This window comes from Botryllus schlosseri, chromosome 8 (genome assembly GCF_051294905.1).
Source record: "Botryllus schlosseri isolate E-star chromosome 8, Bs_hap1, whole genome shotgun sequence".
Taxonomy (NCBI): Eukaryota; Metazoa; Chordata; class Ascidiacea; order Stolidobranchia; family Styelidae; genus Botryllus; species Botryllus schlosseri.
The window spans coordinates 17,820,892-17,892,980 of NC_137243.1; the positions used below are offsets into that span (position 1 = coordinate 17,820,892).

Sequence of the window (72,089 nt, forward strand, 5' to 3'; positions counted from 1 at the left end):
TTAGCAATATGACGTCACGAGGTTCACGTTCGCGTTCACAAAGAACGTTTCAAGAAGGTTCGCGTTCACACGAACCTGAATTTTTCAGAGGTTCACACCATCCTTAATATACATGTCAAACTTTGACATCGCCCCACTACGGAATCCAAAGAGAAGGTATCAAGAAGTAGTAGACCTGCCGTGACCCGCTGGCAAATAGCCTAATGATTAAGATAAATATTGACACTTTTTTCTTATCTTATAAAAACTACTGTTTCAAGGTTTATATATCAGATACATCTTGTATATTGCAGTTTGTTAGTATATGATCTTACTAGGGATCTATAACCTCCTATTGGGGTGGCGAGATAACGTGGATAACGTTCCATTTTGATGTCTGCGTTACTTGATTGTTTTTATCATTCTTTTTAATGTATGTTTTGATCAGCCGAAACGGCAAGTTCAATAAATGGGAATTTTCTTTTCGTTTTTAGTGTGTGTTTTTCATATCCTGACAGTTTCTCCTCATTTTGCGGTCAGTTATAACTAGTAGATTCCACAAGGTTTTTACTTTACTTTCACTTTTCGGTCTCTGTTGCTGGTCTGTAAACATACCAATTCAATTTATACCGTGACCGACGCATAGCCTAAATATTATACCAAATATATTCAGCGGCCTAGCCAGTGTGCGAACGACAGCAATGTCCATCGCTTCATTTCAACCTGGCAATGGTTGCCTCATCCGTTCCGATTGCGTCAGGGTGTATACTGTAGCCTACACTGCACATTCGTGGATTCACAACATTATTTAAATATACTTGCAATGATATCGTGCTGTGATCAACTCGAGCATTGAGCAAACTCCGGCTAATACTGACGAATGTACAGAATGCGCATTTCGCACAGGCACAACCTTCTTCAGGATCCGTATAGATTTATTCAGATATAGCAATGAAGCGAATTTCATCTTAAGCATGAGTTACACCCCATAACGAGAACGTGATGTAAAGAACAGATATAGGAGATGCTGAAATATCCAAGGACAGTCTCGTTGATCCAGCATCCAGCTCGACATTAATTATGCCTGATATAACATTATTGGATCACGGGAGTTCAGCATAAGAATAAGTTAGTACGGAAGTTTACACTAAAATCTAGTCGAATCCGTTTCAAATATCGTATACCCTGGCATGTTAAACTTACAATATTCTCGATAACAGCTTAAATTAATATTACCGGGTAATAATCAAGATGGCAACTCGCGCAGTCACTGCTACGTGCGTTTTCGCATTCATGATATCGGGAATCGAATCGATTCCAATAGGGAATAAAGGTTAGTAGTTGCGGTATAGTATATCTATCTTTGTGTTACCGCTGGCGCTTATCAACTGTTTCTTGCTTTTTGCTGCACAGTAGGGCTGTTCAAAAATAACTTTTTTTTCAAATTTCACCCGCTTAGTGATACAATCGTCAGGTTGCCTGAAAAACGCTACGTACCAAATTTCAGTCAATTCCGACCAGTTAAGGCCGTGCAATCATAAATTGAAATTTCGACCATTTTCGAATTTATAGTATTTACGGTGGCAAATTTCGACACTTCTGTATGACCAAATATCTTGTTCCAGGCATGTCTGAAATGAGAATTATGCTTTTTGCCCCCGTTTACATCTTTATAAGGCTTGTGATCGAGATTGGATGACAAAATTGCTAATACATGAAAATGAATATGACACTGATAAACTGGACCTACATTTAAAGAGCCCCGTGAAAACGATGGTGATATACATCGCATATGAATACTTTCAGCACTGAAATCCGGGACCATCAAGAGAAAAGAAATTGTAAAGCAGGTAAAATACAGTAAAATATATTTCCCAGACATCAGGCGATATCTTTTGTCGCGAATGAGGTTGTGGATGTTGTCTTCACAACGTATTACGACATTTGTTTTTTCCGATATCCTGCGGTAGAATGTCTATATTCCTCTGGCAAGCGAACTACCACTAGCGAGACATCATGTCGACTTTCAGAGATCCCACATCATTCTCCAGTCATTTATATTAGGGGAACTCGAGTAACTCGCGATTCGATGTTCAAGGAATCTCAGGTCATAATTAGGTTGATAGCGATGCTGGTTTAGTGGTTTCGTGTTTCGATATTTGAGATAACGTGGAGTATTGAACTGTCTATCGACCCCGCAAACTCTCTGACTGCAAAAGAAAAGGCACGTAACCATTCCTCCTTACTGCACTACCAACTGGTAACATGGCATACCTCAAACATCCCATTGTTGGTTGGCGCAAGTTCACTACGGTACATATTAATGACCTATGATGATGTGGATCCACTAAAATTCGAAAATAATGCCTCAGCATTCGTAATTCGATTTGTAGACGTATATAGCAGTCGCGAAAAGCAAATATCTAACGCACTGCGAAGAAAACAGCCACAAGTCTATATCGGCACGACAAAAGATACTTTCGGGTATCGATATTAACCTGGGAAATATATTTTGCTGTATTTTAGCCTACCTGTGCATCAGTCCATTTTCTCTTCATGGTGCCTGATTTCAGCCTTAAAAGTATTTTATTTGCTAATATATATCACCATCGTTTCGACGACACTGTTTCAATTTCGTTGACTCATTTCCTGCAAATCAGTGTCAAATTAATTTTTCATTAATTAGCAATTTCCTTATCTCAACTCAATCACAGCCCAGTATCAAGATGTAAACCTGTGAAAAAAGATTCACTTTTCCTTCGGGCATGCCTGGAAGACGATATTTCGTCATATCGAACTGTCGATATTAGCCACCAAAAATGGCAGAAATTTCTATTTGAGATTGCACGGTCTTTACTGGCCGGAATTGACCCATATTTGGTGTGGTTTTAGGCAACCTGACGATTTTATCACTAAGCTAGTAAAATTTGAAAAAAAGAAGTTATTTTTGAACAACCCTACTGCACAGTATATGTCCCGATATTTCTCATAGGTTCATTTTCATTTTGTACGCTTTCGGACAACTTTCACTGGGTATTCCTACATGATTTATCTTCTGGGTTGAAGCTCAACTCAGTTTCTGACTTTATTTATCGACGCAATGCAATCACTGTGAGCCCGGGGAGCCGACATAAACCTCCGACACGTCCAGGAATATCTGAGCCGGCATATAATTAGAAGGGGGCGATTAGCCAACTCCGTCCCTCGCTCCCCTATTTCCCGAGCACTTACTTGTTTTTGTCGTGTCGACATAGCAAACATTTTAGATTAACAACATCAAAAGAGGGGGCTGAGTTTTATTATCCTATTTCTTTTCACGCGCAGTCTTTACGGAGGGTTCGTTCGGCATCTGCATGTCTACTGCGTAGCCATAGTAAAAATGGTGCGAAGTTCGGTTCACGCAAGGGTTGCGTACCTTGGTAATTCAGAGGTTGAATGTTCACCATTGTGAATGCTTTGGGGAAACAGTGGGTCAAGTACGGTCGGCTGAAAGGGTCCGCTAGACGACAACGGTTGGGAACCACTGATCTACTAATAAACAACAACAACAAGAATAACAACAACAACAACAACAACTGATCTAGTTCATCCGAAGTCACTAATTGCCCGAACTGACCCCATATTTGCACATAGTACGCCCATATCAGATCTCCCTAAGATATCCGAAATGTGGCAACTATTTAGCACTATACGACCTGAATAAATAATAACCGAACGTTCGAATCATCCCCATATATTAGTACAGAACTCCGTAAGTACCAATATCATAGTCTGTCTATTACTAGATTTATTTCGTAATCCTGACAATTTATCAGAAAAACTAAAAGTTACATAAACAATAATTGTAGCAACTAGGAATGGTGTGAACCCCTGAATGGTGCTGGTTAGTGTGAACGCAAACCTTCGTGAAAGGTTCTGTGTGAACACGAGCTTGAACCTATGACGTCACGTGAGTAGTATATAAGATCTCACATGACCTGGCAGGGGTTATTGTGGGCGCGGCGGCATGCTACCGTGAAACTCGTGGTGGCATGGTGACCCTTTCAGGTATAGGCTCCGGTGGCATGATAGCGTTGCGGATATAGGGATCGGTCGCATGCTAACGTTTTCGGGTATAGGCTGCGGCGGCATGCTAGCATGAAAACTCGTGGTGGCATGCTAATGTTTTCGTTATAGGCGCGGCGACATGCTAACGTTTCAGTTATAGGGTGTGGTGATGAGGTTGTGTTTCGGCGGCATGCTAACATTTCAGCTATGGCAGTGGTTCCAAACCTGTGGTACGCGTACCACTAGTGGTACGCAGGGCCGTAACAGCACTTCGCCCAAAACTTTGGTCGTGCCCCCCCTCCCATAGGGTTATAGACCGAACTTCTGGGAGGCGAAGCCCCCAGAAGCCCCCAGACCCCCCTTCGGCGATATCCTCTTTACCGCTATTTATGATATGCGTTCGGAGTTTGTTTAGTCAATCAGCTTATGATGCCTAAGCGCGCGAAGCGCGGGAAATTTCTGGAATTCTCGACTGAATCGTTCAGTATGATCAGGAATTGCATATATATTTTTATCAATTTTTATCTTCTCTCTGCTCACGTAATCATATTTGCCGGTAGAGCTGACTGTGGTGTGTTTGAAAAGGTAGGACCACTCAATAATAATTAAACATCTTCGGGCGCATACCCGTTGGTAGGAACGAAACAGCACCTCGTCAGGCACCCAAACACGTGGGTCTTGGGCTCCCATAGGGTGATGAAACGACCCCTTCATCACGTTGTTCACGTTTGTCACGAAATCATCTGTACTGTATTGTGAGGCAGCGCGAAGCGCGAAAATTTTCGATAATTTATGATAAAATCGGTCAATCAGATCGGCGATTGATATATATTATGCTATCAATTTATTGTCCCCTCTACTCACGTAATTAGATTTACCGGTAGAGCTGAGTGAAGTGTCTTGAAAACGGGCGGGCCCGTAAATAATAATTAAACATCTTCGGGCGGGCGGACCCGTTGATATGACTTTGTTACATGATGTTATTTCGTGACTTCCAGTCTGCTATATCAAAAAATATAGAATCGCCCAAACGTAGGCTTCTAAACTAAGAGACGCACACGATTTGAAATTGGTATTTCTTCACTGGCATAAAATTTTTCCCAGCGGGATGGTATTTGTCTTGTGATGTTCAGATTGCAAAGACAGGAACATTCAGCGCCAGTCATTTAGGCGCCTATGGACAATTAAACCTATATGTATTTTGTATATACATATAACGAAGTCTTTGGTCAGCATAAGGGCATAGACCCTTTCGGCCAAGGTTTCCAAGGCTACTTGAACTCGCGTGCAGCGCGAAAAATCTTTGAAAAAATTACATAAATTTTCAAAAAATACTCTATGATTTATGCTAATTCACGAAATAATTTTGGGCCCCGTTCGAGCTCGGACCCCCCCCCAATTGGGGGGTTTGGGGTGCGGCAGTTACGGTGCTGGTGGTACGCGAAGGTCTTCCAGGTGGTACGCGAGTAGATTCTGTTTTTTTTTTTGGCCGACGGGAATTATTAGATCAGGTGGGGTTGAGCACAAATATTGTTCTCTAATAAACTTCAGGCTTAGCATGGCCTCCTCGTACTCGACTCTAGCTTCTCATGCTATTCCGCAGCTGCTAATTTTCCCTTCCACGTGTGTGCAAGGATTTTCATCTCTGATGACTCAAGTCAAAGAAACGAAACCGACTTGTTGTGCCCATGCATCATGACTTTCGATGCGCTGTGAGCATACAGATGCCACGCTAGTGCAGTGGTTCTCAAACTGGGGTGTGTGAACTGTGAAAGCATCTGAAGAGGGCGCAAAGCTGCGGCCAACTGAAAAATTATTTCGCGCAACGCGTGATTTACCGCCATTTCATTGTTTTTGCTCTGTGTACAGTCCTAATGGCATATTTGAGAATTCTCTCATCTACTAGCTGTCCTGACCTTCCATGCCATCAAATTATTCGCTAGGATTGCCAGCATTCTGGTTGCATTTTGTGATATGACGATAAGGGAGCGTGTCTATCATAAACGGGGGCGTGTCTAAGAAAGTCTGAGAACCGCTGAGCTAGTTGAAAATAATACAAATGCAGCCATCGTATTAAATAAATTGACGTTTGTTGTTTGCTGTTATTTCATTATGTTTTTCTTCTTGGTGACTGGTGGCGAAAAACAATTCTATGCATCCCATCAACCCTTGGCCTCGTTTACTAGTTTTTGCTATTACGCGTCGCATAGGTCAAATACGTCATAGGTGACGGAATCAGTTTTGACCGCCTTCAGCGCTCGTAACTTGTGTAGGTGGTACGCGAGCACTGCATAAAACTTCGAAATGGTACGTGGGTGAAAAATGGTTGGGAACGACTGAGCTATGGTCATCGTCGACATGGTGTTTTAGAATACGTATCAAGGAAAGTAAATAGTCACGTGATTGATCCTTAGTTAATGTGTATATTCCAAATTAGTAAATATGACGGATTCGAGTTAATCCTAACGTTTACGGTGAGTGTAACACCAATATATCCTTATTCTTATGAACGCGGCGGTAATTCGTACTTTCGGGTATAGGCTGCTGCGGCATGTCGTAGGCCTACTTTCAGTAAAAAGGTGTGAAATAGTTTGCTAAATCTAGGAATTAGCCGCAGTGTAATGTTTTCGTAATTAGTTAACCACAGACCCGGCGTAGACGCGGTGATTCGAATATCAACAATAACCACGCTCACAAACTAACACTTCAAATAAGTGTGAAATATATTACAAACCCCGCGATCGCTCACAAGATAACACCTAAGACATAGCCATCTCTCGCGTCTTGCCATTACATACATTCCAATCGCCACAGTGTAGTATGTTGATAGTTTTTTACTATTAATTAATAAGTAACGAATAACAAAACCGTCGCAGACGGTGATTCGAAAACCAACAATTTGACACTTGCCCGCGATCGCTATATGTTTTCACGCCTCTGGAATAGTGGTTGACTTTAGTTGCGTGATACGAAGCATGAGAATATTCAATCAATGTGGTAATTCATCAACTTGAAATGAAACTCACTACACAACTCAAGTTGACTGATATCTGGATGTGTTAGTTCGGCACAACCCTAATCCTTTGAGAAATCCTTTTAACGCGATCTGTTGAATCGAACGTAACCTGAATATTACTGACGCCAACATTCAGCCGCATCGGATTATTCACACATTCCGCGCCGCTGTTTTCACACCTATAGAATAATACCAACTATCTCTTTACCGAAAATATTCAATCATTTTGTTAATTTGTCAACTTGAAATCAAACTCTTAACAAATACACACATCATCATTTAGGCCATATAACATGCGACTTCAAGATGTGTGCCAGAATGATCGACAGCGAGAAAACCTTGGCCGAAAAGGATTGCCCCTTACGCGGACCGGAAACTTCGTTATGTATATACAAAATACATATAGGTATAATTGACCATAGGCGCATAAATGACTGGCGCCCAATATTCCTGTCTTGGCAATCTGAACCTCACGAGACAAATAGGCTATCATCCCGCAGGGAAGAAATATATGCTAGTGAAGAACTAACAATTTGAAATCGTGTGCATCTTTTAGTTTAGTATGTTTGGGCGATTCTATATTTTTGTTATAGCAGACTGGTGGTCACGAAATAACATCGTATAAGGAAGTCGTGCCAACGGATCCGCCCGTCCGAATATGTTTAATTATTATATACGGGCCCTACAGTTACCAAGACATCTCACTCAGCTCTACCGGTAAATCTAATTACGTGAGCAGAGAGGACAAGTAATTGATAGCAATATATATGCCATTCCCGATCTTATTGACCTATTTTATTTTGAATTATCGAAAATTTTCGCGCTTCTAGCTGGCTCACTAAACGGTGATCCTGATTTCGTGGCAGAAGCGAACAACGGGACGGGGGGTCGGTTTATCACCCTATGGGAGCTCAAGATCTAAGTGTTTTGAGGGGCCTGACGAAGTGCTGTTTCGTTCCTGCCAACGGGTATATACGCCCGAAAATGTTTAATTATTATTGAGTGGTCCTACCTTTTCAAACACAAATCACTCGGCTCAACCGGGCAATCTAATTACGTGAGGAGAGAGAGGATAAAAATTGATACCAATATATTTTCAATTCCCGATTATATTGACCGATTCAATAATGAATTATTGAAATTTTTCGCGCTTCGCGCGATTAGTCGAGAGAAGCCGCCTAAAACGGACACCGGATTTAGATGATAAATATCGGTAAACAGCCATCTAGCCTGAGGGGGCTGAGAGCAAGGTTTGGGGGGGGGGCTGACGAAGTGCTGTTACGGCCCTGGGTATTGATAAGTAATTTACGGATATATGTACAAGTAACTAACGATTGAATACGCCGAGATTCATACTGCTGCTTAGCCGGCAAAAAAACAGCGTAATTTGTAGTCCTATAGATCGCGACCCAAGCGTCCGAATAATTTAATATGGCGGTGTTTATCGAAAGGAGGTGTCGCACTGATTCCCAAAATACGGATTGAAATCTCGCCAGGTCAATAAAACTACTCCGAAATAGCGAGCAAAGGTTGATTGTTCTGACCGACGGGAGCGCGGCAACACAATGGCCAATGGCGTCAAGCGAATGATCGGGACAATGCGAATTTTCATATTTTGGTGACTATTCTGGGTTCCTTTCATTGCCCTGGTATTCGTGCGGCCCCGACCATACTCTGAAATTCTAAATTTGACTTCGAAAAAGGTTGGGACCACTGCTCTAAGGCTTTGATCAGTGCTGGAGCAATTGGAATATCTTTACTGGATGAAGCCTATTCAGCCGGTCTTGGGTAATACAAAACTCAAAACAATAATAAAATCGAAGTATGTGCTACACTGAAATCTACAAAAATCTGTTTGTATTGTCGTTCATAGTAGTGATACCGATTTGAACCTTCTAAAATAATTGTCATCATCTAACCAGACTACTGAAAGTCGTTGCCATCACAAAAACAATTTGCATGACGTTTGCTAAATGGTTCCTACAGTTAGGTGTACTAGAATTATGTGTAAAACACACACACCGACAAAGAAATCGGAAATTTTTCCGTTGTCATTTGCTAAAGTAAATGTCATCACAATACTCAGTCACTAAATTACCTTACTTGTACTACTTGTACTACTTGTACTAAATCAAGCCCAAAGAAATTTATTTAAGCAGTCGACGCATATTAAACAGCGTCTCTTAATTGATGTATATTGTTTTTCTAAATGCAAATCATATCTGGCCAGCAGAAAACAATTTTCACTCGCCTGGTAATGAAACCAAGGTGTGGTTCTTCATTCAATATTTTGTTTGTGTCAAATACTTTGCAATAAACACACTGGAGTGGTTGAGCTTTACATCATCAAGCTGTCATCTGTAAATCGAGATTTCATCCGACTTGCAACTGTATCGTTTAACTAACCAATTTGTATGCACAGTTTGATATTTTTGTCATTTAGTGATTGCTGAACATACCAAACGAAACACATTCACTTCCGAAATACTGCGTTGATCTTAATCTCCTTTGTCGTGATAATCGAAGTACATTTGTTTCGAATTCGTAACAACCGACTTCTCTATGACGACGGGCGAGATAATGTAGTGGTTACGATAAGCGCCCAGCACGCAGACGAACCGCGTTCGATTCCCGTCGATGGTTTATCTGGGCTCCTCTTCCCCTGCCGTTGCTGCTCTTACGGCGACAAAAAGCCCAGAAAAAGACCCGACGAAAGAAAGCACTCACAATGAATGGAAAAGAACTAGTAGAAAGGGCCGCGGATTTAAAGAGATCAACATCGAAAAAGAACTGTGACATCGGGCACTCTAGGCCGAGGTGGATGTTACAGTAAACGATCGCTACTGATGCGTGTCGTTCTACATCCTCCTATCTGTTCATGACATCGCATTGTGTCTTATCGCATTGTACATTGTGTGTGACTTGTTCAGACCAGAAATACAACCCAACCATGTTATGTTATGTTATGTTTTGACATGATGAATTTTTAAAAAGTTATGCTTAGAAGATTGGTTGCATATCACGAAAAATAATATACCACTCGCATTGATACTGCTACTCCATTGATCGGTATTTTCAAACGAGTCGATTCTCAAACGAGTAAAATTTATTACTTGAGTTGTTCCGCGTACTATATTTAAACGTAAACTCATCCGTCTTTCAACATCACAAAGACATCGATAAAAAAGTATGCAATCAAACGCAACAAGTTTTACTTTTGTAGGTTGTGTATGATTATCTCGCACTACTAATTTCTTACCAAAGGTACATGGAAGATATTTACGACACAAAAATATTCGACGTCACTCGATATTCCTATATTACGATACTACAGAATGGTCGACTACGCTTTCAAACTGTTTCGATATCACAAGAACTTTATTGTCGGAATGGATGTTCAGTTCATGTATCTTAATAATCAAATAGTTCAACACAGAACTAGTACTTACAGAACCATCAGAGTTGTTTCCACAAAAATTTGTATGTGTACAGTATGCGAATACCATGTGTAAGTCCAGCACAATTGCGGTATCCATCCGAGTTTATTTAACACAAATTTATTACAACGGAGCATACTCACATCTCGACGGTTCCGTCAATGTCATAGCAATAAATCAGCTACTCCAACAACAGAGTACATATGTTTGTAGTCACGGTCCTCACATCTTTCACGCAAATCAATCTACTTTGCTAACGAAAAGTGCTGAGTCATCAAATGATTGTCCTCACAACAAAACAGCTAGAAGATATTATCATACAAAAATATTCCTAACCCTTTGCATACCAGTGACAAATCATACAACGAATATGTTTTGTCAGTCGAATTGTTGTTCAGCGTCAAGTCTACTGTTGAAACGTACATTAAAACAGCACAGTCACAATGCAATTAACACCACGAATCTATTTTCATTTCGTCACAAACTGTCACATACAGAAAAATAAATTTTCTTTCGCCGACGTCAAAACATACTTGTAACCAATCGCTTTCATTAAACACACAACTCCATAAAAGTATTTACTTTCTACAACATAGACACTCCGATGTAGTCAAGAAATATTTTTAATGATCAAAATCATCGACTTCTGTTTACGGTGTTAGTGTATGCATGTCATACCTGTGGGTCCCGTATTAATATGGACACGACACGACTGAATGCAAAGAGATAGAACTCTATCGCGTCGATTTACACGTGGTCTTCGCTACGGTTTCAAAAAACGAATCATCTCTATTGCATTGATCGAGACCGAAAAAGTTAGTTACATGTATTCATGGTAATGATTTTGCTTGTCATATGTGAATGATAGGGTTACTGTCATGACAAATCAAATCTACATACAACAACCTTCTGACACTCACAATAGCAATTTCATTCTCTCCCTTCGTAATAGTATACTCACGACAAGTATAATATGCAACTCGACAACTACGTTTACCAAGACCGATGACACTGAACTCACGACGTTTACCTGTGTAAAATTACCATTTTTTGTTTGGAGTTCTACCGTTTCCCGAGTAAAATTAACATTTTCACTTGGAGGTCCACCATTACCTGAGTAAAAATATCATTGTCCTTTGGAGATCTATCGTTTATCCAGAGTAACAATGCATTTTCACTTGGGGATCTATCGTTTCCTAGAGTAACAAAACCCTTTTCCTTTGGAAATATATTTTTTCCCTGAGTAACAAACCCTTTTCGTTTAGAAATATATTTTTTCCCTGAGTAACAAACCATTTTCACTTGGAAATCTTTTTTTTACTTGAGCAACAATACCATTTTCGTTTTGAAAACTGACAACCACTGCCAACAATTTGATATTTTTGTATATTGTTGCAACGGACAGCGACAAAATATACACCTACAACGACTCCGATACATTTGGGTAATCACATATTCACTTGTTCTGGTGCGCCCCATCAAAATCATCGGTTACCCGCATGCAATAACAATGTGCTGTTGTACATCGACATGTATGTTTTCGGAATTGGCGAATAAAGTGGTTTCCGGTATGTCCGCGATGTCCGGGTTCATGCTTTGGGTTTTCCAGAGTTAAATGTCTGAATAAAACACCCCCTCGACTTGGGTGACTGGTTGGTACACGGGTAATGGTGTTCGGAAAACAGCTGAATCTATGTTCCCCATCGCGCTAACAATTCCGGGTTGAGTTTTCTCACGCATGTTTACTATATTTTGTCTTTATTGGTCAATACATGTCGCTCCAGTCAGCTAAAACCGGATCACTAATATGAGAAAGTGTGTGGACCGGATCCGGATATTCACTCATGGACCAACGACCAATATTCAAGTAAACATGTTACAGCCCTTGTTTTGTCTCCTTGAAAAATACCAATGCATACACCATCACACACATCAAGTATTCGCTTAAACGAGGTGTAGATACAATGCGTCGGTGTACAAACATCATGGGATACAAATTCATGTTCTCAAGTCTCATCATGCGACGACTCTGTACATTCAATGTTGGTATAGATGACACATGACATGATACAATGAACAGCGCATTATGCATACAGATATATTCTCAGTCAAATATGCGAACCATGCGCAACCATATACCCTGATTTTCGCTGAATATCCACGACACCAACAAATCGGTACATTTCTTTACCCTCGACATCAACGATACAATTGTCATCCCAATGCACCAATCGAGTGTATGGTTCATCAGGTGTAAAATCCAAATCAAATGTCGCCAGGGTATCGTTTTTCATTTTCAAAATTTCCACCGCCGCATCTTGTCTGTGTCATAAAACCTATGGACAGTTACGCGTAGTCCCATGTTTACTCGTGGATATGGTCAGGTAACGACAACATTTTCTCAATGGTCTGTGTGGGTACGACGTTTCAACAGGTAGCTGGATCAATCAGACTAAAAGTTTCCAACCGCGTTTTATAACGGCCTGTAAAATTACGAGACACCACCCTCTTGCGGTGTGGTTAACACGAAATCAGTCTTCAACCCGCAGAAACACACCTTGGATTACATTATCAAATCGTAATCGAACTCAAGATTCACACACAACGAGTCCCTGTTTACGATTTCAATCCGGAGTCACTGCTCACGATGTTTATCTAGTGTCGTTATGTGGGAGTAGCGACATCCGACATATTCATCGCGTGAAAGATTGATAACGATAGTGATCGCCAAATACATTAAACCAACTTATGTATAGGTGAAACACTGCGGTCTCAGCAAAAAAGTTCGCAGGTTATGACCAACATTACGCAGGGCATTGAGTGAGTAATTATACTACACAACCCGATTTTACTATATTCCGAGGTCCGGACCACGATGCACATCCGTCCAAGAATCCGAACAAGCTTGCAAAGATGACAAAATCAAGGTGTGAAACCGTGAAAGGGTTGTACTCTCGGTGAAATAGTGTGAGATTCATTTTTCCCAAGTTGGGTGTATGCTGGTTCATACTAAGATCATGTTACATCCAAATATGGCTGCTTGCCTGTCTCCAAGTCATCTATACCCACATTGAATGTACAGAGTCGTCGCATGATGAGACTTGAGAACATGAATTTGTATCCCATGATGTTTGTACACAAAAAGACGAGTTGGCGGTATATGACTACAACCGAACTTGCTATGGATTTTAGATTGCAGCGATTGTATGTACTCGCGAAATCTTGTCTACTTTCCATACGGATACTGTTGAGTTGGTTGGGTAAGTTACAAACGGATTTACTTGACAAGGTGTTTCCTCGTTGACTCTTTGGAGTATGGTAAGATGTTAAAATGTCGAGACGTAATACTATTTCCGTTAACTCGATTGCAACAAAACATAACCAGATAGCTTGTTCAAGGTTTCGACAACGTAGATTGAAATATTTCGATTTGACTCATCGCGTCGCAACTCGATCGCGGTATTCACAAGTGGTTGTCAAGTTAGAAATGTTTACAACAACAGGTGCTATTTCATTGATTGACTCAATTGTTTGTAGTAACACATTAAAATATCGCGATGCCATAGTGATATTAGTTACTGAAACTCTATTTGACAAACGGAAAACTCAGTCGTGAATAGAGTTGTGAGATTTCATTACTTGTTTCAGATCAATATGCGTATAATCTCGAAATGTGACTGGGTTGAAACTTGTTAGTCACGTTTGTCAAACCTATTTCAATTCACACTATGCCAAAGTCAAAATATTTCAGTTTTGATTATCTCAGTTTACCTGTAGTACATCTGACGAACGGATTCCGATACCTGGATTATTTGGTGATGCTGGAGTTGGTAAATGATAGGTTGTGTGTATTTGTTAAGAGTTTGATTTCAAGTTGACAAATTAACAAAATGATTGAATATTTTCGGTAAAGAGATAGTTGGTATTATTCTATAGGTGTGAAAACAGCGGCGCGGAATGTGTCAATAATCCGATGCGGCTGAATGTTGGCGTCAGTAATATTCAGGTTACGTTCGATTCAACAGATCGCGTTAAAAGGATTTCTCAAAGGATTAGGGTTGTGCCGAACTAACACATCCAGATATCAGTCAACTTGAGTTGTGTAGGGAGTTTCATTTCAAGTTGATGAATTACTACATTGATTGAATATTCTCATGATTCGTATCACGCAAGTAAAGTCAACCACTACTCCAGAGGCGTGAAAACATATAGCGATCGCGGGCAAGTGTCAAATTGTTGGTTTTCGAATCACCATCTGCGACGGTTCTGGTATTCGTTACTTACTCAATAGTAAAAAACTATATCAACATATTACACTGTGGCGATTGGAATGTATGTAATGCCAAGTCGCGAGAGATGGCTATGTCTTAGGTGTTATCTTGTGAGCGATCGCAGGGTTTGTAATATATTTCACACCTATTTGAAGTGTAAGTTTGTGAGCGTGGTTATTTTTGATATTCGAATCGCCGTCTACACCGGCTCTGTGGATAACTGATTACCAAAACATTACCATGCGGCTGATTCCTAGATTTAGCAAACTATTTCACACCTTTTTACTGAAAGTACGACATGCCGCCGCAGCCTATACCCGAAAGTACGAATCACCGCCGCGCTCATAAGAATAATGATATAATGGTGCTACACTCACCGTAAATGTTAGGATTAACTCGAATCGGTCATATTTAATAATTCGGAATATTCACATTAACTAAGGATCAATCACGTGACTGTTTACTTGGGTGCCTTCATTTTGTGCTAGGAAACTTATGAAACTTATGGAAACTTATGAAACTTATGAAACTTATGATAACTTATGAAACTTATGAAACTTATGAAAACTTATGAAACTTATGAAAAGTTCTGAATATTATGGAAACTTATAAAACATGAGGTAAATTAATTCAGATTCGAATTTTATTGCGAGACCATTGTCTCGGTATTCGATTCCAAATAGGGATTTTTAAATCGTGATTGCAATAATGGCAATCCAGATTTACATAGACCAGTGATTGTCAAAATTTTCAACCTCGCGGCACCCTCTGTAAATATAAAATAGTCAGCGGCACCCTAGCACAGTGGTTACCGACCTTTTTTTGGCTAACAGCACACTGTAAACTAGCGGAAGATTTGACAGCACCGATAGACACACGGAGGTGATCTCTGACGAAGCTATTTTACCTATTGGGTGACTGCGAGTAGGCTTTGCCTTCTTGTACTATACGTATAACCATGCGGTAACTAAGTGCCAGCACGCCTAACAAGAGAATGGGGACCGTTCTGATTGCAATATGAATTTATAAACTTGAACATCGACGACACTTCATTTCTTGATGGTAATTAGGAAGGCAATGAGGTTTTGAAAACCGCATTGTCTCACAGGCGCCAGTATGTCTGCGATCAATCAACGCATCGTACAAAACTGGATTGACCCTTCTCGGCACGCGATACGTCTGGTAAACCGAAATCGCGTGGATATTAGTTGTCGGCATGACAGAAATTTTATTTTTACAAATAAACTTCACATCGAGACTGACGGATTATAATTTAGATTATTGATCGTTTTCTTTAGACTACAATTATTTTAAGCATAATTTCAAATTTTCGAATGGCATACTATAGTGTGGCTCGGCACCACCCAATTTGATTGCCGCGCGGGGAAAGTTCAAGATTGTGCAATGTGCACACTGCACAATATCGCAGATGCGCTGGTAGACGTCTCATTGTTTTGATGTACTCTCTGTTCTTCACAGCAGATTAAATAAAAATGCTAACTCTCCGGACGAAGCTTTAATTATTCCACAATTACGAACAATGTTTATGTAAATGGCAATGTTAATTAAGGAGAATACCAGATACCCTGATACCGACATAATTGTCTACTTAGAGCGAAATGCTGGTAATCTCTAATTTATTTCTGATATTTTTTAATGCTTTACAATTTTGAATCTAATCCACTTCTGGTTTTCCGGAAAATACCACCGAACTGTAGCCTATAGTCCGAAACGAACCGAGGTTGCTGTACGGACATTTGCCATTCTCGTGCTTATGACAAATAGCTCTGACTTGTTACGTTATGAACTGAACTTATCTCAATTTCCACAACTGGTCGTGAAAATTTTCCGAGTTATCCTACTATACACTGACAACGCCCACAGTTTTCACTTGGCATTCGGAATAAATTTAAGCAAAGTAAAGGTGAATGAGTCCAGTATAATTCACGGTAATAAATTTTATTTCCAGTCAGGTTTATGGTATAAGATGAAGCGGGTGTATGCATACTGAATTCTCACCATTGCGCTATGAAACAGGCTAAGTAGCATTGGTGTGCGGGATGCCATGCGTTCATATCAAACATCGACACAGCACATATGCGATGACAATAAGGTACGACATATCTGGACGGTTTCAACTAAAATTGATTGATTATTTATTGGCTTGTATTCATTATGTCATTGCGATTGTTGCTTTACAGTGTTCTCTTCAATTCAGTACTAGCTACTGACGATTACCCCTGACGTGTTTCAGCCGAAAATAATCGGTTTCATTTCAGTAGGAAGATATTCTTAAATGTATGTTGAACGGCTCTTCATCCAAGAGCTCTTTATCTTCATAAGTTTCCATAAGTTTCATAAGTTTCCATAAGTTTTCATAAGTTTCATAAGTTTTCATAAGTTTCATAAGTTTTCATGAGTTTTCATAAGTTTTCATAAGTTTCATAAGTTTCATAAGTTTTCATAAGTTTTCATAAGTTTCACAAGTTTTCATAAGTTTCATAAGTTTTCATAAGTTTCCTAGCACAAAATAAAGACACCCGTTTACTTTCCTTGATACGTATAATAAAAGACCATGCCGACGATGACCATAGCTGAATGTTAGCATACCGCCGAAACACCACCTCATCACCACACCCTATAACTGAAACGTTAGCATGTCACCGCGCCTATAACGAAAAACATTAGCATGCGACCACGAGTTTTCACGTTAGCATGCCGCCGCAGCCTATACCCGACAACTTTAGCATGCCGCCACTGCCATAAGAGCCCATGCCAGGTCATGTGAGATCATATATACTACTCACGTGACGGCATATTGCCAATTTCCACCCTATACATATCAGTGAAGATATTAATCCAATGTATTGTACACGATACCTAGCGACAACTAAGGCCACATCATGCAACAATGCTGAAGTGCATGCATACTTTTTAAACGTCGTCAAATGTATCAACTGGAGCAATCAAACGCTATCATAATCCCATAAAATCAATATCTTCCGTCGCTTTGTCAACAATTTCGACGAATACTACATGCAAGGGAATATAAGCTTATGATCAAACCGGACAATGTATTCGGCGTCTGACTATTGCTACGTTGATATTGAGCTGAGTGCATGTACAATAGGTTTCTATAATTGCTACCGATATTACCCCATAAACAAGTTATACAGTAGGCAATACCCAATCGCATGGATTTTTTTATGATACGACAAACATATTCAATAAAGATGGATCCTGTACGCCTGCAAGAGTTTTTTACAGTAGACGAACATTAAATACCTATGACTATTAGAAGTCTCAATTGAGCTGATGCTCTCAGAGTTTCATTTCTGAATATTTTAGTTCTTTTTTTCACAATAGAAGGAAAAACTAATGCGAACCCGACAAACAAGGTATCACATCAGTCGAAGCGTCATTTAAAGTGGGTTATATTTCCTTCCGGGAAAATTACAAGTAGCCTACGTGACTGGCTGACTGGCTGACTGTTTATGTGTCAACAATATAATACATATACAGAACACACGAAATAATCACGTAAATATACACGTAGTGATCCGCACGCCAAATTGGGAGGTGGGTGCGACCACAAATAGTTTGGGAACCCCTGTTTTATACCAATTTCATTGATTGATGGGTTGCCTAAGTATCATTCGCCGATGTATAGTATATTTCGCTCTTGATTTTGTGTGATTGCGGGTCAATCTCACCGAGGAAAGTCACTAAATATTCACAAGCGCAAAGCTGAATATTTCGAGCAAACTTTTGAAACAAAGAACGTAAAATTTTTGAGGTTTACAAGGTGCATGCTAATTGAGGGATGATTTTTTATGCTGCCCTGCCAGCGCCATGCAGAAAGAGAGTAGTCCAAAGTTGAAATGCAAAGAATTTCAGCCAAAGATGTTATATGAAGAGCTTCTTGGAGGTACAGAACTTCAATATACAATTGAATAGTATATTCATATGTAAATAAACCCGAATATTTTCGGCTGACACTCGTCAGGGGTAATCGTCAGCAACTAGTAGAGAATTGGAAAGAACATAGTTCTTTCTACTAGTTGCTGACGATTACCCCTGACGAGTGTCAGCCGAAAATATTCGGATTTATTTCAATATGAATATACCATTCAAAGATGTTATAAGGACGTGAAAAATTGTACTATATGAAAAAGGTTCACTGTGCAAAACCTGCCTAGGTTCGTTTGTAAACGTGAACCTCTAAATTTCCAAGGTCCACACATGCAGAACGCGAATGTGAACCTCATGTTTGCGCCATCCCCGTTAGCAACTCACCATCACTTATAATCGCCAAGTAAGATCATATAGTAAAACGCAGAGCCACTATAGTATGGATGGCGATGCGAATCCCAACGGTCAGAACTGTTCTTCAGCAATTTTTCATCTCGACTGACCCAATGACATCAGAATGTCAGCACTCATCAATTCTCTAAACCTACAAATAACGATGCAATTTCAGGGACTAGGATAAACGGCAATAATGTCCAGAGTCCATCAGCCCTAGCGGATCCCCGTAGCTTCGCACATGGGAATGAAGGTAAGCCTTTTAGGGTTATATTTGATTGATTGTGTTATCCGACAATCATTCCATAACAGGAAGATGCGATGTTTTATACGGCGGCAAATGCTATATGTTGATCTTATCGACGGCAGAAATGACTCTTGGAGAAGCTGAGTCTGTTTGCAAAGCGGCGAAAGCAAGATTGGCCAATATCTACAGTATAGAGCACTTTCACCTAATACGAGCACTACTTCGCTCAAGAATGCCAATGAATAATGAGATGATAAATGCATGGCTTGGAATGACCTTAGACATATCGGTAAAGTAGAATACTCTGGCTACTATTTTTGTTTATAAATAATCCCAGATGTACTATCTAGAACAGGGGTCGCCAACTCAAAACGGGTCGCGGGCCACTTTTCAAATTTCGTAGAGGCCGCGGGCCGCATGAATTCGATATCGATGAAAAATAGGCAACAACGTTCTGAAACTCTACGTCAGTACAACGGTGAGCTACCTAACATAGGCGATGGGCATATTGACCACAAAAGAAATAATATTTTATTAAAGGAATACAACAGTGGTTCTCAACCTTTTTGGCTTCGCGGACCCCTTTTGACCGTTACGGACTCTCGCGGACCCCCTCAAGTTTTAGTTCAAATTTGGTTCAATTGAGGTGCAACCGTCATCTGTCTTGTGCAAATATGAACTGTAGGCCTGTGATAAACAGCAACAGAATGACTTTCTTGAAGATAACATCTTACTATTTATATAGAAATTAGGTAGACTTCTATCATTTCAAATCTTATTTTCCAGCTGTATTTTTTGAAGTACGTATGGTCGTGCGTTGAAAATCTGCGACTTCGATATGATATGAACGATGAGTGCCGAAAATCCGTTTCCATAAAGATATATGGAAGCTAATGCAATAATAACGCTAGGGTTACCATATACGTCCTTATTTTTCGAGTTTTTGAAAATGTCCTCCGAGGACGCCTAAATGTCCTCATTTTTGGCATATCATCCTCTTTTACAGCTTTTACATCTAAGATTATAGATATATTCGAGTGAAGATGGGAATTTGTGGAAATTTGTGGTCCGATAGCAGGCGACGACGTTTTTTTAGTCAACACCACTCATTTTGAGAAAAAGTGTGTAAATCGGCATTAGAACGAAAGTAATGACCAATCATTTTTTTCAGCAAATAAAACGAAATCGGCTGATTTTAGTTTTCATCGACTAGCTTTTCTGAATTGGTAAAAGTGTCGTCCTTTCCCTATTCCAAAATATGGTAACCCTAAATAACGCTTAACGCTTCCGACGATACTTTTGGTGTGATCGCAACATTTATGGCACCAAAGAAGAAGAAGAAACATATTTCTAATGAACATATATCGTCCTGCCTAGTCATTTTTATCTAGCATCTCATCTTGAAGTTATTCTAGGATAGTGGTCTTGTATATATATCACGGGATAAAATGGATTTCGTGGCGAGGTATCAATTTCTTCATTGGGATAAATGAGAGAAAATATTTCAGAAATTTTTATTTCAAACGACTGTTCACTAACTTGATTAGGCTGACGACTTCAAATCGAAAAGGTTCTGGAAACATTACTAAGTCACGCTGATTGACCTTACTATATTTCCATATTTTATTTTGTCCACAAACACCAACAAAACGTCTCTGAACAGTAATATGTTTGTATTAGCAGGTTATTGGCAATTCGGCAATTAAAACGAATTTGTACAGTAGGGTTAGGGTTAGGGTTAGGGTTTCATGTTAGACGATTAGTATAATGATGTAAGTCATGAGGTTTTAGCAGTTGTGGTGCGAACCTGCCTTATGAATTCTAAAATAAAATTAAAAATTAAAATTAGGTCATCAATCATTTTGAAAATTCAGTGGTCTCGCGGACCCCCTGAAATTGCTTCGCAGACCCCTAGGGGTCCGCGGACCCCCGGTTGAGAACCACTGGAATACAAATACAACAAAAAATCATTATCATCAACATTATTTTATTGTGAACTGCGAGCTGTGCACGATACCTCGAAACGATTTTCAGCGACTAAGGAATCGATATTGGGACTAGCGAGATACGTGACTAGCTGAAAGACCATCTCCACGTAAAGCTTGATCTTGTGGAGAAGCCCGAAGGCAGTGGTTGTCAAACTTTTTAGACACCCCCCCCCCCCCTTTATCATACTGAAAAATCGTCATATCACGAAATGAAACCAGAATGCTAGCAATCCCAACGGCTAGTTTGATGGCATGGAAGGTTATGACCAATGTTCCCTCTAAGCTGCGCACGTGCGCAAATGCGCAGTGCTGAAACGGTCTCTGCGCACAGAAAATCTAGGCTGCGCACAAAAAATCCGAAGTGATGACTTTTTTTTAATCGTTGCGCACTCTTGTCCAACGCACCGCGCAGGCGCTCTGACTCGAGAGAAATGAGAGGGAACATTGCCAGGGGTAAATAGTGCTATTGCTGAAGTCTGAAACTCAGGTAGGCCTACAAGTGCGGCCCGAAAAGGCAAATATTGCGCTCCGCGAAGCAATGAAAATTTGCTATCGTGTGCGACTCACGAAAGAGATTTTTCTTTTACTATGGTATCGTACGCGTGAGCGATACTGATACCATATCAATAGCGCAATCCTTTGTGGGAATGGCGAAATAACATGGTTTAACAAAATTATAAATAGCAATGGGTCAGCTAAAAGTTAACTGCGAGAATCTAATGGATAGTCTTCTCCGCATATCATGAATATTGTTTAAGATTCACTGTACAATTACATGCCGCGAATTTTCGAAGTCATCACTTCCATCAGGCGAATCTGATCACGTATGGTGATATAGGCTAGGATAATATGCAGAATATGCAAGTAGAAGCACCGATATTGTTGAAAAAATCCATCCCTTTGCAAACGTTGATCGGGAAGTGCAGCAACTATATGCACTGTAGGGCGTTGCATTAGATCAGCTTTTCAGCAGCACAAATTTGTGATTTTATTCGATTCGTTTGAACGCGTATCTTCTGTCGATAAGGTCATACGCTGATCTTGTTCTCTTGCTTTAATCAGACTTGAATATTCGTATCATTATATCTGACTGTATGTCCTAATAGTAATGAGTGCATTGCCGGTATTATGACGCTCATCAGTGTTTTAACACGATAGGCGTACATCGATCGCATGTATTGATTTCAAATGCGTTGTCGTGCGTGTATATGTCTGTCTTCTAGTAATCCATCGTATGTGACCATATCGTCGCAGTGGAATCAAAGTGACTTATGTCCAGATTTCAATATCTTTTGGCATAGCAGATAGGAAGTCACGAAATAGCATGATGCAAGGAAGTCATTATACCAACGGGTACGCCCGAAGATGTTTAATTATATTTAGGGGTCCTACCTTTTCCAACACATCTCACTCGATCAGCTTTACCTGTAACTGTGATTACGTAAGCAGAGACAGGATTAAAATTGATAGCAATATATGCAATTCCCGATGAAATTGACCGATTTGATCATGAATTATAGAAAATCTTCGCGCCTCGCGCGTTAAGGCGAAACTGCTACTAAACGAAGACCAGATATAGATGATTAGTAGCGGTGAAAAGCGTGCAGCCTGAGGGGGGTCTGGGGGGCGAAGCCCCCCAGAAGTTCGGTTTATCACCCTATGGGGGGCCTGGTTGCGCACTGTTGTCCAAGGGCCTGCGCAGTGAGTTGGCGTATTTGCGCAGACTCGTGAAGAATTAGAGGGAACATTGGTTATGACTGTTGATAAGATAATTCTATAAGATGAATTCCGGACTATACACAGAGCAATGACTATGAATTAGAGGTAAATCGCGCGGAGCGCGAACAATTTTTCAGTTGAACGCATCCCCGCCTCTCCATCAGATGCTTTCGCGCCCCCACAAGGGGTGTGTGCTCCCCAGTTTGGGAACCACTGCCCACAGCCGTTTTCTAAGCGTCTAGGTCTTGGCAGTGTTTGGGCCATTGCAAGTCAAGACAATATGCCCATTCATATCAGCTGAGTCTCCCTCGATGGAATGTTGTTGCCATCACCACAGCCGTTTTAGCTAGTGACGAATAGTGATATTGGGCACAAGAGAATAGCTTATTTTGAAACAACAAAAACAGCATGTTGAAACTGTAGTCAATTTCAGCATTTCAAATTGGATTTCTTAGCTTTCTTCCGAAATCTCAAATCAGGTGAGACTTGGCGGGCCGCGTGTTGGTGACCCCTGATCAAGAAGTACTGCATTTTCTGATGCCATGTTGGATGTGGCGATTTCTAAACCATTAATGACTTCAACCAGCGGTTCGAAATTTTTATATTTAAAAAAGGTGGATTCACAGTGTCGATTCCGGGTCCATTCATTGTAGCCTACTCAGTACCAGACACTCTGCACCCACACTACATATAATGCGCCCCTAATGCGTGGACTGAAACGTATGTTTTTTGTGCCAGTATTTGTGTACGAAATTCTACAAATGATAGTGATTAATTGTTGCATCATGAGTAAGTAACGCATAATTATTCTGTTCAATTGTGTTGAGACGAGGCCTATATCCGTTAAATATTGACGTATTTGCATACGACATGTTTAGACTCGAAGAGTGAAACTTTCAAACGGAGATTGGGCTCCCTACACCAAATGGTACCCTAATCGACCGTACGCGGAACCGCTACCGTACGTTGGAATGAGATGCGACCTCGTAAATGATCACCGTCAAGGATATGTGGACAATTGGTCATCTACTGGATTACGTGGGGCCGTATGCGAAGCAAAAGCTCCGTGGATGCAGTAAAATGAAGAAAAATGTTTCATTGGATTAGCTGGAGTAGTATCCTCTAAGAAAGCTGTTACATATAGCTAACTCGATTGTTCAAGCACCGTGTTTTGTCATTTTTTAAAATAAAATAAACTATACTAATTCCAAGGATAACACTGGTCGACATGATTTTTGTTCTCTGGCCAAAATGATGGCTATTAACTCAATTTTTCTACGCTGATTACAAATATGAAGTCGCTTTTTATCTCTCATGTTAGGATATTTTATAATCTGTGATTTAAAATTTTGCATTTTGCTGCTAAAAACAGCCTGTGCGGTGACGTATTCCTTGCTGTTTAGTCATAGCTATCACCATTGTGACGTCATCAGAGGTGGTCAAAGTACTTACCATAGATACTCAAGTAGAAGTAGAAGTAACAGCATCAATTTCTACTCGAGTAGAAGTAGAAGTGATGGCGTCGATATCTACTCAAGTAGAAGTAAAAGTAACTTTTTATAAGTATGCAAAAAAGTCATTATCTAGGCCAGTGGTTCTCAACCTTTTTTCACCCACGTATACCATTTCGAGGTTTTATGCAGTGCTCGTGTACCACCTACATAAGTTACGAGCACTGAAGGCGGTCAAAACTGATTCCGTCACCTATGACGTATTTGACCTATGCGAGGCGTAATAGCAAAAACTAGTAAACTAGGCCAAGGGTTGATGGGATGCATAGAATTGTTTTTCCCCACCAGTCACAAGAAGAACAACATAATGAAATAACAGCAAACAACAAACGTCAATTTATTTAATACGATGGCTGCATTTGTATTATTTTCAACTAGCTCAGCGGTTCTCAAACTTTCTTAGACACGCCCCCATTTATGATAGACACGCTCCCTTATCGTCATATCACAAAATGCAACCAGAATGCTGGCTGAATCCTAGCGAATAATTTGATGGCATGGAAGGTCAGGACAGCTAGTAGATGAGAGGATTCTCAAATATGCCATTAGGACTATACACAGAAGTAGTATAGACGATCGCTCGCATGACGCAATGGGTTTCTTATGGGCGGGGTGGCATGGTGCCGTGAAACCGGGGGTGGCATGGTGACCCTTATGTCTTATGGCGGGGGTGGCATGGTGCCATTGTGTCTTATGGCGGGGGTGGCATGGTTACCTTTTCGGGTATAGGCTGCGGCGGCATGGTGCCGAGAAACCGGGGGTGGCATGCGGCTATTTCGTCTTATGGCGGGGGTGGCATGGTGCCATTGTGTCTTATGGCGGGGGTGGCATGGTTACCTTTTCGGGTATAGGCTGCGGCGGTATGGTACCGTGAAACTCGTGGTGGCATGGTGACCCTTATAACTATAGGCTGCGGTCGCATGGTGCCACTGTGTCTTATGGGTGCGGCGACATGCTAACGACGATAAATGTGTCTGTCATGTATTCTTACGGGCTCAGTGATGAGTCGCCATGTGTTCTTATGGGTGCGGTCGTGAATCATACTTTCAGGCATCTCTCGTGCGGTGTTGAATAGTCACCAACAATAACCGCACAAACGGAAACTTGGCTTGCAAGAGGATTAAGCAGTGCGTGCGACCTATATTTCGAATGACCTGCGCGCTGAATTGTTTCCGTGCAGTCGTGTGCTACTATCGATTATTACACTAGATCAGTCAGTGTGAAATAGTTCGCTAAATCTAGGAATCAGTCGCATGGTGTTACTTTAGTAATTAGTTTACCACAGAGCCGGCGTAGCCGGTGATTCGAATACCGACAAATTTTCACTTATTTCTGACCCAACCCTAATCCTCTGTGAAGTTGACGCTTATTCAAAAAGGTGTGAAATATTTGTAAAACCCTGCGATCGCTGACAAGATAATGTCTCGAACATAACCATCTTTAGCGACTTGGTGTTACAGACATACCGATCGCTCACAAGGTAATATTTCCGCAGTAAGTTTGTCACAGAGCCGGCGCAGACGGTGATTCGTAAACCAACAATTTGACACTTTCTGGTGGTCGCTATATGTTTGACACTTCGGAACGCGGTTGACTTTAGTTGTATGATAAGAATCATGCAAAAATACAAGTAATGTGTCAATTTGTCAACTTGAAATGAAACTTACTACACAGCTCAAGTTGATTCGTATCTGAATGTGTTAATTCGGTACAATTCTAATTATTTTGAGAAATCTTTTCGTGATCTTTTGATTCGACCATAACCCGAATATTACTGACGCCGACTATCAGCCACATTGAATTATTCGCACATTCCACGCTGCTGTTTTCACACTTATAGAATCAATACCAACTATAATTCTACAAGAATCAAGAATCACAAGTATGTGCATTATACAGTTATTGTCTTTATCAACACGAAATCAAACTCTTAACAAAAACACACATCTTATCACTCGTCAACTCTATCATGAAAAGCCTCGAGTCCTTATTATCAAAAATGTTATACCGCGGTGTCGGAATCCATTCGCGGGATGTACTAAAGGTAAATCCAGATAATCCAAAATGACATATTTGGACTTTGACATAATCTGAATTGAAATATATTGACAAACATGACTACCAACTTTGATCCAGTCACATTTCAAGACCATACTTTGAAACTTACAACTCTATTCACGATCCTGCTTTCCGTTTGTCAAAGAGATATTTCAACATCTTACCATACTCAAAAGAATTATTCACAACATTAACAATTGTTAAAAATCTAGTTTTCACTTACTTGATTATATCACTACAACTCATGAATTTGAATTAATTCATCTTGGTTGTACTCGTATGATCGGTCTTTTTTTATTCGATTGTAAAGGTCGTTACTATTCTGAAGACAAAGTATTTACTAATCGGTGCATATACGATTTTACTTGAACATATTATATTTTGAGTATACGAGATTTGAATGTCTGAACAATAACTGAGAAATAATTTATCACAATTAAATCCGTATATCACAGCGTAAAAGATATTGGAATGTCAGCAACTCGGTAAGGTCATAGTTACTACCGCATTACCTAATTTACCCGACCAACTCGTCATGATCATTCCTGAAATCAACACAAACATAACCACTGACTTGAGTTAACCACAAAACAGCATCAAGTTTTAAATCCACTTGTAGCTTACGGCTTATTTGAATGCGGGTTATGTTTTGTTGTAATAGTATTACGTCTCGACATCTCACCATCTTACCATATTCAAAGAGTCAACCACGAAAACATTGTCAAGTAAATCCGTTTGTAACTTACCCGACCAACTCAAACAGTATCAGTATGAAAAACAGCCAAACATACACGAATCCACACAATCACTAAAACCTAAAATCCATAACAAGCTTGGTTGTATTCATATCCCTACACACCTTTTTTTATTCAACTTGAAAAGTCGTTACTATTCTGTAAGATAGATGAATTACTACGCGGTATATTCTGCAAGACAAAAGTAATTACTTCTCAGGGTCGGCGACTTGAGATTAACATAATATGTTTGAGTATACGAGATTTGAAAGTCCGACCAACGTAGTTGAGAATTCATTTCTTACAATCGAACGATGGTGTTATATTCAAAGTTATCATGCTGTGAACATAAGGATTGACACATTGATTTGACATATGAGATTTTGTAATAGTTGATCATTACTTTATTATTAAATTATTCGCGTTAATTAGACCCGGCGTTGTGGTAAATGTTATGACAGCAACAAACTTTTCAGTACCAATGTTATTAACATATTAAGCTGTAAAACTATGTGTGTCTGAAATGTTCTTGATAGGAAAATTACTCCACCTTGGTAAAAATCACTCTGCGTATCGCGGATATCAGAAAATATTTCCAGTAACCAAGACTAAAGATGAAACGACAATATCGGTATTATTACATTCAACAATCAGTACAATTATTAAAATCTATCGTTTGCGATAAACAGCACTAAAGATGTAATAATTCCAGTATTCATACATTGAACATTCGATACAAAATGCTTTATTATCCCGATTCCCAACGGGTAATTGAAACGACTAAGTGTAGAATCAGTATATCAAAATATCGTTACTATTGAATCCAACGATTTATGGTCGGAATTTGTGACAGAGAATTGAAACATATGCACTTTACAGAGTGTGAAAATATCACTTTGAGTATCGAGTACCGTTCGAAGCTAGCGATCAATTCTTAATCATTTCAGTAACTCCCCGTTGTGCGCGCTAAATGTAAAATATCGCGAGGTTATACACTTAAAGACTTTGATTATTGCAAAAGTAAATTGTGATATGTTTGTTAGATGCATCCAATTCAACTAGAAGTGTCTAGTGCCCAACACTCGTAATATCGAAAAAGTACTTGCTACAATATAATTCGCTAAACGTGTTTTGTATTGTTGTTCATTTGTAGTATTGATTGTTTTTGAACCCTCAAATAATAATTCCCGACATGAAACTAAGCCGCCGAAAGTCGTTACCATCACAAAGAAACAATTTACACGATGTTTGCCAAATGTGTCCTATAGTTAGGTGTACTGGAATTATTTGTAAAACACACTCTGGTAAAGAAATCGAAAAGATATCCTACACCTAAATCTGATAAAACCATTTTGTACTTTGTGTTCGTCAGTAGTATCCATTTGAATTTTTCCATTTCCTCTCGTCAAAGTAGATGTAATCATAGTCGCTAAAGAACTTACTTGGATGTGTTTGAATTCTAGACATAGTTCTGATTTACCCAACACAAGACCCAAGGACAACCCTAGTTTCAGCCAAACACAGATATCCAAAATATCACACACTTCGCTATTCCTAAAGCACAAACACCCGATACAAAATAATACTTGTTGTGTTGTTGCGGCATCATCACTCAACAATATCACCCTCAATACAAATGATGTTTATGTGTAACATGCTATTGATTTGAACCACACCCACCTGACGGAAGAGGATTTACTCAATCTTTACAAAATGGATATTGACCAACATCACATCACCGGATTGTATCTGTTTCGCTGGATACGAGTTATGTTAGTTCAACAGTAAACAAATTTCACCCTCTTGGATTATGAACTCAATGCGTTAGCAGTCATTCAATATTTTGTTTGTGTCAACTAGTTACTTGGTATGTTACTCCACAACTCTTACAAAAGTACGAAGGATATTAACATCACACTAAGTAATTAACTTTACTCGATATTCCCGCATTACGAAACTAAAGAATGGTTGGTTAGACTCTACAAACTGTTTCGATATCACAAGACCTTTATTGTCTGAATGGGTGTTCATGTGTCTTAAGAACCAAATAGTTCAACACAGCACTAGTACCAACAGAAACATCAGAGTTGTTTACACAAAAAAGTTTGTATGCGTGCAGTATGCGAATACCATGTATAAGTCCAGCACAATTGCGGTATCCATCCGGGTTTAGTTAACAAAATTTACGACACCGAGGTCACCTCATCTTTCGTAAGACAACAAACCAACCAAGGTTCAGGATATGTCCATGTCATAGCAATAAATCAGCTACTCCAACAACAGAGTACATATGTTTTGTAGTTACGGTGCTTACATCTTACACACAAATCAATCTACTTTGCTAACAAAAAGTGCTGGGTCATCAAGTGATTGCCCTAGCAACAAAACAGCTAAACGTACTATCATACAAAATGGCCGTTATAGTCACCAACGGTACATGGTACAAGTAACAAGTCTCGAGAATCCAGTTATTGAAAAAACATGAAAGTGTTTCTCCTGTGCCAAGTCGGTATGTTGACGAAAGCGTCTAATGCAGGGGTTCTCAACCTGGGGGGCGCGCCCCCCTTGGGGGGCGCAGGAGGCTCTCAGGGGGGGCGCGAAAAATTTACGAAGTCATTATAGGGGGGGCGCGAGAAATTGACAAAGTCAGTACGTGTCTAAACATGTGTTTCACATCCATTATGAGAAGAAGATTAATGAAGATGAAACTTATTCCATATTCAAGAACACTTGCAAAATACAAACTCTAGCAACCGCGCTCAACGGAGTATAGGCTGATTTCAACTTCATTTGAGCAAATTTTTGAAATTCTTTTGAGATATAGAGAGCAACTCCCACGTGTAAGTCATTCGTTGCTTCATATCTTTGACAGTAGCCTAAAGCTTGTCGCGCTGGGCAGCTCTTGTTAGTAGCTTGCGAACTGCACTGCCTAAGACAGACTTAGATGCAATATAGGTTGCCCGTTTTCGCCCGCAATTAGGCTACCCTAAATCAACACAATTTAATTCAATTCCAAAACTGATCAAATTTAGCATGGCAGGACAGAACGACGCCATGCTCCATGTGGTCACTACCAGCATACATCTATATCTCGCACTAATAACATATCGATCACTGCATAGTGCATATTCATGTTATTATCTTCAAACTTACAGGCTTATCATACCTGACTCCAAAATTTGTTAACATTTTGTGGAGAAGTCGCTAGATCACAAATATTACAAATAATGAAATTTTTTACAGAATAAACATACGTTATTTGTTCTCATCTACAACTATCTGAAGATATATCGTGATTATTGTTACAATGTTACACGTTCTGTACTTTTGAACATTCCGCTAGCTAGACAAGCGAATGGATGATATTATGAACGGTGTTAGTGGTTTACATTCATCAAGCGCATGATCAATGATCATATATCGCTGTCTATTGCACCATGATGTCACAATGAAATTGTCGGATCAGGTGCCACATTGTCTGCACCTGTTCGCCCAGGTTTCGACTCATGTCGATTTCGAAAATATTGTTATTGTAGGCAGCGGCGTGGGCGTGAATTTTCATCGACATCGTCAATTTGCTTGAACTAGTATGAGCGGTAAAAAGAGAAAGTATGTCGAAGATTATCTGAAATTTGGATTCATAGAGACCATTGTAAAAGGCGAAGTTGTGCCGCAATGCGTGATATGTTTTCAAAAGCTGAGCAACGACGCGTTGAGACCAACTCGTCTGGAGCGTCATCTCGAGAAAAAACATTCCGCCCATCAAATGAAGCCTCTATCTTTTTTCCAAAGCAAGAAAGCCTCATTTGAGAAAATGAAGGGTGCATATAGCAAGTGCTTTCGTCAATCTCCGGCTGCTGAAGTCCTTGAAGCGTCTTTCGTAATTGCTTACATGATAGCTCTAGAGAAGAAACCCCATAGTATTGGCGAAACGTTGATAAAACCCTGTATGCTACGAGCAGCTAGGCTCGTGTTGGGTGAGGCGAGCAGTAAGAAGCTTGCGGCGATTCCTCTTTCTAATTCTACCATTAAAAGACGCATCGATGAGCTCGCAGAGGATATTGAGTGTCAAGTTATAGATAAGATTCACAAATCACCTTATTTCGCCATTCAGTGTGATGAGACGACTGATGTTGCCCAATTGTCTCAGTTAATGGTCTATGTTCGCTTTGTTGGGCCTACTTCAATCGAAGAAGACATATTATTTTGCAAACCCTTGGAAACGACTACAAAATCAGAAGATATATTCCAACTTGTCGCCACATTTTTTGATAGCAATGATATAAAATGGGAAAAACTTGTTGGCGTCTGCACTGACGGTGCCCCAGCAATGATTGGATCGCGAAGCGGATTCATTGCCAGGATAAAGCAAAGAAGCACAAATGCGGTAGGATCGCACTGCGTGATTCACCGAGAGGCTCTTGCTTCCAGAACTCTACCTGCTGCAATGAAGGATAATTTTGCAATATTCATTCGAATCGTTAACTTTGTCAAAGCAAGTGCAGTCAATACCAGATTGTTTACTAAACTGTGTCAAGATATGGATTCCGATCATGAAACTTTACTCTTTCATACATCTGTTCGGTGGTTGTCAAAAGGTAATATGTTAGCTCGAATCTTTGAAATGAAAGAAGAACTGAAGCTATTTTTGGAAGCTCATGGTAAAAAGGATCTGCTTATGTCATTTACATCAGAGAAGATGCAGCTGCAGTTGGCCTACTTTGTGGACATATTTCAAGCCCTCAATAATTTAAATCTCTCCCTACAGGGGAAGGATACGAATCGCATAGCAGACTATGATGCGATTCACGCTTTCGTAGAAAAACTTGGGCTGTGGTATCGTCGAATTCAAAAAGGAAATGCGGCTTCATTTTACAACCTTGACACTATCCTTGACAAAAAACAAATTGAAATGAAGGGCGAGCTCAAAGCCGAGGTGGAGAATCACCTTCAACTTCTGAAACAAGAATTCGAACGCTATTTTCCAGACTTGAATGATACCGAGCTTCCGGAATGGCAGATGACAAGGAATCCCTTTCGTTTGAATGTGGATATTCTTCCGGAATATTTGCAAGAGGAGTTTTTGGATCTAAAATGCAATTCTACCGCAAGAGACGACTTTGAAGCACTACCACTTACTGAATTCTGGGTGAAATATATCCATATCTACAAGAGTGTGGGTGATGTGGCTATACGCATACTTCTTCCATTTTCATCCACTTAGCTGTGCGAAAAGGGTTTTTCTACTCTTGTGAATATAAAGACAAAATCAAGAAACAAACTCGACTGTGAATCCGATATGAGATGCGCATTATCTGCTACCTATCCTAGAATTGAACATTTGGTATTCAAAAAACAGGCACAGCCTTCGCATTAAGATTAGTCTCAGTGCACCTTGAAATAAATTGATGTATTGTTCAATATTTTTTGGTATTCTCAAACGAGTTTGGGGGAAATTAGTCAGAAATGTAATAGACGGCACGACTCAACAACTGGAATGCGGATTCAAAATTGGCGTAAGATATACCATATGTATACTATTAGATGATGTGCCCTTTTTTACATGGCGATATGTGCAGAGGAATCAGGGGGGCGCAATATATTTGACCACCGCCAAGGGGGGCGCATGTCCAAAAAGGTTGAGAACCGCTGGTCTAATGTAATATCATGATCGATTTGCATTCGTTGGTCACAAAATGTCACTACTCTAAATAATTATTTTTCACTCAAACACAAACGCATACTTGTCACCAATCGTTTTCATCAAGCACGAGTTAAAGAAACCTGCTACGACATGAATTCCGATTTAGTTTTACAAATATTTTATAATTGTTTTTAGTAACACTATATCAATGTCACCAAGTTGAGTGTTTACGATATTGGTGTGTAGGTGTGTGTCATACTTGGGGGATCCGTATTACAATTGACTCGAATTAACTAAATGTAAGAAGGGTTGAAATGTTTCGAATCGATTCATAAGTGGTCTTCGTTGTGGTTTTCGTCGGACATACAGCACGAACTAACTGTAGGCTCCTCTCTGTTGTACAGCTACTCGGTAATCGAAATGCATTAACATGTAAACAACGATCTTGTTTCGTCACACCAAAAATATGCTCACTGTCGCGATACTCCGCACAAGACGTGCATAGCCTTTTCACACTCGTAATAGTATACCAACGTCAAGCGATAACGTTTAACAAGACCAACGACACTGAACCCACGACGTTTACCTATGTAAAATTACCACTTTCACTTGTCAGTCCATCGTTTACCTGACTAAACAAATTATTTTCCTTTGGAGATCTGACGTTTACCCAAAGTAAGAAACCATTTTCACTTGTAAATATATTTTTTCCTCGGCTAACAAACCTTTTTTCACTTGAAAATATATTTTTTTCCTGAACAACAAACCTTTTTCACTTGGAAATATATTTTTTCTCTGGATAACAAACCTTTTTCACTTGGAAATATATTTTTTCTCTGGTTAACAAACCTTTTTCACTTGGAAAAATATTTTTTCTCTGGGTAACAAACCTTTTTCACTTGGAAATATATTTTTTCCCTGGGTAACAAACCTTTTTCCCTGAGGAACAAACCATTTTCACTTGGTGGTCCGTCGTTTACCCGAGTAAAAATATCATTTTCCTTTGGAGATCCGGCGTTTACCCAGTGTAACAATACATTTTCACTTGGAAAAATACTTTTACCTAGAGTAACTAATCATTTTCTCCTGGGTAACAAACCCTTTCGTCTGGAAACTATCATTTAACTGAGTACCAATACCGTTTTCACTTGGAAATACATTTTTCCCTGGGTAACAATACCATTTTCGTTTTGAAAACTGACAACCACACCGGCCAATTTGATATTTTTGTATATTGTTACAACGGTCAGTGACAAAATATACACCAACAACGACTCCGATACATTTGTGTAATCGCATACTCACTTGCTCTGGCGCAGTCCCATCAAAATCGACGGTTAGCCACACACACACACACAAACACAATAACAATGCACTATTTCGATATGACTGCGATGTCCGGGTTTATGCTTTAGATTTTCCAGAACCAATCCGTCTAAAGTTGTAATCCCCCACCTTTGTTAACTGGTTGATACACGGATAACAATCTTCGGAAAATGTAGGAACGCATACTACCCATCGTGCTAGCGATTCCAGGTTACTTGTGATTAATTTCCTTGCTCACCCTATACAGGTTATACGTACAGCGATATGTAGCGGTAATAGGTTTGGTCAATACATATCGCCCCATTCAGTATGGAATTACAAACCCAATACAGGTCAGTTCATAACCGGATCCGGATATTCAATGCAAAGCGATAAAGCAGAACCAATGACCAAATGTAATTAAACATGTAGATTCACAACCCTTGATTTTTTTCGTGAAAATTGACAATACATATCGAATATGTATTACATTACATACAATGTGTCGGTGTACAAATGTTGGGTGTTTATGCACACATCGGTATGACCTATAGACGACATCATCATACCCTCCAGGACTTCGTTATTACATCGCGAGTTCAATAAAATCAATTTTGTATATTCAATCGGTGGCATAGACGACGGAAGGCTTGGAGATCCAATGTAAAATTCAGACAAACAAACGGGTATATTTGTCCATCTTGGTTCTTCACTCAACTACCATTGGTGCTCTCGATACGGCGAACGGTACAGTATGCAACGCATATCATTAGAGTGACATATCCACAAGTAAATATGGGGCCACCAAGTGAAAATGGTTTGTTGCTCAGGGAAAAAGGTTTGTTACCCAGGGAAAAAATATTTTTCCAAGTGAAAAAGGTTTGTTAACCAGAGAAAAAATATATTTCCAAGTGAAAAAGGTTTGTTACCCAGAGAAAAAATATATTTCCAAGTGAAAAAGGTTTGTTGTTCAGGAAAAAAATATATTTTCAAGTGAAAAAAGGTTTGTTAGCCGAGGAAAAAATATATTTACAAGTGAAAATGGTTTCTTACTTTGGGTAAACGTCAGATCTCCAAAGGAAAATAATTTGTTTAGTCAGGTAAACGATGGACTGACAAGTGAAAGTGGTAATTTTACATAGGTAAACGTCGTGGGTTCAGTGTCGTTGGTCTTGTTAAACGTTATCGCTTGACGTTGGTATACTATTACGAGTGTGAAAAGGCTATGCACGTCTTGTGCGGAGTATCGCGACAGTGAGCATATTTTTGGTGTGACGAAACAAGATCGTTGTTTACATGTTAATGCATTTCGATTACCGAGTAGCTGTACAACAGAGAGGAGCCTACAGTTAGTTCGTGCTGTATGTCCGACGAAAACCACAACGAAGACCACTTATGAATCGATTCGAAACATTTCAACCCTTCTTACATTTAGTTAATTCGAGTCAATTGTAATACGGATCCCCCAAGTATGACACACACCTACACACCAATATCGTAAACACTCAACTTGGTGACATTGATATAGTGTTACTAAAAACAATTATAAAATATTTGTAAAACTAAATCGGAATTCATGTCGTAGCAGGTTTCTTTAACTCGTGCTTGATGAAAACGATTGGTGACAAGTATGCGTTTGTGTTTGAGTGAAAAATAATTATTTAGAGTAGTGACATTTTGTGACCAACGAATGCAAATCGATCATGATATTACATTAGACGCTTTCGTCAACATACCGACTTGGCACAGGAGAAACACTTTCATGTTTTTTCAATAACTGGATTCTCGAGACTTGTTACTTGTACCATGTACCGTTGGTGACTATAACGGCCATTTTGTATGATAGTACGTTTAGCTGTTTTGTTGCTAGGGCAATCACTTGATGACCCAGCACTTTTTGTTAGCAAAGTAGATTGATTTGTGTGTAAGATGTAAGCACCGTAACTACAAAACATATGTACTCTGTTGTTGGAGTAGCTGATTTATTGCTATGACATGGACATATCCTGAACCTTGGTTGGTTTGTTGTCTTACGAAAGATGAGGTGACCTCGGTGTCGTAAATTTTGTTAACTAAACCCGGATGGATACCGCAATTGTGCTGGACTTATACATGGTATTCGCATACTGCACGCATACAAACTTTTTTGTGTAAACAACTCTGATGTTTCTGTTGGTACTAGTGCTGTGTTGAACTATTTGGTTCTTAAGACACATGAACACCCATTCAGACAATAAAGGTCTTGTGATATCGAAACAGTTTGTAGAGTCTAACCAACCATTCTTTAGTTTCGTAATGCGGGAATATCGAGTAAAGTTAATTACTTAGTGTGATGTTAATATCCTTCGTACTTTTGTAAGAGTTGTGGAGTAACATACCAAGTAACTAGTTGACACAAACAAAATATTGAATGACTGCTAACGCATTGAGTTCATAATCCAAGAGGGTGAAATTTGTTTACTGTTGAACTAACATAACTCGTATCCAGCGAAACAGATACAATCCGGTGATGTGATGTTGGTCAATATCCATTTTGTAAAGATTGAGTAAATCCTCTTCCGTCAGGTGGGTGTGGTTCAAATCAATAGCATGTTACACATAAACATCATTTGTATTGAGGGTGATATTGTTGAGTGATGATGCCGCAACAACACAACAAGTATTATTTTGTATCGGGTGTTTGTGCTTTAGGAATAGCGAAGTGTGTGATATTTTGGATATCTGTGTTTGGCTGAAACTAGGGTTGTCCTTGGGTCTTGTGTTGGGTAAATCAGAACTATGTCTAGAATTCAAACACATCCAAGTAAGTTCTTTAGCGACTATGATTACATCTACTTTGACGAGAGGAAATGGAAAAATTCAAATGGATACTACTGACGAACACAAAGTACAAAATGGTTTTATCAGATTTAGGTGTAGGATATCTTTTCGATTTCTTTACCAGAGTGTGTTTTACAAATAATTCCAGTACACCTAACTATAGGACACATTTGGCAAACATCGTGTAAATTGTTTCTTTGTGATGGTAACGACTTTCGGCGGCTTAGTTTCATGTCGGGAATTATTATTTGAGGGTTCAAAAACAATCAATACTACAAATGAACAACAATACAAAACACGTTTAGCGAATTATATTGTAGCAAGTACTTTTTCGATATTACGAGTGTTGGGCACTAGACACTTCTAGTTGAATTGGATGCATCTAACAAACATATCACAATTTACTTTTGCAATAATCAAAGTCTTTAAGTGTATAACCTCGCGATATTTTACATTTAGCGCGCACAACGGGGAGTTACTGAAATGATTAAGAATTGATCGCTAGCTTCGAACGGTACTCGATACTCAAAGTGATATTTTCACACTCTGTAAAGTGCATATGTTTCAATTCTCTGTCACAAATTCCGACCATAAATCGTTGGATTCAATAGTAACGATATTTTGATATACTGATTCTACACTTAGTCGTTTCAATTACCCGTTGGGAATCGGGATAATAAAGCATTTTGTATCGAATGTTCAATGTATGAATACTGGAATTATTACATCTTTAGTGCTGTTTATCGCAAACGATAGATTTTAATAATTGTACTGATTGTTGAATGTAATAATACCGATATTGTCGTTTCATCTTTAGTCTTGGTTACAGGAAATATTTTCTGATATCCGCGATACGCAGAGTGATTTTTACCAAGGTGGAGTAATTTTCCTATCAAGAACATTTCAGACACACATAGTTTTACAGCTTAATATGTTAATAACATTGGTACTGAAAAGTTTGTTGCTGTCATAACATTTACCACAACGCCGGGTCTAATTAACGCGAATAATTTAATAATAAAGTAATGATCAACTATTACAAAATCTCATATGTCAAATCAATGTGTCAATCCTTATGTTCACAGCATGATAACTTTGAATATAACACCATCGTTCGATTGTAAGAAATGAATTCTCAACTACGTTGGTCGGACTTTCAAATCTCGTATACTCAAACATATTATGTTAATCTCAAGTCGCCGACCCTGAGAAGTAATTACTTTTGTCTTGCAGAATATACCGCGTAGTAATTCATCTATCTTACAGAATAGTAACGACTTTTCAAGTTGAATAAAAAAAGGTGTGTAGGGATATGAATACAACCAAGCTTGTTATGGATTTTAGGTTTTAGTGATTGTGTGGATTCGTGTATGTTTGGCTGTTTTTCATACTGATACTGTTTGAGTTGGTCGGGTAAGTTACAAACGGATTTACTTGACAATGTTTTCGTGGTTGACTCTTTGAATATGGTAAGATGGTGAGATGTCGAGACGTAATACTATTACAACAAAACATAACCCGCATTCAAATAAGCCGTAAGCTACAAGTGGATTTAAAACTTGATGCTGTTTTGTGGTTAACTCAAGTCAGTGGTTATGTTTGTGTTGATTTCAGGAATGATCATGACGAGTTGGTCGGGTAAATTAGGTAATGCGGTAGTAACTATGACCTTACCGAGTTGCTGACATTCCAATATCTTTTACGCTGTGATATACGGATTTAATTGTGATAAATTATTTCTCAGTTATTGTTCAGACATTCAAATCTCGTATACTCAAAATATAATATGTTCAAGTAAAATCGTATATGCACCGATTAGTAAATACTTTGTCTTCAGAATAGTAACGACCTTTACAATCGAATAAAAAAAGACCGATCATACGAGTACAACCAAGATGAATTAATTCAAATTCATGAGTTGTAGTGATATAATCAAGTAAGTGAAAACTAGATTTTTGACAATTGTTAATGTTGTGAATAATTCTTTTGAGTATGGTAAGATGTTGAAATATCTCTTTGACAAACGGAAAGCAGGATCGTGAATAGAGTTGTAAGTTTCAAAGTATGATCTTGAAATGTGACTGGATCAAAGTTGGTAGTCATGTTTGTCAATATATTTCAATTCAGATTATGTCAAAGTCCAAATATGTCATTTTGGATTATCTGGATTTACCTTTAGTACATCCCGCGAATGGATTCCGACACCGCGGTATAACATTTTTGATAATAAGGACTCGAGGCTTTTCATGATAGAGTTGACGAGTGATAAGATGTGTGTTTTTGTTAAGAGTTTGATTTCGTGTTGATAAAGACAATAACTGTATAATGCACATACTTGTGATTCTTGATTCTTGTAGAATTATAGTTGGTATTGATTCTATAAGTGTGAAAACAGCAGCGTGGAATGTGCGAATAATTCAATGTGGCTGATAGTCGGCGTCAGTAATATTCGGGTTATGGTCGAATCAAAAGATCACGAAAAGATTTCTCAAAATAATTAGAATTGTATCGAATTAACACATTCAGATACGAATCAACTTGAGCTGTGTAGTAAGTTTCATTTCAAGTTGACAAATTGACACATTACTTGTATTTTTGCATGATTCTTATCATACAACTAAAGTCAACCGCGTTCCGAAGTGTCAAACATATAGCGACCACCAGAAAGTGTCAAATTGTTGGTTTACGAATCACCGTCTGCGCCGGCTCTGTGACAAACTTACTGCGGAAATATTACCTTGTGAGCGATCGGTATGTCTGTAACACCAAGTCGCTAAAGATGGTTATGTTCGAGACATTATCTTGTCAGCGATCGCAGGGTTTTACAAATATTTCACACCTTTTTGAATAAGCGTCAACTTCACAGAGGATTAGGGTTGGGTCAGAAATAAGTGAAAATTTGTCGGTATTCGAATCACCGGCTACGCCGGCTCTGTGGTAAACTAATTACTAAAGTAACACCATGCGACTGATTCCTAGATTTAGCGAACTATTTCACACTGACTGATCTAGTGTAATAATCGATAGTAGCACACGACTGCACGGAAACAATTCAGCGCGCAGGTCATTCGAAATATAGGTCGCACGCACTGCTTAATCCTCTTGCAAGCCAAGTTTCCGTTTGTGCGGTTATTGTTGGTGACTATTCAACACCGCACGAGAGATGCCTGAAAGTACGATTCACGACCGCACCCATAAGAACACATGGCGACTCATCACTGAGCCCGTAAGAATACATGACAGACACATTTATCGTCGTTAGCATGTCGCCGCACCCATAAGACACAGTGGCACCATGCGACCGCAGCCTATAGTTATAAGGGTCACCATGCCACCACGAGTTTCACGGTACCATACCGCCGCAGCCTATACCCGAAAAGGTAACCATGCCACCCCCGCCATAAGACACAATGGCACCATGCCACCCCCGCCATAAGACGAAATAGCCGCATGCCACCCCCGGTTTCTCGGCACCATGCCGCCGCAGCCTATACCCGAAAAGGTAACCATGCCACCCCCGCCATAAGACACAATGGCACCATGCCACCCCCGCCATAAGACATAAGGGTCACCATGCCACCCCCGGTTTCACGGCACCATGCCACCCCGCCCATAAGAAACCCATTGCGTCATGCGAGCGATCGACTATACTACTCACAGAGCAAAAACAATGAAATGGCGGAAAATCGCGTGTAGCGCGAAATAATTTTTCAGTTGGCCGCAGCTTTGCACCCTCTTCAGATGCTTTCACAGTTCACACCCCCCAGTTTGAGAACCACTGCACTAGCGAGGCATCGGTATGCTCACAGCGCATCGAAAGTCATGATGCATGGGCACAACAAGTCGGTTTCGTTTCTTCGACTTGAGTCATCAGAGATGAAAATCCTTGCTCCCACGTGGAAGGGAAAATTAGCAGCTGGGGAATAGCATGAGAAGCTAGAGTCGAGTACGAGGAGGCCATGCTAAGCCTGAAGTTTATTAGAGAACAATCTTTGTGCTCAACCCCACCAGATCTAATAATTCCCGTCGGCCGAAAAAAAAACAGAATCTACTCGCGTACCACCTGGAAGACCTTCGCGTACCACTAGTGGTACGCGTACCACAGGTTGGGAACCACTGACTAGGCCTTGTTTTCGATATCAGTATCAATGTATTAATATTTTCTTCCTTTCGAAACATCACAAGACTGCGATACAATGAAAAGATAGGAAGGCGTCGAATCGACTTGGAGTAGTCTTTGAAATCAGACATCAGAAAACTCAAATAAGACCTGGGCCTAGGCGATGTAAAGAAGAGGTATGCACAACACAATGAATGAATAATAAAGCGACATTGAGGCTGTGAAGCATTTGAAAACAAAAATATTTACCATTTGTTTTGCCGATATAATTTGGAGAGAGCCATATGGACATTGAAAAGATTGTTTCTTTTTATCATGTGTATTTTTTTTTTTCATTTAATGTCAAAAATCAACATAAAATTTTAAATCCAATTGGACTTGCGCATTACGACCGATTTTTCATGGGCCAGATGTTACAATTCCATTGCCTTCAAAAGTTTTAGAAGCAGTTGAAAAAGATTCTCTAGGTGAAGAGTCTTTGTCTGAAAAATGTTCTCAGCATGTGTGTGACGGTGATCAGCAGCTTTATAAAGTTGAATCAAGCTGAACTAAATAACTGTGTCATAAAGTTGAATTTAGCAAATGAATCTGCTCTTTAGGTTCCAGATTGAAAGCCAAACATATAGCCTACTTGGCACTGATACCACTTTTGCATGGTATATGCATCGTGATAGTGAATACACAGTACATACTCTTCTTTGCCAGCGAACCCTCTTTAGTCTATTGCGTCGATGTTCAAGGTCTCATAGAGACATTGGGAACCGTGAATTATGCCTCTTTATTTATGCATCAAGCCTAAAAGCTGTTGTGTCGCACAATACAAATCAATGTGCTTCTATCCTTGTAGCTGGTATAACTGGCATCAAGGGGTCTTGCGAGAATATAGAACTTTTAATTTCAAATTCGGAATATAGTACTCAAACGTGTAAAGTTTCCGTTGATTTTGAACTCATAAATATGGTACTGGTTCAACGGTCTGGAACTGCAAGGTATCCTTGTTTTATGTGTCAATGGGACAGTAGAAATCATTGAATTTAACGTAAGTGGCCGATGAGGGAGTGTCTTACACCAGGCTTTAAAATGTTTCAGAGCCTGCTCCTATCAATAGATCTAATGTTGTATTTCCACCATTATATATTAAACTGTATCTCATGAAAAAGTTTTTAAAGGCTCGGATCAAAGAGAGAGAGAGAGAGAGAGTACGTTCTTACATTCATGAAAGGTTTCATCACTTGAGTTAATACAATAGGGTGTATTTGCTGGACCTCAAATCAGAACACTCCTCACCAAAACCCCCTATTTCTTATTAGGAAACCGGATTTGGGAAAAAATACATGACTCTCTTTCATTGAAGTTGCATCTAAATTTCTTGGAAATACTAAGGATCCTGATTATCTGGAGGGTTTAGTTTAGGATAATGACACCTCGAATCCAATAAAGTAAGTTGAGAGCTTTGTGGGACGTGTTTCGTGTCATATGTAGACCTAAACGGGCATAAACGCCCTTTAGCCCTATAGCCGTATTTGAGTAAAATTTTCATTCGATTTTTGCGAAAAATTGTGACGTGATGAGTGAATTCTGACGGCAAAGTCGGAATCAGCATCATCAAATTAGGTTAACTCAGTTAATCGTTCTAAAAAAAAACAAAAAAAAAAGTTGAAAAATGTCGACCAGTGAATTGAATTAATATTGAAACAGAAAACCATTCTAAATTCAGCGACATAAAGCGCTCAAGATTGTGATTATTATACTCTTGTCCCACAGTAACACTGGTAATAGCACACATACCAGGAAGCAACCGGCCCCCCTAAGGAAAATGTCGAGATTAAAATAAACTTTTATAATTTTAGTAATGAAGTCGAATTGTTACTCCTATGTGGTACAGTAAGAGGTTAGATTACACAATTGCGTTAGAGAAAAATCGGCAAGGGTATTATACAGTAGTTCTTAAACTTTTTTAGAGACGCCCCTATTTATGACAGTGATACATTTTGCGATTTTGCGAAGAGAGCAATCAAAATGCTAGGAATTAATGCCAATGGATACTTTCATGGCATTGAAGGTTATTTGCTGTTAATGAGAGAAGTCTCAAATACGAAATTCATACAATAGACAGAGCAATAACCATGAGCTGAGGGTAAATCGTGGTCGCGGCGGCTTCCTCGAAAATCATTATATATAGACCAGGGGTGTCAAACTCTACTAGCACCGCGGGCTGGATTCAAACCTTCATGTTGCTCTCGGGCCGCACCAGTCCAATCCAATCCAATTCTCAAGATTACCGGACCACGACTGACTTTTCGATCTCGTCTTCCATGACATGCCACCCCATTTCTTGTTGCTTGCTTTTCCTTATACTATCTTCTTTACTTTTCATTCAGTGTACATGCCTTCTCTTTACATCGCCTAGGCCAAGGTGGGTGTCTGATTTCATAGACTACTCCAAGCCGCTTCGACCCCTTCCTATCTTTTCATTGTATCACATTTTGTGGTGTATTGAACTGATAAAAATTGCTAATAAACCAATGATGATGAAAAAATTTCCTAATCCGATCAGAAAAAAATCTCTCATCCTAATCCAATCCAAATCCGACAAAATCTCACAAATCCGTTTTTTTCAAATCCTAATCCTAATCCATGCTCATCTCTGCCATGTAGCATCAATGACTATTGGTGTATGGTTACCATGCGCCTCTTTTAGGAGGATTTGTCCTCCTTTTTGAAGAAATGACCGCTCTCCGCCCAAATGTAACTCCTTTTTGACAATTTGTCCACCTTTATAGCCTAAAATGTCCAAAAAGACCACGAAAGACGTGATATTTTGGCCTAAAAGATAGACGACGTGTTACGCGAGAGTCAAATCTGAAAAAAATAATCTTTTTTCAGACTTTTATTTAGGCAACACCAGAGAAGTATCGTCAAAAAGTGGGTATATTTATGGAGTCGAGTCTAAGTGATGTGCTTTTTTTAGTCAACACAACAAGATTTCCAGTATATATTTCAAAATCAGCTGTTTTCAATTTCGGTAAACCAACTTGTATGATTTGATTAAATTGTCTTCCTTTCACGATTCCAAAATATCGTAACCCTATATTGGTGAAATCAAATAAACTACAATTAGGCTACGCATGTTGGACTCAAAGTGCATTTGTGAATATGAGTGATTTTGGCGGTGATCGCGTGACAGGGAGGTACGGGTGTGACTCGCCACTGATAAATTCGTACGAAAAGGATCACCAAGACCGTGCAATTCTGGAATTTACACCGATTCATCTTCATCGTTGTGGTCAGTGTCTGCCTCAGTGGCACACCGGTCAATTTCGCCAGCTGGACTATCACCCTTGTCATTATCATTAGGTAAGCTACATCAATTTCTATAGTAACATTGAATGGACCGAATCCGCTAGCACAGGGATTCCCAAAGTAGGTGTCGCGACCTCAGTGGGGTCGTTTGCCCATTCTCTGGGTCGTGGAGACGAAAATCAAATACCAATGACTATTACAAGAATGCGGATCAAGCGGATGTCATCGGTGGCTCATTTCTGAATGTTTTTGTACATTTTTCGAAATAGACGAACACACGATATCTGAATAATGCGGACCCGGTGAACAATTTATTAGATCAGTCGAAGCGTCATTTTAAAGCGTCACACTATCACAGGGGTGGACCTTCTTCAGTCGGCAGACCTGATATTGGAAAATGGAGTACTTCGCGGGCCGGATTCCTGAATCGATACTTGAAATACGTATTTATCCACTCACCTATACAAAGAACAAATCGTATTTATTGTAAACTTTACGTTCAAGGCATAGATACCAAAACCATTATTTAATGAATTTATTAAAGTATTGTACTTCAATCGCAGGTGAAATCTATGATACATATGTGGTTGATCAAAGTTGTCAACAAGTCTACTATAGTCTGCCCGCAAGATTACCGGACCACAATCCGACATATCGATCTCGCCTACATGCAGCAATCATTTTTATCGCCTAATTTTATGTTATCCTTTCTTTTATCCAGTGTGCATGCCTCTTATTTGTAGGCCAAGGTGGCTGCCTGACTTTGAAGACTACTCCAAGTCGTTTCGGCACCTTCTCCCATCTTTTCATTATATCGCAATCGTGTGGTGTATTGATTTGATCAAAACTTAATAAAATGATGATGAAGTTTTTTGAGTCTGGTTGTATGTTGGGCGTAAAAGACCTTAGTATAGGCAAAGACTGATGCCCGTGAACATCATTGAATGTTGGAACACAGCTTTGTCTCATTTATGTTCATGGTCGAAAATATTTGCTCGCGAATGTATGTAGACCGAAACAGAACAAATATAGTTTCATGGCCTTTAATTATTGCACTAATCAGCTTAAATTTCACTTTGATATATTTTTCCGGCTCGAGTCATTGGGTTTCTCTGGACTGGAGGTCGTGGATCTTTTAATTTAGAAAGTGATACAGCAGCGCAGTCACAGACATTTGAATTATGCTTTTGGGCAAATTCCGCATTTCGTAGAGTGTATCCGCTTAGATTTGTTGTCACGATGTTATAAAGTGCTTTGCATGCTGAATCGCACACACACTGTACAATGCGATACTACAATTCTACTACTACATCCTCTAGTCCAGTGGTTCTCATCCTTTTTGTCTGTGCGAACCCCCTTTATCCAGTTACCGACCCCCATCCGCTTTTTAGTTCAAATTTAGCTCAATTATCATGCAACCGTCTTGTCTTGTGCTAATGTTAACTTTGGTTAGTGAACTGCAACAAGATGACTTTTCGTCAAAATAAATCATCTGTATGCTATCGCAGTCTTGCGGTGTATTGAAATGATGAAATTGTTAGCAATAAATTGAATTGAATGGAATGTAGAAATTGGAAACTTTCATGATTTCAATGCGAATTCCGAAGCTACATTCATCGAAATACGCGGCCCAGTCTTGAAATCTTCGCCGTCGATTTGACTGCTGAAATGCATTTCCACAAAGATAGGTGGTGGCGAATGTAATTAAAACGCATAACGATTCCGACGACAACTTTGGGTATGATCGCAAAATATATGGCACCAAAATAGAGAAACAGATTTTAATGAACATCTAGCCCATAGTCACTTCTATCTATCACAGGGGTTAGTAGTGTAGTTGGTATCGTTTGGTACCGTCCAATCAAATTACGCCACGTCGCCTTAATTGCCACGCCTACATTGCCACATCATCCGCCCGTTGCCGCAGCTATAGCACACCCCTTGCACCATTGCTATATCATCGCTGCATTGATTGCCGCATCTTGATACTTTTCTCAGATATTGTATTATGTGTATTTAGGACTAATATCATCCGTCCATATTTTTTAAACTTGATTTTATGTGTACAAGTTACGGTTTCAGCAGTTTCCACATTTTACGACTTATGATTGCTGCGTCAAAACTTACCTTGGCTAGAATCAACAGATTTTCTATTATGTGTATTTAGGACTATGTATTTAAATTCCTATTCAGATTATACATAAATGCGAAAACTATGATGTCTATGTAAGGTTATATTCTCCGGATAATATTATTAATATCAAAATTCTACACATCATCACTAATTACTTAATATAAAATGAGATTTTGAGCGCTGCGACTTGATAATATGAACCCCTACGCTTCTGATGCATGATTTTTTGTGATAAGTACCTAGGTAACATTCAGAGTCTGCAACGATTGTTTGGATATACGTCATAGCAATACCCCACTAAACTATAGGCGGTTATATTACTCTATTGGTCAGAGATAACTCATCCGTCCATATTTTTAAACTTGATTTTATGTATACAAGTTACTGTCTCTGCAGCCTCCACATTTTACGACTTATTTTCATTAGACGCAGGCAAGCGATTCTCCAGTTCGGAGCTACGGAAACACATCACTCGCATGTGCGCGTTCCGAATAGTCTTGTAGAATTTTCTAAAGTCGTAACAGCTTAGTAGCATATACGCGAATCCCAAGGTGAAAATAATCGAACGAACTATAGCCGTAGGCGTACGATTCGCAGGGCTTTATTTATACAAACTCTATCGATGCCTGTACGCGAACCCCAGCGTTAAAACGATTAGGTCTAATTAACACCTTCTGAAGCCGAAAATTTAGTCAACATCATTGAGATAGCCATGATTTGAAGATGGTGATCGAGTGTGACAATAGCACTCGCCAAGGTTAGACAAACATAACCTTAAACTACTCTCTACTTCACAAAATATAAAGTTATAAAAGTAAGCAGATTGCTATGAAAACCGGTGAAATAGAAGTAAAAGTAGCCTAGAAACATAACTACTAAATGAAAAATCGTGATTCTTGAAGTGACCACATTTCATACGATTCAGTCCTTTTCATGTCACTAGAATAAGGTGATTAAACTGACAGTGAAACGCCGCCGGCGTCTTATAACGTAATAATGTAAGCTGCGTCGGGTGCTGCTATAATGTTAGGAGCGAATATAGTAGAAAGTTCACGTCTGGACATCTGTAAGCAGGTGCGCATACTACCGTAGTAAAACGCATAACAGAATTCACGCAAAAGTCGATATTGCTTTGTGATGCTTTTGATGTTGTTCCATACCAATTGGGAAGATAGGACTCCTAATTTCCTAACTAACTACATAATCCCTAGTAACGTAGTCAGACGCATAACGGAATTTACGCAAAATCGGTATTGCTCTGCGATAATTTTGATCACTATGTTTTGATAATAACTTGCTTCCGAGAAATAAATAACATTCATTATACGTTAGATGATACTTTTCCTTGATATTCTATTATGTGTATTTAGGGCTAATGCGACATCACTATATTGGCGACAGGCCTGATTTGAACACACTAATTTTGCGAATTAAACTTATCACCCAACATGGACACTCAATGAAGAGCACCCCGGAGACCCGCATAAATGCTCCACAATTCTCGACATATAATATACTGAGCATATAATAAGCTAACAAAACCTATACTTGAGTACTCCGAAATGTACAAGTACTTTAACTTTACACGACGTTTTTTGTAAAATGAATACTAATTTTAATGGAAAATAAAAATTATGTACTCAAGTAGGTTTTTGTCTACACGCACCAACTACTCAAGTGTTTATGACACAGGAATGATTCATTAAGTATACCGCAAGCAGGCCAAACCTATACTTGAGTACTCCAAAATGTACAAGTACTTCGCTATGTACTCCCTCCACGTAAAAACGAAATGTAAAAGTACTTTACCTATACACGACGTTTTTTGTAAAATGAATACTAATTTTAAGAAAAAATAAAAAAAGAGCGAAAAATTACCTTTTATCACGCTAATCCCCACCGTGAAACTTGGTACGCAGTTGTAGGATAATATGAAAATACACCATACCAAATTTCGTCAGACATTTCATGATGTAACACCTTTAAAACCAACGCAGTTCTATACCGACTTTTGGCTTAATCTGTTTTCCGTAACGCAGCACGTACGTATACATAGACAACTTTAAAACGGAATTGCCATGTTAATAATCGACTCCCCCACCTTGAAACTAGGTACGCAGTTGTAAGACATTATGACAATGTACCATATTAAATTTTGTTACGCATTTCATGATTAAACAACTTTAAAACTAACGCAGTTCTATACCGACATTTGCGTGAATCTGTTTTGCGGGAGCGTAGCACATACCTATACTTCCGATTTTGTATAGTATATACTAATTTTACATTGCGGGGTATTCAGTAAACTTCAATCCAGTGATCCTCCATCTATTTTCAATCACGCTCCTCTTATTAGTCTAGGCTTCGAACCCCACATCCAGTACGTATTTACCTACTAAGTACCTATTTCCGACTAAGTAAAACGTCAGTATTCCAGGTATTTTCTGCTTAATTCTGAAACTATAATGGATTTGAAGCAGTACAATATCATAAACACTTGAGAATATTTGGTGCATGTAGGTAAAAAACGTACTTGAGTACTCGGAAGAAGTCGATACTTACTTGTTTAGCCGCTTGGTCATCATCACTTATTGTACTTTACTAGAAATTTACTGCTGATAAATGAGTGATCGACTTTACCCGATATTCGCGTACTACGAAACTGAAGAATGAATGGACGCGTTTACAAACTATAGAATGATATAGTCTCTACAAAATGTTTTTGATATCAAGATAACTTTTTTACATGAATGGTCACGTATCCTAGTATTCAAATAACCCAACACAGACCCATATCCGTAGCGCAGCACGTACCTATAAATAGTCAACTTTAAAACGGAATTACCATGTTAATATTCGGCTCCCTACCTTGAAACTCGGTACGCAGTTGTAAGACACTATGACAATGTACCATGTCAAATTTTGTTACGCATTTCGTGACTGAACAACTTGAAAACTAACGCAGTTCTATACCGACATTTGCGTGAAACTGTTTTTGCGGGGGGCTTAGCACATACCTATGCGTAGTCAACTTTAATTAAATTGCGAGTTGTAGCAAGCATCTAACTACTGACATTATGCTGATTTTACAAGGCCCATAAGCCGCTGCTTTTAGATACGTAATGGAGCTGATTTAATAGGTAGTGCAGTGATGCTTTATCTTACCATTTCTGATAGTGAATAAAATATAAAACCAATATAAACCTATGCTTATAGTGGTACGAATAGCATAGCTATATAATTATTCAGTACTCCAAAATTTTTGTAAAGTATAGCTTTTTGGCGTTGGATTTAAGTTCCAATGAACAAGTGTTCACTTATAGGTTCGAATCCCACACCCACTACGTTTTACGAGAATTAATATTTTTAGATTCAAATTTAGCGTATTGAGTACTTTTTCTGGCTTTTTCAGCGCATTAGAGACGTTTACACTATGGATTTCGTGAGCTTTACTCAAGTTTTATAAATTAACGTAAAAGTAGTCATTTCCGAGTAAGTAAAACGTTCGTATTGTAGGTTCATTTCTGCTTAATACTATAATTACCATGGAGTTGAAGCAGTCCAATATCAAAAACACCCGAAAGTATTTGTTGCATATAGCTAAAAACCTAATTGAGTACTCTGAAGAAGTACAAGTAGCACAGTTTGTGGTATTTCTATGACATCGAAATTTAGCTGACCAGAACTTATACTTGAGTACTTCGAAATGTACAAGTACTTTACCTTTACACGACGTTTCTGTAAAATGAATACTGATTTTATTAAAAAATAAAAAAGCACGAAAAATTACATTTTATCCCAAACCATCAGAATACTAAAGTAGCTTGTGGCGTATATGGACCTAATACTAAAGTGTTTATGATTTCAGTTCGCTTCAACTTCATGACATTTTCAGTATTAAACAGAAGTATAGGCCTAGAATGCTAACTTTCTTCGTAAATTGCTACTTCTGCCTTAATTTAACGGATTTATCTGAGATCATTGCTTTACTTAATCTCTCCAAAATGTGCATTATACTAGTACGTCACCATCGAATCCCTCTGGCTATAACTACCCGATAGTATAATTGAGCCAAATACTCGAGTACTAATTTTAAAGTAGCTTAGGTATCTAAATGAACCGACGCTCAGTAAATCATTTCGAAGTGCAAGTACAGGAATATCCTAGTTCTTGAACCGTGCTCAATGCTCATGAATACTAATTAAAAAATAAAAAATAAAAAAGAGCGAAAAATTACATTTTATCCCGGAACGCAACAAGAAAAATCATAGGAATTTGTAAACTACTTATTCGGTAAACTACTCTTTACTTCACAAAACAAAGTTACAAAAGTAAGCAGATTTATATGAAAACCCGTTAAATAGAAGTAAAAGTAATAACAACGCATCATACCAAATTTCATCAGACATTTCATGATGTAACACCTTTAAAACCAACGCAGTTCTATACCGACTTTTGGCTAAATCTGTTATCCATAGCGCAGCACGTACCTATACATAGTCAACTTTAAAACGGAATTATCATGTTAATAATCGGCTCCCCACCTTGAAACTCGGTACGCAGTTGTCAGACATTATGACGATGTACCATGTCAAATTTTGTTACGCATTTCATGATTGAACAACTTGAAAACTAACACAGTTCTATACCGACATTTGCGTGAAACTGTTTGCGAGAGCTTAGCACATACCTATGCGTAGTCAACTTTAATGACGAAATTACAGATGTAATTAGGTTTCAACACTTTTACAACGATTCTTCTAGCTTCTTATAACATCCCACTCGAAGCTCTCGTTATTAGGCTATGATCTCAGCCTGAGCTATGTCTTAAAGCCTACGGGACTTTGCAAATTGTTTCGATTTATTCTATCCGTTTTAATTTAAGGAAGCCCATTTCACTCAATGTATCGATGACTACAGTATAGAGTATACTCTACAAAATTTTATGATTAATTCTCCCTATGTTAATTGACCATAAGAAAGACAATTTGACTCCTAAAGTCCGAAATACTTGTTCGCTTGAGCTAAGCCGCAGCGACTGGAGTGGAATTTTATAGTTCTTGTAAAAAGTTGTTTGTACACAATATATGTTTAAGGTAAGTCCTACGCATTCTTGATTTCGTCCGAGTTTGTATTTTAGTAATATATACTAATTTACGATACCGCGTTTGTAACTTGTGCAAGTAGGCCTACAGGAATATCATAGTTCTTGAACCGTGCTCAATGCTCAATAGACCATTTTTGCTATTTTTCATCGCCATAAGTCATTCTGAACCACGTAAACGCATCGTACGATATAGATAAAAGTTATGCAAATCCTAGGATCCTCATTTTCAAAGTAGCTTAGATCTCGAAATAAGCTCTGACTCGCTATTTTCCTCAAAGCATGGAATTACCACGAGTATCACCTTCGATCGCCGAAGAAAAGGATGAGATTATATCCAAAGCATATTCCTTGACCAGGAATTTTATCATGTACGAACTCGATGGCTCATGCGTTAAGGTAAATACGAAAGCAGAGAGAACCTTACGTCGAGTTGGGGATGAAATGTTCGAGCGACATCGAACTGTCCTAAACGCAGTCTCCAAACGTCTCCGCTATAGCGATGTCGATGTCAATGAAAAATATAAAGAATATTTACCCGATGAGCGAATGTTCCTGATGATAGCTGATGAAATTTGCAAAGATACCAAAGAAAATTGGGGTAGGATTGTCTGCCTTTTTGTGCTAGGTAGCATTCTTGCTCGCAAGATCGAGGATGAACATCATGGGGAGCATATAGAAGCTATCATACAGACAGTCGGAAATTACATTGCTACCAGAAGACTAAAGTGGATAGTGCGAAATGGAGGATGGGTGGGTGATTTACATGCTTTGCTTAGGATTTATAAATTATCTTTTAGCATGAGATATATAGTGTATCCGCTCCCCAGAGTCCATATCATCTCTCGATGATGAAACTCAGCTTTACCTTCCAATTCGGTTCCAGATACGATAACTTTCATCCGTTTGATCATTAAGGCTTCTATTTTTGTTGTAGGATGGCTTTGTAGAATTCTTTGATAATACCGCTTTCGACTACAATAAAGTTTGGAAGGGACTCGTGTTTGTCGGGATCGGACTGACATCTACTGCAATGGCATTATCAAGATAATGGATGTTCGCGTGTTTTGTCTCGTGTAATATTTTAGGAATAAAATTCTTCATCGTTTAATCGCATCCATTTTACTGTAGGACCTATACAGTTTCTTCTGAGAATACTCGAAGGATTGCCCCATATGGAAACCTTCTTTATACTTTTAATTTTTCTAATTTCTACAGCTACGTAAGGAAATTGTTAGGATTACCCAGAATACATTGCAGGTCAAATTTGATTCGATTACGAGCATTATAGCGACAGATTTACGATAGTGTAAAATGACCTACCTTACGACATCAAATTTCGTCTTCTCTCCAAGTGGAAATATCATGTTCTATAATATTGTCCATACCGAACAAATATAAATTTGCCTGTGCTGTTGCTTTGCAAGAATACTTCGCTCACATAGTAACCAATTTCTGGTGGATCCCGAATCGATATAGACAGAAATGCGGAAAGTTACATTGACATGTCTTAACTTCTGCCATAGAAGTTGCGTTTCTGACTACTTAAAAGTTGCTAGAGCTCACGCTGTTTTATCGTCGTATTGATGTTCGTTTTGAAAAGTAGCATGCTCAATGCTTCATGTTCACATTATTCAGTTTAATTAGGTTTTGCGCAAAGAAAAATAAAATTCACGCAAAAGTCGCTATTGCTCCGCGATGATTTTGATGTTGTTCCATACCGATTTGGGAGGTAGTACACTTAATTTCGTAAAGGACGCAGATAACTACTTCTACTAAATTCTTACACTTCTAAGCTTCTACACTGAATCTTGTAAAGTATATAGAAAAGGAAAACTAACGAATAATTCATGAAGTTCCGATAGGCTATATTTGAGGTAATGATTCCCGTGCGAAGGAAAAGTAAGTATATCAACGATATCGTTGCCCGTCATTGCGTCGATTCGCTGCTTGAAATCCTCCAGATCGATTGATGTTTCGAGGTTTCGTGGTTTCGCTTTGCTGTCATACGTACGAGCAGAATGTCTGGATTAGGAACAACTACACCGGGACCATTGAAGCTTTCGGTGCAGCGCAATATGAATAGCGCTACGTTGATCAATTCAAATTCAACAATGACTCCCAATGGAATATCACAATTAGGGATCTAAAAGTAACTAATATGGGTATGTTTGTAGATTATTTATCCTTCTACTCAGAGGCTTTTCAGGTGAAACTAGCTACTTTTAGGACTATATATTTTAAAGTAGTTTGAGCTTACTTTTGTATCACCTTGACGAGTGGCGTTATAAGACATGAAAATGATTTATCACCTAATATCAGAAGTTAACACAGGAGGGTTTGTACTTATTTGCGGCGTGTTCAATTAACTCATGTGGCTCTAAAATGTAGTAAGCAGGGTGATGGGTATTCGTTGAGTTGAATAACCATAAAAAATATTCCCGCGCCCTCCTAAACCCAACTATTCCTAACCCCTACAACCTAGGGCGCGGGAATATTTTTTATGGTTATTCAACTCAACCTCCCAAATCGGTATGGAACAACATCAAAATCATCGCGGAGCAATAGCGACTTTTGCGTGAATTTTATTTTTCTTTGCGCAAAACCTAATTAAACTGAATAATGTGAACATGAAGCATTGAGCATGCTACTTTTCAAAACGAACATCAATACGACGATAAAACAGCGTGAGCTCTAGCAACTTTTAAGTAGTCAGAAACGCAACTTCTATGGCAGAAGTTAAGACATGTCAATGTAACTTTCCGCATTTCTGTCTATATCGATTCGGGATCCACCAGAAATTGGTTACTATGTGAGCGAAGTATTCTTGCAAAGCAACAGCACAGGCAAATTTATATTTGTTCGGTATGGACAATATTATAGAACATGATATTTCCACTTGGAGAGAAGACGAAATTTGATGTCGTAAGGTAGGTCATTTTACACTATCGTAAATCTGTCGCTATAATGCTCGTAATCGAATCAAATTTGACCTGCAATGTATTCTGGGTAATCCTAACAATTTCCTTACGTAGCTGTAGAAATTAGAAAAATTAAAAGTATAAAGAAGGTTTCCATATGGGGCAATCCTTCGAGTATTCTCAGAAGAAACTGTATAGGTCCTACAGTAAAATGGATGCGATTAAACGATGAAGAATTTTATTCCTAAAATATTACACGAGACAAAACACGCGAACATCCATTATCTTGATAATGCCATTGCAGTAGATGTCAGTCCGATCCCGACAAACACGAGTCCCTTCCAAACTTTATTGTAGTCGAAAGCGGTATTATCAAAGAATTCTACAAAGCCATCCTACAACAAAAATAGAAGCCTTAATGATCAAACGGATGAAAGTTATCGTATCTGGAACCGAATTGGAAGGTAAAGCTGAGTTTCATCATCGAGAGATGATATGGACTCTGGGGAGCGGATACACTATATATCTCATGCTAAAAGATAATTTATAAATCCTAAGCAAAGCATGTAAATCACCCACCCATCCTCCATTTCGCACTATCCACTTTAGTCTTCTGGTAGCAATGTAATTTCCGACTGTCTGTATGATAGCTTCTATATGCTCCCCATGATGTTCATCCTCGATCTTGCGAGCAAGAATGCTACCTAGCACAAAAAGGCAGACAATCCTACCCCAATTTTCTTTGGTATCTTTGCAAATTTCATCAGCTATCATCAGGAACATTCGCTCATCGGGTAAATATTCTTTATATTTTTCATTGACATCGACATCGCTATAGCGGAGACGTTTGGAGACTGCGTTTAGGACAGTTCGATGTCGCTCGAACATTTCATCCCCAACTCGACGTAAGGTTCTCTCTGCTTTCGTATTTACCTTAACGCATGAGCCATCGAGTTCGTACATGATAAAATTCCTGGTCAAGGAATATGCTTTGGATATAATCTCATCCTTTTCTTCGGCGATCGAAGGTGATACTCGTGGTAATTCCATGCTTTGAGGAAAATAGCGAGTCAGAGCTTATTTCGAGATCTAAGCTACTTTGAAAATGAGGATCCTAGGATTTGCATAACTTTTATCTATATCGTACGATGCGTTTACGTGGTTCAGAATGACTTATGGCGATGAAAAATAGCAAAAATGGTCTATTGAGCATTGAGCACGGTTCAAGAACTATGATATTCCTGTAGGCCTACTTGCACAAGTTACAAACGCGGTATCGTAAATTAGTATATATTACTAAAATACAAACTCGGACGAAATCAAGAATGCGTAGGACTTACCTTAAACATATATTGTGTACAAACAACTTTTTACAAGAACTATAAAATTCCACTCCAGTCGCTGCGGCTTAGCTCAAGCGAACAAGTATTTCGGACTTTAGGAGTCAAATTGTCTTTCTTATGGTCAATTAACATAGGGAGAATTAATCATAAAATTTTGTAGAGTATACTCTATACTGTAGTCATCGATACATTGAGTGAAATGGGCTTCCTTAAATTAAAACGGATAGAATAAATCGAAACAATTTGCAAAGTCCCGTAGGCTTTAAGACATAGCTCAGGCTGAGATCATAGCCTAATAACGAGAGCTTCGAGTGGGATGTTATAAGAAGCTAGAAGAATCGTTGTAAAAGTGTTGAAACCTAATTACATCTGTAATTTCGTCATTAAAGTTGACTACGCATAGGTATGTGCTAAGCTCTCGCAAACAGTTTCACGCAAATGTCGGTATAGAACTGTGTTAGTTTTCAAGTTGTTCAATCATGAAATGCGTAACAAAATTTGACATGGTACATCGTCATAATGTCTGACAACTGCGTACCGAGTTTCAAGGTGGGGAGCCGATTATTAACATGATAATTCCGTTTTAAAGTTGACTATGTATAGGTACGTGCTGCGCTATGGATAACAGATTTAGCCAAAAGTCGGTATAGAACTGCGTTGGTTTTAAAGGTGTTACATCATGAAATGTCTGATGAAATTTGGTATGATGCGTTGTTATTACTTTTACTTCTATTTAACGGGTTTTCATATAAATCTGCTTACTTTTGTAACTTTGTTTTGTGAAGTAAAGAGTAGTTTACCGAATAAGTAGTTTACAAATTCCTATGATTTTTCTTGTTGCGTTCCGGGATAAAATGTAATTTTTCGCTCTTTTTTATTTTTTATTTTTTAATTAGTATTCATGAGCATTGAGCACGGTTCAAGAACTAGGATATTCCTGTACTTGCACTTCGAAATGATTTACTGAGCGTCGGTTCATTTAGATACCTAAGCTACTTTAAAATTAGTACTCGAGTATTTGGCTCAATTATACTATCGGGTAGTTATAGCCAGAGGGATTCGATGGTGACGTACTAGTATAATGCACATTTTGGAGAGATTAAGTAAAGCAATGATCTCAGATAAATCCGTTAAATTAAGGCAGAAGTAGCAATTTACGAAGAAAGTTAGCATTCTAGGCCTATACTTCTGTTTAATACTGAAAATGTCATGAAGTTGAAGCGAACTGAAATCATAAACACTTTAGTATTAGGTCCATATACGCCACAAGCTACTTTAGTATTCTGATGGTTTGGGATAAAATGTAATTTTTCGTGCTTTTTTATTTTTTAATAAAATCAGTATTCATTTTACAGAAACGTCGTGTAAAGGTAAAGTACTTGTACATTTCGAAGTACTCAAGTATAAGTTCTGGTCAGCTAAATTTCGATGTCATAGAAATACCACAAACTGTGCTACTTGTACTTCTTCAGAGTACTCAATTAGGTTTTTAGCTATATGCAACAAATACTTTCGGGTGTTTTTGATATTGGACTGCTTCAACTCCATGGTAATTATAGTATTAAGCAGAAATGAACCTACAATACGAACGTTTTACTTACTCGGAAATGACTACTTTTACGTTAATTTATAAAACTTGAGTAAAGCTCACGAAATCCATAGTGTAAACGTCTCTAATGCGCTGAAAAAGCCAGAAAAAGTACTCAATACGCTAAATTTGAATCTAAAAATATTAATTCTCGTAAAACGTAGTGGGTGTGGGATTCGAACCTATAAGTGAACACTTGTTCATTGGAACTTAAATCCAACGCCAAAAAGCTATACTTTACAAAAATTTTGGAGTACTGAATAATTATATAGCTATGCTATTCGTACCACTATAAGCATAGGTTTATATTGGTTTTATATTTTATTCACTATCAGAAATGGTAAGATAAAGCATCACTGCACTACCTATTAAATCAGCTCCATTACGTATCTAAAAGCAGCGGCTTATGGGCCTTGTAAAATCAGCATAATGTCAGTAGTTAGATGCTTGCTACAACTCGCAATTTAATTAAAGTTGACTACGCATAGGTATGTGCTAAGCCCCCCGCAAAAACAGTTTCACGCAAATGTCGGTATAGAACTGCGTTAGTTTTCAAGTTGTTCAGTCACGAAATGCGTAACAAAATTTGACATGGTACATTGTCATAGTGTCTTACAACTGCGTACCGAGTTTCAAGGTAGGGAGCCGAATATTAACATGGTAATTCCGTTTTAAAGTTGACTATTTATAGGTACGTGCTGCGCTACGGATATGGGTCTGTGTTGGGTTATTTGAATACTAGGATACGTGACCATTCATGTAAAAAAGTTATCTTGATATCAAAAACATTTTGTAGAGACTATATCATTCTATAGTTTGTAAACGCGTCCATTCATTCTTCAGTTTCGTAGTACGCGAATATCGGGTAAAGTCGATCACTCATTTATCAGCAGTAAATTTCTAGTAAAGTACAATAAGTGATGATGACCAAGCGGCTAAACAAGTAAGTATCGACTTCTTCCGAGTACTCAAGTACGTTTTTTACCTACATGCACCAAATATTCTCAAGTGTTTATGATATTGTACTGCTTCAAATCCATTATAGTTTCAGAATTAAGCAGAAAATACCTGGAATACTGACGTTTTACTTAGTCGGAAATAGGTACTTAGTAGGTAAATACGTACTGGATGTGGGGTTCGAAGCCTAGACTAATAAGAGGAGCGTGATTGAAAATAGATGGAGGATCACTGGATTGAAGTTTACTGAATACCCCGCAATGTAAAATTAGTATATACTATACAAAATCGGAAGTATAGGTATGTGCTACGCTCCCGCAAAACAGATTCACGCAAATGTCGGTATAGAACTGCGTTAGTTTTAAAGTTGTTTAATCATGAAATGCGTAACAAAATTTAATATGGTACATTGTCATAATGTCTTACAACTGCGTACCTAGTTTCAAGGTGGGGGAGTCGATTATTAACATGGCAATTCCGTTTTAAAGTTGTCTATGTATACGTACGTGCTGCGTTACGGAAAACAGATTAAGCCAAAAGTCGGTATAGAACTGCGTTGGTTTTAAAGGTGTTACATCATGAAATGTCTGACGAAATTTGGTATGGTGTATTTTCATATTATCCTACAACTGCGTACCAAGTTTCACGGTGGGGATTAGCGTGATAAAAGGTAATTTTTCGCTCTTTTTTTATTTTTTCTTAAAATTAGTATTCATTTTACAAAAAACGTCGTGTATAGGTAAAGTACTTTTACATTTCGTTTTCACGTGGAGGGAGTACATAGCGAAGTACTTGTACATTTTGGAGTACTCAAGTATAGGTTTGGCCTGCTTGCGGTATACTTAATGAATCATTCCTGTGTCATAAACACTTGAGTAGTTGGTGCGTGTAGACAAAAACCTACTTGAGTACATAATTTTTATTTTCCATTAAAATTAGTATTCATTTTACAAAAAACGTCGTGTAAAGTTAAAGTACTTGTACATTTCGGAGTACTCAAGTATAGGTTTTGTTAGCTTATTATATGCTCAGTATATTATATGTCGAGAATTGTGGAGCATTTATGCGGGTCTCCGGGGTGCTCTTCATTGAGTGTCCATGTTGGGTGATAAGTTTAATTCGCAAAATTAGTGTGTTCAAATCAGGCCTGTCGCCAATATAGTGATGTCGCATTAGCCCTAAATACACATAATAGAATATCAAGGAAAAGTATCATCTAACGTATAATGAATGTTATTTATTTCTCGGAAGCAAGTTATTATCAAAACATAGTGATCAAAATTATCGCAGAGCAATACCGATTTTGCGTAAATTCCGTTATGCGTCTGACTACGTTACTAGGGATTATGTAGTTAGTTAGGAAATTAGGAGTCCTATCTTCCCAATTGGTATGGAACAACATCAAAAGCATCACAAAGCAATATCGACTTTTGCGTGAATTCTGTTATGCGTTTTACTACGGTAGTATGCGCACCTGCTTACAGATGTCCAGACGTGAACTTTCTACTATATTCGCTCCTAACATTATAGCAGCACCCGACGCAGCTTACATTATTACGTTATAAGACGCCGGCGGCGTTTCACTGTCAGTTTAATCACCTTATTCTAGTGACATGAAAAGGACTGAATCGTATGAAATGTGGTCACTTCAAGAATCACGATTTTTCATTTAGTAGTTATGTTTCTAGGCTACTTTTACTTCTATTTCACCGGTTTTCATAGCAATCTGCTTACTTTTATAACTTTATATTTTGTGAAGTAGAGAGTAGTTTAAGGTTATGTTTGTCTAACCTTGGCGAGTGCTATTGTCACACTCGATCACCATCTTCAAATCATGGCTATCTCAATGATGTTGACTAAATTTTCGGCTTCAGAAGGTGTTAATTAGACCTAATCGTTTTAACGCTGGGGTTCGCGTACAGGCATCGATAGAGTTTGTATAAATAAAGCCCTGCGAATCGTACGCCTACGGCTATAGTTCGTTCGATTATTTTCACCTTGGGATTCGCGTATATGCTACTAAGCTGTTACGACTTTAGAAAATTCTACAAGACTATTCGGAACGCGCACATGCGAGTGATGTGTTTCCGTAGCTCCGAACTGGAGAATCGCTTGCCTGCGTCTAATGAAAATAAGTCGTAAAATGTGGAGGCTGCAGAGACAGTAACTTGTATACATAAAATCAAGTTTAAAAATATGGACGGATGAGTTATCTCTGACCAATAGAGTAATATAACCGCCTATAGTTTAGTGGGGTATTGCTATGACGTATATCCAAACAATCGTTGCAGACTCTGAATGTTACCTAGGTACTTATCACAAAAAATCATGCATCAGAAGCGTAGGGGTTCATATTATCAAGTCGCAGCGCTCAAAATCTCATTTTATATTAAGTAATTAGTGATGATGTGTAGAATTTTGATATTAATAATATTATCCGGAGAATATAACCTTACATAGACATCATAGTTTTCGCATTTATGTATAATCTGAATAGGAATTTAAATACATAGTCCTAAATACACATAATAGAAAATCTGTTGATTCTAGCCAAGGTAAGTTTTGACGCAGCAATCATAAGTCGTAAAATGTGGAAACTGCTGAAACCGTAACTTGTACACATAAAATCAAGTTTAAAAAATATGGACGGATGATATTAGTCCTAAATACACATAATACAATATCTGAGAAAAGTATCAAGATGCGGCAATCAATGCAGCGATGATATAGCAATGGTGCAAGGGGTGTGCTATAGCTGCGGCAACGGGCGGATGATGTGGCAATGTAGGCGTGGCAATTAAGGCGACGTGGCGTAATTTGATTGGACGGTACCAAACGATACCAACTACACTACTGGGGTTCTCAAACTGTGGGCCATGGGCTGGCCCACTGGTTGGCCGCAGGAGCATTTGCGAGCTATTGGAAAATTGTAGAGTTAGTGAAAATTTTGTTATTTTATTCTATAAGTTATTCGCTCAAAATATAGCCTATTCATATTATCGAATTATACGTAGCATACATAAAGCTTTCAATCCGACTCTAATGAGACCTATATATATGTAGTGACACGTATGGAGTCACAGTACAAGTCGAACATGGAAGTGGGAAACGGCGGCTAACAACAGCTTCCCGTTGGAAAGGGTATGTGCATTGAACTCGGACTAAAGTGTGTTGCTGTAGATCAGAGGTCTCAAACTCATATGTGCTCGCGAGCCAATTTCCTAGATTTTGATGACGCCGCGGGGCGCAGCATCAATAATAGGGATATTCAATGTATAATTTCCTAGTAGGCCTTATTTGGCGGGATCTTGCAGACACGCATTCCACAAACATCGTGAAAATGTAATTCACTATTGTACTGTTCAGTCTTCACGCTTGACACGAAAAAAAAATCATATTTTCAAATATTTGAATAAAATTGTTTTTGTGCCGGTCATAACTTGTTAAAATAATGAGTTATAGACATCATGCGAGAGGATGCATCATGACACCGTAAAACTGTCGGGTTATATTATTGCAGTTAGTGGACCTTTTACGTGCCACAATTTTATGTGGAGTATTTTTTTTTTGAAGCCGCGGCCCTTTCTACTAGTTCTTTCCATTCCTTGTGAGTGCTTTCTTTCGTCGGGTCTTTTACTGGGCTTTTTTGTCGCCGTAAGAACGGCAACGGCGGGGGGAAGAGGAGATCAGATAAACCTCCGACGGGAATTATACCTAGCACCCGTTATTACGGCGTATTCCACCGGTCGATACGCCATTATTAATCAGCCTTCGAAGCACACGAAAGTAGCTGGGCGCACGTTTACATTTGCGATATGTTAGGTGTGCGTGCTGTGATTATTACTCATTTGTTATTCCTAATCTTTCGATTCGTTAGCTGACCGAGTTACTGATTAGCCCGCGTCGACATTGCGATTTGATATCGACACTGGATTTAGTTCGCCAGCACAATGCACGTGTTTCACATGCCTTGTTGACCCGTTTGATCTTTATTTATATTCTACGTCATGTATATGACGTCACCACTACAAGTAGAAGTAATTGCAACATACAGCAGTGCCAGGATTCCACCTACAGAGATGAGCCACAATCTGCTTGGCTGCCTGCCATATCTGCATTTCCCAATTTTGTGTAAACGTCTGCTTGCTACCAGTGTGTTTACCATTTTATTCTGCTCGCCTGTTGTTAGTATCCAATTTGCGACTGCTGTCGGCTTGTCTTACAATTCCAGAAACTCGTACCCGACGTTGGTGCCGCCCCCACCGAGAGTCGCGCTAGAGTACCGGATGCCGGAGACGCTCATACGAACTTTCACCTGCTGCCGATACCAGAAACTGCATCATCACTTCGAATTGGAACGCTACACTGATTGCGTCCTATAGCCGATCGCGCGCTGGCTACGAATGCGTTTCGTACCAGAAGATTATTACGGCTTCCGCGACGGTTTTCGCGTTTCACGTAAGTCGACCACCTCCGATCGAGGGTCGTGAAAAGGCATCTGCCACAAATGTGCAGTTCCCGCAGGCAGGTTCCCACCATCGGCGGTGTTATGAAATATTACGATGAGCATTGACATTGGTACAACCCGGCATCCTCGCGACCCCACCACGTTGAGATATTTTTACTTTCGCCCATCCCACGTGGAAAGCACATTTTGCGTGCTTGACATATTATGGCGGCAAATTCGAATCGAATTTTGATTGACAGACGTTTCTCGCAACCATTTCGCAGCATGTCTTTGTTTTACCTGGATATTTCTCATCGCTTTGTACAATTTTTTCTCCCATCGCATCAACACTTACACTTACTTTGTAAGGAGCTTGCGTCAAGATCTGTGGCGAGATCAATTGTACAAAAAAGACGATTTAAAGATTTGGTAACTTCATTGCGCGTCATCTGATTTGTTGAAAGGTGAGGAAATTATTCTATACTGAATCCTTTATCATTTCATTGCATAAGCACTATACAGAGTGGTAGGCTACCTTGACTATTACTTTGATTCCAATGGTAGTTGACTGGTAAAACTGACAAAACGAGTTTCGTTTCAATGTCTAATGCATTTGCTTTTGCGGACAGGACACAAATCGATCAATTTGAAAATTGCAGCAATTCCAACCTTAAATTTGTCTGTAAATTGGCTACATTGTGTTCTCGGGACTTTATAGCTGTGTCGAAAACTTCGTTGCGAATATTTCAGCAATACTGTCCAATGTGATGTTTCATGTGTCTAACTACTTCTGATTTTTTGCATTTTCAGTGAACCAGAGTATTGTATTCAGTACAACGAAAGACAGAATGGTCGGATACATTGATCTCGGGGAGTCAAGACCTGTAGATGATGGTGAACAAGCTTCACACGCTCTTCAAGTTTATGCCAGGGGCCTGGTAACGTCTTTTTCCAAACCCGTGGCATACTACGCAGCAAAGTCGGTGGCTTCATTTCAACTTTCAAGTATATTATGGGAATGTGTTGGCATCTTGGAGGATTGTGGAGTTCGGGTAGCTGCGTTTGTTGCTGATGGAACTGAATAACGTGAACTTGAAGTATCCTTAAAACTGCAAAAATATATTCAACCCTCCTCATTTGTTAAACCTCTACGCCAGCCGCACTGGTGGTACGAAACTTCTCAACACGGATGGTAAATTTATTCCATGCGGCATTTTACGGCTGTTCCCAAACTGTTTGAAACGACGGAAATGGGATGCTACAAATTGACGGATGCACATTTTCGTATGCAAAGCTTTGCAAAGATGTGGGTGATTTTTGCTGCTCAGCTTCTGTGATGTGCGTATTGTGCGAGCGATGGGAGGTGAGGATATGGAAGCTTCTGCATGGTTTGCCGGTATTTTCAATGAGTGGATCGACATTATGAATACATCAACCAAGTCCAGCCACAACAACGACTTGAAACCATATTGCAGTCCAGACGATTCACGCTTGAACTGGCTGGAAAATGATTCCTTGCCTCAAATGCGAAAATGCTGAGAATCTTGTGCTGGATGAACAGCAACTGAGAAAACCAAAAATTTCTTGAGTCTTGATAACCATTAATGCATTTAATAACCACTGGACAGGTACGGTCAAATGGCCAAAATCCTTATTCTGCACTACGCAATGAATTTGGTGACACCTTGATATCATATAAAATTACGGAAAAAGGGTGTTCCCCATCTTACCAATGAGCAAGCAAATATGGACAAACATCTAAACAACGCAGATTTCATCAAGAGTAGATACGGCATCATTCGGGTTGTAATTAGCTACTTTGGAGCCAACGAAATGAATTGTACTGCTGCATTTTTGAAGGACATCATCCAAACACTTTTCCAAGTTGAAGATGACAAAAATTGATATCTAGTAGCCTACTGTTATTGCTAAAAAATCACGCATTAACTGTTTTTGTTGTCCACATGTTTTTTTTTACATCGATCTATTTCTGTGCAGTTGCATATTAATGTGACTTTTTTCAAATGCATGCATTATTATTTCGTTTATATGCACATGAATTAGGGAATTGAGGATTAAAGTTTGCATTCGTAAATGTTGCATCTGTGAAGTGTAGGGGAGATGTGGTACCGATGGATCACTGGGACCGAAAATACTTTGAAAATTCTCTATGATAATTCCATGATTACACTCCGCGTGAACTTGTCTACAATTGCATGCTGGCAAAATCTTTCCTCACATACAAAAAAATTCGACGTGCGCGAGCTATGGGGTCTCTCACATATGTTTTTTTGTTTTGGGGGGTGTAAGCTAAATTTAGATCTACATATACATTTTTCTTTGTAACCTTCAACACGAACAAACCAGCAATCATTTTTATTGTGAAGTGTAGGGCTTGTATCAGGCTATATAATGGCACCTAATATTTTTTTCAGTACTTTCCTTGAGTGGACTTTTTTTCGATTCATGCATAAAATTCGTAGGGTGGGGACCGATGATACAATAGCCAAATCAAGCAAAATAATCAAGCATACTAATCATGAAACAAATGAAACATGCCTTCGTACAGAAAATCTTTATGTAATAATTGCATATGATGTTTTATCGCTATAACGAGGTATTTGGAAGTCACACTGTCGATTTTCGGGCAATATGTATGTACCTTCAACTTTATAAGTACGAGCCTAAATCGAAACGTGATTTTATGACAACATTTGAGTTAATATTTATTCTATTTTTTGAGAGTTGCGACCAAACATTCTTCTTTGGCTTGCTGTAGCTTAGATTATAATACGGCCGTAAACCAAACTTTACGCTGATTGGTCGAGAGACAATGGCCATGGATACGACGCAGCAACGGAGGACGCTGCATTTACCTAAGCCTAGTTGGCACTACGATGTATTCCTATAGCCGTCTAGACTGTATAAAAACGACAAGATTACAGTTAAATGTTTATTTCGTCATCAATATTAAAATTAGGAAAGAAAATTAAAAATTTAGTAACGTATACTAAAATCTATTGCCGAAATACTGCTGAGTATATAAATGCAGTGCTACCAATGGCAATGAACTGGGGAAGAACAGATTTTTCCATTCATTTCCTTCCAACGCAAAGGTCAGGAAGGCTTGGGAATGCAGAGTAAGAAGGCAGGATTTCAATCCTACTTCCACAAGCTTCATTTGCTCCTCATCGCCGACCTCACTGCAGTTGCAGTGACTTAAAAAGCCCAGAAATCACAGTGAGCCAAGATACAAGTCGGCAGCTAACGACCCGATGAATCGCGAGCCGATGCATGAGAGAGTGGAAAGAATGTCAAAGACAAGAATAAATGCATTGATCAGTTCAAATACTGTCATGTCGTGGAGCACAAAGCCTTAAACAGACTAAAAGCACCACTGTTGAGTACAATAATAATAATAATTTGCTCCCACCACTTTTGCAAGGAAGATTCTGCTGCTAGTGCATTATAGATACACCAATACAGTCACGTCTAAAGAGAGGTGCGATTCCCAGTCGCAATCTCCGTGGTGAAGCAGAAGATATGCGCATTGCAAGAGGCGGACCCTGAACTCCATGCCGTGTCAACTGTCTTCCTCCAATGTTGCGGATGCTGCACATGCAAATATTACATTGTTATCGGGTGATCATGATTTAGAATCGCCATCGTGTAGTCTTGAAATGGAATCTTCAAATCCATCACCTGAATCTTAGGGTTAGAAGCCAACGAAGTCAGTCATATGCAGATTAGCTTCCTAAGCCCAGAGGACATCAGAACAGAGAGGATGTGCAGAATGGGGTAAATACATAGGGCTCTTCGACTCACAAGTAGCAATTTTGGTAGGGTTTAGGAGTGCTTTGAGGGGAACAAGACAGCAGGTAGCCTACTCCATATGCAACATCTCTTTTCAAATCACTTCAAGGACAGTACAGTATGAACAGGTATTCAATATCGTGGGGGTTATTGCACGAAGAAGGGGCCATTCAAGACTACTAAGCATCACTCATGTGAATGTAGCAAAGATTGGTCTTGTTCTTTTTCCATATGGATATCTGGGTGCTTCACATGATAGAGTGATTCTAGCTGAGCAGACCTCATCCGCACTGGTGTGCTTGAGGTATCGTAACAGCACATGCGATGAGCTCATGAAATTTGAACTTGGGCAGAAATCACAGAAAATTAGTTTATATTTGACTGCTGCTAGATAATTACAAGTAAATCACTCTTATTGGCATCAAATTCAGGCCCAAATGTATGTCACAAATAGTCCTGCCTTCTTATACTCTGCATTCCCAAGCCTTCCTGTCCTTTACGTTGGAAGAAAATGAATGGAAAGATCTGTTCTTCCCCAGTTTATTGTCATTGGTGGCACTGCATTCATAAACACAGCAGTATTTCGGCATTATATTTCAGTATATGTTATTAAATATTTTATTTCCTTTCCTAATTTTATTACGGATAAAGAAATAAACATTTGACTGTAATCTTGTCGTTTTTATACAGTCTACACGGCTATAGGAATACATCGTAGTGCCGACTATAGGTTTAGGTAAATGCAGCGTCCTCCGTTGCTGCGTCGTATCCATGGCCATTGTCTCTCGACCAATCAGCGTAAAGTTTGGTTTACGGCCGTATACTGAGCAAGAAAAGTAGTTACATCTGAGTTTTTTAGGGCATATGTGTCATAGGTCCCCGGGTCGTGTGCCATTGGACCCACCGGGTGGGGACCGATGACACGTTTGAGCAACAAATTTTGAACGTCCATAAATATTTTTTGAAAAGACGGATATTCATGTTTATGTGCGCGATAGGTAGAGCTTGTATCAAAGTGCTGAGCCAGCAAAAGATCTGCTGTTTTCGGCTGAACACTTCGGGGCCAGCGATCATTTTCCAATTTTTGATCCATCGGTACCACATCTCCCCCTATGTATCTTTTTTCATCATTCCTCATTTCTTCACATAACAAGATGGGATCCTGAAAATTCAATTCTGTATTGTAAGGCATCGAGATTTCGTGGAATGATCATGGATAGGTGACTTTTTGTGAGAGGTAGGGGGTTGATGCATGCAGCATTGCTACAATGATTTACTCAGGTTCAAATAGAAGTAGCGAAAATATAAATCAGCGCAAATATAAATCTGTGAAGTACTTTTAAAAAGTTCTAAAAGTAGATTTGGTTGTTCACTCACAGTCAGTTGGAAATAGTCACTTTTGAAATTGCAGGGTGAACCAGTGGCGGCTCGTCCTATAGGGCAACTGGGGCATTGCCCCACCTAAAATTCTGTTCAATAACAATTCTTTACCATTTAAAGACGCACAGCAATCTATATGTACCGAAATCCCAGCGAAAATCGTATACTTCTTGTCCCTTCGCTTGTAAATGCCCATGTATAGCGAAGTCTCTGCGAAAATCGAATTCTCTTCGTTTTTTCGCTTTGCGAATGCCTAGCCGGGGCATGCCCCGGTAGCCCTCATAATAAGCTTTCACTGCCTATTCTCTCAAAGCTGCGCACAATAAAGAAACAATGATTTACTCTCTCCTATTCATAAAATTACTGAGCAGGTAGGGCAACATAGCATGGTTGCCCCTAAGGTGTGATGTAACAATCGTATCTATATCTGAACTCGGTTACCGTCATATGCGTTTAGTCGACCTTTGCTGGTATAGGTCGATTTTGATGGTGTTTCACTACATGATAATTCTTGAAACTTGGTATGTCATGTCGTGATGGTGGTATTTAAGATTGGCCTAAGTTTCAGGGTTTCTACTCAAAGTTTAGGGTAGTAATTCCGTTTCCAAAGTTGAGTGTGTGCTGATCCGTCATGTATCGCAAACAGATTTTACTCAAAAACCGGTATTGGTATCCATTGATTTTGACGATGTTCCGTACCGAGATCGGTCATGACATTTGGTACGGTAAGTCTTAATGTTAGTATCCAACGCTGTACCAAGTTTCATGTTTGACACTGAACTATGTTAGTGGTAATTTCGTTTCCTAAGTCGAGTGAGAGCTGACTCGTCATTTATCGCAAACATATTTTACGCAAAGCCGGTATTGGTCTCCATTGATTTTAACGATGCTCCTTAGCTAGATCCGTCATGAGCTTTTACATGGTATGTCTTGATTTTAGTATCGAACGCTGTGCCAAGTCTCAAGGTTGTCACTCAATGATTAGGGCAGCAATTTCGTTATCAAGGTCGAGTATGGTAGAGATTTGCGCTGATCTGACACTTAGCCTTCCTAACGCATTGCGGATTTCACGCAAAAGCCGGTGTATCTGTGTTAACGCTAACTGTGCTCCATACTGAGATAGGTGATGAGATGATGATATCATGAAACAGTTTACTAACATCCTCGGTTTGCATTCAAATATTTAGTTTTATTTTATATTCTCCAATGTCAATTTCACCGTGAAATTGTAGCCTTCAGGCCATTTGCTCACAATTACAACCCCTGTCAAACGCGATAGCTGTTTCGTTTTCGATGGCGGCTAACAGCAGCTGATCGCTTGATCAGTCTATCCCTCAGTAAATTTTAGGCAAAATTCGGTGTTGGTCTGTTCGTATTAATTTTGACATTGTGCCATACCGAAAACGGTCATGATGAGGCTGCTTCTCGATGATTTCATGTAACAGTGTACCTAGTTTTCGGCTTTCATCCACGTAAGTAGTTATATAGATCGCTCTGGGGGTGGCAGGGGCTCTTATGGGCGGGGTGGTGACCTGCCTGAAAACCCGGGGTGATGACCCCACCCTTTTGACCCCCCTCTCGGTCGCATGCGGCTATTGCGTCTTATGGGTGCGGTGATGATAACACCCTTTTAGGTATAGGCTGCGGCGATGATATACCTTGAAAACTCGTGTTGGTGACCCCACCCTTTCGGTATATGCTGCGCTGATGACCTGCCGTATCGTCGGTGATACCACCCTTTCAGGTATACGTTGTGTCGATGACCTGCCTGATAACGTTACGGGTATAGGGAACTCTGGTGAAGTGTTGAATAAGTATAGTAAACAGTGACGCCATTACTTAGTATGTATATTCAAAAATATTATATATGACCGATTTGAGTTATTCCCAACGTTTACGGCGAGCGCGACTTCAATATATCGTTATTCTTATGGCGGGGGTGGCATGCGGTTATTGCGTCTTATGGATGCAGCGGTGGTTCGTACTCTCGGGTATAGACTGCGGGCGGAATGTCGTACTTTCAACAAAAAAGGTGTGAAAATAGTTTGCTAAATCTAGGAATCAGTCGCATAGTAATGTTTGGGCAATTAGATTACCACAGTGCTGGCGTAGACGGCGATACGAATATCAACAATAGCCGCGTTCACAAACTAACACTCCAAATAGGTGTGAAATAGTTTGCAAACCGTGCGATCGCTGACAAGATAATGTCTCGGACATAGCCATCTTTCGCGGCTTCGTGTTACAGGCATATCGATCGCTCACGCGGTGAAATTTTCGTAAGCAGTTTGTCACAGAACTTGATTTCACTCGTAAAGATTTAATAAGTAACGAGTAACAGACTGCCAGTGTCGGTAACTTGAATAGCGACAAATTGTCACTTATTTCTACTCTAACCCTAATCCTTTGTGAAGTGTACGCTTATTCAAAAAGGTGCGAAATAATTCTAAAACCCTACGATCGCTCACAAGATAACACCTATAAGACATAACCATCTCTCGTGACTTGTGGTTACATAGGCTACATCCCAATCGCTACAATGTAATATGTTGGTAGTTTGGTGCAGAACTGGATTTCACGAGTCTGATATAATAAGAATATTACTTATTAAGTAATAAGCACCGAATAACAGAACCGTCGCAGACGGTGACTTGAATATCCAAGATTTGATACTTTCCGCGATCGCTATATGTTTCACGTTGACTTTGGTTGCGTGATGCGAATCATGAGAATATTCAATCAATGTGTCAATTTGTCAACTTGAAATGGAACTCACTACACAAACCAAGTTGATTCGTATTTGAATGTATTGATCCGGTACAACTCTAAGCCTTTGAGAAATCCAGTTACCGCGATGAGTTGATTCGAACGTAACCTGAATATTGCTGACTCCAACTTCAGTCGCATCGAATTATTCACACATTCCACGCCGCTGTTTCACGCCTATAGAATCAATACCAACTAACTAAACAAGAATCAAGAATCACAAGTATCCACTTACAATAATTGTATTTATTACTGAGAAATCAAACGCTTAACAAAAACACGCAACTTAGCATTTGCCAACTCTAGCATTACCAAAAAATCCAGGTATTGTTGATTGAAAATCCTTGAGTCCTTATTATCAAAAATGTTATAGTGCGGCGTCGGAATCCATTCGCGGGATGTACTAAAGGTAAATTTGGGTAATCCAAAATGAAATATCTCGACTTTGACCTAGTCTGAATTGAAATAGATTGACAAACATGACTACCAACTTTCACCCAGTCACATTTCGAAATTATACGCATATTGATTTGAAACAAGTCATGAAATATTACAACTATATTCGCGATCGGACTTTCCGTTTGGCAAAGATAGTTTCAGAAATACTATCACTATGACATCTCAACACTTTAACATCTTGCCATCAACAAAAGAGTAAAATACAAAAACCTTGGCAAGTCAATCCGTTTGTAACTCACCCAACCAAAACAAAAAGTATCCGTACGGAAAGAAGACAAGATTACAATCACTACAATCCAAAATCCATAGCAACTTCGGTTGTATTCATAGTCCGCCAACTCGTATTTTTTATTAAACTGTAAAAGTCGTTACTATTCTGCAACCTAAAGTAATTACTACTCGGTGCGCGCAACTTGAGATTAACATATGTTTTGAATGTACGACATTTGAAAGTCTGACCAACGTAATTAAGAATTCATTTCTTACGATCAAACTCCCACGTTACATTGAATGTTATCATACTGTAAACATAGGGATTGACACAGTGATTTGACATACGAGATTTTGTAATGCTCGACCATGACTTGATTATTAAATTATTCACGGTAATTAGACTCGGTGTTTTGATAAAGGTTATTATGACAGCAACAAACTTTTCACTACCATGGTTATT

General features: G+C 39.1%; 1 protein-coding gene and 2 long non-coding RNA genes across 3 annotated transcripts; 2 read left to right on the forward strand and 1 right to left on the reverse strand.

Moving 5' to 3' along the window:
* The first annotated feature begins 1,174 nt into the window (after positions 1-1,174).
* On the forward strand, positions 1,175-24,226 carry LOC145445341 (uncharacterized). The gene is made up of 4 exons (XM_080323533.1): positions 1,175-1,312; positions 19,231-19,308; positions 19,368-19,591; positions 23,888-24,226. The coding sequence occupies exons 1-4, from the start codon at positions 1,231-1,233 to the stop codon at positions 24,086-24,088; spliced, it is 585 nt and encodes a 194-aa protein (XP_080179659.1). The 5' UTR covers positions 1,175-1,230; the 3' UTR covers positions 24,089-24,226.
* A 1,083-nt stretch (positions 24,227-25,309) lies between these two features.
* Positions 25,310-40,145, reverse strand: LOC145445277 (uncharacterized). The gene is made up of 2 exons (XR_013916944.1): positions 40,000-40,145; positions 25,310-25,674 (listed from the first exon to the last, which is right to left on the reverse strand). It is a non-coding gene; the product is annotated as an uncharacterized LOC145445277 (long non-coding RNA).
* On the forward strand, positions 25,674-40,509 carry LOC145445276 (uncharacterized). Its single transcript, XR_013916943.1, has 2 exons — positions 25,674-25,819; positions 40,145-40,509. It is a non-coding gene; the product is annotated as an uncharacterized LOC145445276 (long non-coding RNA).
* Positions 40,510-72,089: the final 31,580 nt, after the last annotated feature.

What these genes read in the sequence shown, in the direction of transcription:
- LOC145445341 (XM_080323533.1), top strand. Translation starts at nt 1,231, where the DNA reads ATGGCAACTCGCGCAGTCACTGCTACGTGCGTTTTCGCATTCATGATA. An exon ending in GATTCCAATAGGGAATAAAG is followed by an intron (nt 1,313 to 19,230) that starts GTTAGTAGTTGC and finishes ATGCAATTTCAG; the next exon opens with GGACTAGGATAAACGGCAAT. An exon ending in GAATGACCTTAGACATATCG is followed by an intron (nt 19,592 to 23,887) that starts GTAAAGTAGAAT and finishes CGACATGTTTAG; the next exon opens with ACTCGAAGAGTGAAACTTTC.